At 36.2% G+C, this 71,067-nt stretch overlaps 5 protein-coding genes, 4 long non-coding RNA genes and 1 pseudogene across 10 annotated transcripts; 5 read left to right on the top strand and 5 right to left on the bottom strand.

Annotated features, from left to right (window-relative positions):
• Nucleotides 17,653–18,079, bottom strand: LOC104747742. Its single transcript, XR_761223.1, has 2 exons — nt 17,966–18,079; nt 17,653–17,863 (listed from the first exon to the last, which is right to left on the bottom strand). It is a non-coding gene; the product is annotated as an uncharacterized LOC104747742 (long non-coding RNA).
• LOC109129027 lies at nt 21,269–21,694 on the bottom strand. The gene is made up of 2 exons (XR_002035347.1): nt 21,576–21,694; nt 21,269–21,475 (listed from the first exon to the last, which is right to left on the bottom strand). It is a non-coding gene; the product is annotated as an uncharacterized LOC109129027 (long non-coding RNA).
• On the bottom strand, nt 22,598–26,313 carry LOC104747741 (homogentisate phytyltransferase 1, chloroplastic). Its single transcript, XM_010469432.2, has 14 exons — nt 26,048–26,313; nt 25,737–25,787; nt 25,309–25,556; nt 25,132–25,215; nt 24,983–25,057; nt 24,795–24,878; nt 24,628–24,717; nt 24,443–24,544; nt 24,266–24,361; nt 24,094–24,165; nt 23,906–24,001; nt 23,707–23,811; nt 23,549–23,615; nt 22,598–22,905 (listed from the first exon to the last, which is right to left on the bottom strand). Exons 1-13 carry the CDS (start codon nt 26,085–26,087, stop codon nt 23,574–23,576), a joined length of 1,185 nt encoding a protein of 394 aa, XP_010467734.1. The 5' UTR covers nt 26,088–26,313; the 3' UTR covers nt 22,598–22,905; nt 23,549–23,573.
• Nucleotides 27,492–30,260, top strand: LOC104747740 (pentatricopeptide repeat-containing protein At2g18940, chloroplastic). The gene has a single exon (XM_010469431.2). It carries the CDS (start codon nt 27,615–27,617, stop codon nt 30,117–30,119), a length of 2,505 nt encoding a protein of 834 aa, XP_010467733.1. The 5' UTR covers nt 27,492–27,614; the 3' UTR covers nt 30,120–30,260.
• LOC104747739 lies at nt 30,525–31,668 on the top strand. Of its 2 annotated transcripts, none has more exons than XR_761222.1 (2): nt 30,525–30,650; nt 30,839–31,668. It is a non-coding gene; the product is annotated as an uncharacterized LOC104747739 (long non-coding RNA). The 2 variants fall into 2 exon arrangements; XR_761221.1 differs by having other exon boundaries at nt 30,525–30,656.
• Nucleotides 37,552–40,557, top strand: LOC104747738 (adagio protein 2). The gene is made up of 2 exons (XM_010469430.2): nt 37,552–38,192; nt 38,779–40,557. The coding sequence occupies exons 1-2, from the start codon at nt 37,945–37,947 to the stop codon at nt 40,361–40,363; spliced, it is 1,833 nt and encodes a 610-aa protein (XP_010467732.1). The 5' UTR covers nt 37,552–37,944; the 3' UTR covers nt 40,364–40,557.
• On the bottom strand, nt 43,063–43,694 carry LOC104747737. The gene is made up of 2 exons (XR_761220.2): nt 43,585–43,694; nt 43,063–43,286 (listed from the first exon to the last, which is right to left on the bottom strand). It is a non-coding gene; the product is annotated as an uncharacterized LOC104747737 (long non-coding RNA).
• LOC104747736 lies at nt 51,115–52,859 on the top strand. The gene is made up of 3 exons (XM_010469429.2): nt 51,115–51,611; nt 51,889–51,986; nt 52,499–52,859. Exons 1-3 carry the CDS (start codon nt 51,374–51,376, stop codon nt 52,550–52,552), a joined length of 390 nt encoding a protein of 129 aa, XP_010467731.1. The 5' UTR covers nt 51,115–51,373; the 3' UTR covers nt 52,553–52,859.
• LOC104747735 (WD repeat-containing protein 75) lies at nt 53,185–57,443 on the top strand. The gene is made up of 16 exons (XM_010469428.2): nt 53,185–53,435; nt 53,514–53,702; nt 53,792–53,983; nt 54,065–54,473; nt 54,653–54,771; nt 54,873–54,950; nt 55,065–55,205; nt 55,323–55,367; nt 55,453–55,619; nt 55,792–55,870; nt 55,957–56,033; nt 56,115–56,244; nt 56,327–56,459; nt 56,545–56,711; nt 56,803–56,965; nt 57,051–57,443. Exons 1-16 carry the CDS (start codon nt 53,316–53,318, stop codon nt 57,263–57,265), a joined length of 2,424 nt encoding a protein of 807 aa, XP_010467730.1. The 5' UTR covers nt 53,185–53,315; the 3' UTR covers nt 57,266–57,443.
• Nucleotides 58,769–61,697, bottom strand: LOC104747734 (annotated as a pseudogene).

Below are 71,067 nucleotides of genomic sequence, written 5' to 3'. Positions count from 1 at the left end.
AATTTGTTGCCTTTCTCTTCCAATAGTTAGACTCTTATTCGGGGCGGAGTCTGTGTTCAAGGATCCTTGAGTTAGGTTTTGGTGCAGTGAAGTTATCTTGTGGGGTGTAATAGTTTCTTGATATTGGTTTTGAGGCAGATGGTTCCGACTGTACGATGGATGGAGCTCTTCATTCATTGAGGACGGTCAGACCTGGGCAGTCCTTCTTCTCATGGGTTAATCTGTGGCAATGAAGGCAGTGGTTTTTGAGGTTCTTATACTCCAGGTACACTAAGGCCTCCTTGCCGTTTGCAAATTCCACCACAGTTTCTTTGGTTAAAGGTTGGAGTCTATTGATAAGCACTTTAACTTTGACTGTTGCTGGGGTAATCTCCATGTCTAGATACTCTCCAATCTCTTTCGCTATTGTTTTCAGCATAGCCGGCTGCCAGAAGTGTTTTGGGAGACCCTGTATGATGTGACCCGAGGACACGGTCACGGTACGTTCGCGGTATGGACGCGGCTTGAGCTCTCGGCCAACTTTCAGTCGGTGAAACTTTTCACGGCCGAGGTTCTGGGCTTCGGATCTAGGGGAGAATCAAACGAGGGAAACGGAGTTTGAAGGAATTCAAACGAGCCGTTCAGGAGATACTCCGGGAAGCCGCGAACGGTTCAATCGGAGAGTACGGATGCGGGACGAGCGGGTGGAAGTCTTCGAGGGAAACGATGGCGGAAAGACTTGAGGTGATTCGAGGGGACTCGAGAAAGATGAAAGAGGATATATGGAAACGTGATGAGAGAAAATACGGATGGATCGTTGGACGACACAAGAGGTTTGGCTCTCCTCTTGATACGGTCGCTAACAAGGGCGAACCCGGTTCGCGACTTGTTAGGGTTTTCTCAAGGTTCAATCCCAGATTGAAGAAAGAGAAGAGTGAGACAAGTTTCAAGAATCTCTCTTGAGGAAAAGTTTTATTTTCATACAAGTCTAAGGAGGAACAAGGGCTTAAGGAGAGTTTAAATAGCTAGGTCTAGATAGGAGCTTAAGGACACGCGGATTCATCTTGATCCGCACATCGTCCTTTTGACGTGTCCCCTTTACAAAGAGAACACATCGCCACCTTTTGACTAACACGCTTAGCCACAAACACTCTCCAACGTTCACAAACATAGGATCAAAAGAGAATATTCTCAAGTTCAAAATTAAACCAAAAATAAGAGGGAAAGAGAGATAACCGCCTTGGCCTTGCGCGTGAAGCAACTTAGCCTTTAGGCGTTTTGCGTTTAGCTCCATGCCTCGTTAAAACCTCCTCCGGTAAACCCATTGGGACAAACCCGGAGTGAGGAAAAAGAGTACACTTCCTCGCTTAACGACTTGACCGTCTTCACTCTTGGGTAAGAGTGAAGACTAAGCGGACTGAGCCTTCGGAGTCTTCGTTGGGTGGCTGGTGTCGGACGTAGGTTCGGACAAATAGGTTGAGCCGCTGTTTGGCCGCCTTTGCTGAGCTCTTGGAACGTGTGGTGGCTCCGGGAAGGATCGTTGGAGCCTTGGCCACGTCTGAAGAGGTTGCCCTGGTCGCGTCCGATGCGTCTTGGTCAGGCGTCTCGGTCGCGTCCGGCGTGTCTTGGTCTTCTTGGCTGAGGTCGCGTCCTGCGATCACATCATTCCCTCCCCCTTGAAAAGGTTTTGTCCCCAAAACATCTTCGTCTTCACCTACATCAAACGGAACGAGGTCAGTGACATTGAATGAGGTGGATGTACCAAACTCACCTGGAAGCTCAAGTCGGTAGGCGTTATCGTTGATCTTCTCGATGACTCGGAATGGGCCATCTCCTCGCGGGCTGAGCTTGTCCTTGCGTTTCTGCTGGAACCTCTCCGGCCTTAAGTGTAACCAGACCCAATCACCAGGCTTGAACAGCATCGGTTTACGTCCTCGGTTGAGGAAGCGTGCATACTGCTCGTTCCTTCGCTCTATGTTGGCTCGGACCTCCTCGTGCAAAGCCTTGACCATTTCTGCTCGTGCGACTCCGTCTTGATTCTCGGCTTCATTCGGTGGTATAGGGAGGAGATCCAGGGGCGTCAAAGGCTTGAATCCGTATGCGACCTCGAATGGCGACCTTTTCGTAGCTGAATGCACCGCTTGGTTGTATGCAAACTCGATGATCGGAATGCACTCGAGCCAGGAGCCTTTGTTGCTGGCGATAGCTGTGCGGAGTAAGGCGCCTATTGATCTGTTGACGACCTCCGTTTGGCCGTCGGTCTGAGGGTGAGCCGCGGTGGAGTACAGTAACTTCGTCCCGAGCTTGCGCCAAATAGTTCGCCAGAAGTGACCAAGGAACTTGGGATCCCGATCGGATATGATGGTGCGCGGAACGCCATGAAGCCTTACGACCTGACTAAAGAACAAGTTCGCCAATCGCACAGCATCATTGTTTTTATTGCATGGAATGAAGTGAGCCATCTTCGAGAACCTATCAACAACCACCATGATACTATCTTTATGCGCCAAAAGGGGTAGGCCGAGGATGAAATCCATGGAGAGATCGATCCATGGTGCGGTGGACACGGGCAAAGGCATGTAGAGGCCATGCGGGTGAGTTGTCGACTTGGAGGTGCGACAAGCTATGCAACGGCCGACGTGCTTCTCTACCATACTTCGCATCTTTGGCCAGTAAAAATGCTCCTTGAGCACGGCCAAGGTCTTGGTGATGCCAAAATGACCCGCTAAACCTCCACTATGGGCTTCACGAACTAGCAACTCCCGGATAGAACCATTTGGTATACACAGCCTTCGACCTCTGAACAGGAAACCCTCGTGAATGTAGAACTCGGTGTAGATTCCTTTCCCATGGTTCTGGAAGCAATCTCCAAACTCAGCATCTCCAGCATAAGCATCTTTGATGCTTTCAAAACCCAATACGCGCGCGTCCATTGTGGTGATTAGTGCATGCCGTCTCGACAAGGCGTCGGCGACTACGTTCTCCTTGCCCTTCTTGTACTTAATGACGTATGGAAACGACTCAATGAACTCCAACCATTTCGCATGACGTCTCTTGAGGTTGGTCTGGCCGCGGAGGTGCTTGAGAGTTTCGTGATCAGTGTGAATCACAAACTCTCTCGCCAATAGATAATGTTGCCAAACCTCCATGGCACGAACGAGGGCGTATAACTCCTTGTCATACGTAGGGTAATTAAGCGTAGCTCCACTAAGCTTCTCACTAAAGTACGCCACCGGTTTGCCTCCTTGAGTCAGGACAGCTCCGACTCCAACTCCCGACGCATCGCACTCAACCTCAAAAGTTTTGTTGAAGTCGGGCAATGTAAGCAAGGGTGCTTGCGTTAGGCGTTTCTTGAGCTCGGTGAACGCCTTGTCTTCTTCCTCTCCCCATCGAAACTCACTGTTCTTCTTGATCATGGAGGTGAGAGGCGCGGCGATCGTACTGGAATCTCGCACAAACCTCCGGTAAAAACTGGCTAGGCCGTGGAACGACCGGACTTGAGTGATGCTCGTTGGTGTGGGCCACTCCTCTATTGCGCGTATCTTCTCTCCATCGACCTTGAGGCCCTGCGAACTCACAACAAAGCCTAAAAAGACCAATTCAACAGCAGCAAACACGCACTTTTTCAAGTTTGCGTATAGTTGCTCTTCGCGGAGGGTAAACAAGACAGCCTCTAGGTGTTTTACATGATCAGTCAAACTAGAGCTATATACCAATATATCATCAAAATAAACCACTACGAACTTATTGATAAACGATCTCAAAACATGGTTCATAAGACGCATAAAGGTAGAGGGGGCGTTAGAAAGACCGAATGGCATTACCAGCCATTCGTACAAACCCTGTTTTGTCTTGAAGGCCGTTTTCCACTCGTCACCCTCCTTCATCCGAACTTGATGGTAGCCGCTCTTCAGATCGATCTTTGAGAAGACACTGGCGCCGCTAAGCTCGTCTAGCATGTCATCGAGGCGTGGAATGGGGTGGCGGTATTTGATAGTGATGTTGTTGACGGCTCGACAGTCAACGCACATCCTCCATGATCCGTCTTTCTTCGGGACTAGTAGCACTGGTACAGCACACGGACTCAAACTCTCTCGGACGTAACCTTGCGCCATGAGCTCTTTGACTTGTCGCTCAAGCTCCTTCGCCTCTTCGGGGTTGACATGGTAGGCTGGCCGGTTGGGAAGCTGCGCTCCTGGGACTAGATCGATCTGATGTTCGATGCCTCTGATCGGTGGTAGGCCTTCGGGGAGTTCTTCGGGGAACACATCGGCGAATCGCTTGAGGACGCCGCGTATGACCTCCGGTAAGGCTTCTAGTGAACCATCAAGACCTGAAAGCAATGCATCTCGAAACAACATCAAAATCACTTGGGCTGAGTCCTTAAGGGACTTTCTAACATCACCATATTGAATCAGGAAATTCTTTTTATCGTTCGAGTCTTTAGACAACTTGTCTTGCATTTCATGTACTTGCGTGGGGCTCAAGGGTTTCAAGCAAATACGTTTGTTGTCATGAACGAAAAAGTATTGGTTAGTATGGCCGCAGTGTGTGGTGCGCTTATCAAACTGCCATGGGCGCCCCAATAAGAGGTGGCTAGCTTGCATAGGCACCACATCACAAAGAACTTGATCCTTATACGGACCGATACTGAATGGGACCGTGACTTGTTCCTTTACTTGGATCACGGTCTTATCATTTAACCATCTCAAGCGATAAGGGCGAGGGTGGTTTGTGGTTTCAAGAGAAAGTTTCTTGACAAGACTGGAACTTGCCACATTAGTGCAAGAACCTCCATCTATGATCAAGCCACAAACGCGACCACTTACAGTGCATCTCGTGTGGAAAATGTTGTCACGTTGGTTGGCGTCATCCGTGGCTACACCGGCGTTCAGGATGCGGCGTATCATGAGCAGTTCTCCGACCTCGGGTTCCGCAACAGCTTCTTCCAGCTCGGTTTCTCCTCGCACCATTTCTTCAGTGGCCTCATCGTCGGACTCGATCTCGCCAGCCTCGGTCAGTATCATCGTCCGTGCGTTCGGACAATCACGAGCGTAATGGCCTCTCCCTTGACACTTGAAACATACAATGTCGCGGCTCCGGACGTCGGTGGTGTTGCGTCGCGGATCTTGGCGCTCATTGGTGGCCGGCTCCCTAGGTTTGAACCTTGAGTCCGCGCTGGTCGCCTTTGGTTTTTCCGGCAATCGGTTTGATGGCGACGCGTTAGGAGTCCAATTGGTAGCTCCTTGAGTTCGGCCACGAGGCGCAGAGGCGCTCTTCTTCTTGATTTGAGTCTCAATTTGCACCGAGAGATGCAATAACTCCTCAAAGGTTTGATAGGGTTGGCGCTCGACCTTGCGTGCAATGCGTTCTTGCAATCCGTCCAAGAACTGAGCCATGAGTGACTCTTCGGAGTCATCGACTTGCAACCGGTTGCGCAAGTGTTCAAATTCTTCGTAATACTCCTCCACGTTCCGTGCGCCTTGCGTTAGTCGCCGAAACTTCTTCTGGAGCTCGCGGTGGTAGTAGGGAGGCACGTAGCGCCTTCGCATCTCTGCTTTCAAGACCTCCCAAACAGTGATAGGTCGGTCGCGGTTGCGTCGTTGTTCAGCTTCCAGTCGATCCCACCAGGTAAGGGCGTGATCGGTGAATTGTGCCACCGCATATTGGACCTTTCGTAGCTCCGGATAGGCATGGCACGAGTATAAGTGGTCCATGCGACTTTCCCATTCAAGATAGGCCTCGGGGTCTGACTTGCCTGCGAACGTTGGTGGAACCATCTTGTGGCTCGGCTCATAACGTCTCGGACCTTCGTCGTCTTGATCATCATAGCGGTGTCGTCGTCTAGGCCTCGGTTCAAAGTCCTCATCGGACTGATCACTCGCCGGCTCGCGTCGTGGTCGCCTCGCGGGTAACGGATCTTCGCGAGGAGGATTCATAAGTTCAATCCTCGTGAGGCGATCAGCTAGTTGCTCTAGGCCGGTTCGTAATGCGGCGAGGGTGACACCAATCTCTGGTGGCGCTGGTGGAATTTCTTCGGCCATCGTACGGACTGGTTGTTGGTGACGTGGCGTGGCTCCGCGGTATAGGTTTGAATTTAAACCTCGCAAAAAGAAAACCACACGTGAGTCTCACACGCTCAAGAGGACCACACAAAGATTCGTTCCACTATCAATGATTGAGGACAGCTATGACACATGCAATCCTATGACTAAAACAAATAAAGCAAAAGCAAAAGTAAAAGTACTACGCGACAAGAATTGCTTTATGCCTAAGACCGGAAACACAAAAACTAATCGCGAAACTAGCTTTATGGATCTAAAAGTGAACTCGCAAGAACACAAAGGAACAGAGATATGAACACGAAGAACAAATGCGAATTCTAACAACCTAAGCGGACGAAAGACAAACCTAAGCATGCACCAAATTAAACCAAAAAGAACAAGCGAGTCCTATGGAGCTAAAAGATGCAAGCTTTAAACTCAAAGATGGAAACTTTAAAGGAACAGAGAGTTCTGGAAAGAAACAACCTCGTAGGAGCTTTGAAGCTCTGATACCAAGCTGATGTGACCGCCGGACGCGGTCACGGTACGTTCGCGGTACGGACGCGGCTTGGACTTACGGCCAACTTTCAGTCGGTGAAGCTTTCACGGCCAAGGTTCTGGGCTTCGGTTCTAGGGAAGAATCAAACGATGGAAACGGAGTTTGAAGGAATTCAAACGAGCCGTTCGGGAGATACTTCAGGAAGCCACGAACGGTTCAGTCGGTCAGTACGGATGCGGGATGAGCGGGTGGACGTCTTTGAGGGAAACGATAGCGGAATGATTTGAGATGATTCGAGGGGACTCGAGATAGATGAAAGAGGACAGATGGAAACGTAGTGAGGGGAAAATACGGATGGATCGATTGACGACACAAGAGGTTTGGCTCTCCTCTTGATACGGTCGCTAACAAGGGCGAACCCGGTTCGCGTCTTGTTAGGGTTTTCTCAAGGTTCAATCCCGGATTGAAGAAAGAGAAGAGTGAGACAAGTTTCAAGAATCTCTCTTGAGAAAAGTTTTATTTTCATACAAGTCTAAGGAGGAACAAGGGCTTAAGAAGAGTTTAAATAGCTAGGTCTAGGTAGGAGCTTAAGGACACGCGGATTCATCTTGATCCGCACATCGTCCTTTTGACGTGTCCCCTTTACAAAGAGAACACATCGCCACCTTTTGACTAACACGCTTAGCCACAAACACTCTCCAACGTTCATAAACATAGGATCAAAAGAGAATATTCTCAAGTTCAAAATTAAACCAAAAATAAGAGGGAAAGAGAGATAACCGCCTTGGCCTTGCGCGTGAAGCAACTTAGCCTTAAGCGTTTTGCGTTTAGCTCCATGCCTCGTTAAAACCTCCTCCGGTAAACCCATTGGGACAAACCCGGAGTGAGGAAAAAGAGTACACTTCCTCGCTTAACGACTTGACCGTCTTCACTCTTGGGTAAGAGTGAAGACTAAGCGGACTGAGCCTTCGGAGTCTTCGTTGGGTGGCTGGTGTTGGACGTAGGTTCGGACAAATAGGTTGAGCCGCTGTTTGGCCGCCTTTGCTGAGCTCTTGGAACGTGTGGTGGCTCCGGGAAGGATCGTTGGAGCCTTGGCCACGTCTGAAGAGGTTGCCCTGGTCGCGTCCGGCGTGTCTTGGTCTTCTTGGCTGAGGTCGCGTCCTGCGATCACATCACTGTATTTCAACCCAGAAGGGAATCTTGTCCGGGAAAGTTTCAGAGATGACAGGTTCCCACTTTTGAAGTATTACCATCCGTTGGTCAAAAAAATAAGGTCTGTTGTCCATAACCTTCTGCATATCCTCTTCGTATTCAAAGGAGAATTGGAAACAGCCTTTACCAAGATCTGCCCCTGTTGCAGTGCCACGCAAGTTCCATCTGTTTGAGATAAAGGGAAATAGAGACCATAGGCGCTGGACAGCCGGGTTGGTAAGTCTTCCTATCAAGGTAAGAGCATTTACTTCTATAAGTTCAGCAGTATCTAGATCTGGAGCTCGGATTCGTTTCCTTGATGGTGGTGCAAAACCATGGTCTACACCTTTGCCTTTGAGATGATACGGTATATTTCTGCTCATTTTGTAGGGTTTGGGGTTTTTGGGCGAGATGTGGTTTGACAGAGGTTTTAAAACAGGTTTCAAGAGTTTGCAACGGTTTCAAACGGTTAGCAAGGTTAATATTGCAGATACAGGGAAAGAGAGATACTAGTCGTGATGATGACAGCCCGAAGAGTCCAGCTTACCACCAAGCTTTAGAAGATTTGTGATGTTGAGCTGCCGGAAAAAGCCATCCTCTCGCCGAAGTTCAAAATATTCATGCTGTGGTGGTTGAGATCTGGATAATAGAAGGAGTCATACTTCTATTAGTTCTCTCGATATGCGGACCTGGGAGCGTTTTGGGGACTAGCCTAGCTAGCATTTACCTGCGTAACATCTTATATATATGTATATCCATCCTTTTTATTTGTCAACAAAGTTTAATTAATCAAAACAGTTTGCATTTGTACAATACCTATATATGTAACATCGTATAAAAGAAATCGATCTTACAGTACATGTTAAACAATCAGCGTTCAAATATACACTTAGATAAGTAAATCTGCTTTGTAAGATTTTTTTTGTGTGTAAAGACATAAAGAATTAGGTGTTTTTTTCCTAACATCATTTGGACTATATACGTACTGAATTCGAAAGATATTTTTAAAGCATCTTCAACATGATCCTTTCTCCATATCTAACCTTTTAATTGATCTGATTTTAGTTGCATATGAATAAGTTCCTTAGGTATTTCTCTACAAATTGTGACAAAGATCAAACCGTCGGAAAGTTTTCACCGAAATCGATATTGCAAATCATGTGGATAGGTGAGTGGTTTTGTTAACATACTAAATTGAGTAGAATAAAAATAGTTAAAAATAAAAATGGAAATATCAAGATTTAAAAATTATCGTATGATAATCCATTACCCACACTGGCAAGGCTATTTTAAAAATTCGAAACTTCTATTCTATTATATCGAACGTATCTATATGACATATATATATATATATATATATATATATTCCACCTGCTGAATAGAAATGTTCAGTCCCAAAAAAATACTCAGATGCTATACGGAACATGAATAAAAAAATGGATCCAATTTTAAAGATTACGAAAATGACAATGATATCAACTCTTTAGACGTGTCGCTTTGGCACATTAAAAAGTGTTATATTTTCTTTTTAGGCTTTGTGAGCAATGGAACGGTTGTTGCCAACCTTATGTCTTTAGGTGAGATTCTAGGTCGCTATGTATAAAAGACTTATTCCATTTTTTTTTTTTTTTAATATTTATCTAAATTAATTTCTTTGAAATCTTCATTTTCCCTATTTGCTTAATTTTAGCATATTGCTATCTGGCTAATGTGAGTTTTGCTAATTGTTTTATTCTAAAAGTTTATTCATTACAATCCTAATGAGTCAGTCAGGGAGGCATTGTCTATGCTCCAGTTTTAAAAAAGTTTTAACACGAAACCTAAATAATCATTTGTTTTTCCAAATGTTAGGATGTCTAACGACCTACAGCAGCTTTTTATACAGAAATGCTGATATTAATTTCTTGGGAAAGAAATTATCATAATCAAGTGACATTGATGCACTTAAAACAAAATTTGGAGATTGGAATAGATTGAAGTGACTCGGCTAAAAAAGTTTATTACTACTATAGACCTTAGCCTCATTGTATGTTGGAGCTTGAAAGAAAATTGTGTCAATGGACCCAAAAGGAGAAAAGAGATTATTATAAGCAAAAAGCAAATGGAATATATTATGTTTATTTTTTATCTTATAAGAAATTATTGGTTCTTAAAAAAAAGGAGGTTATATGCTATATGGAGCATCTTGAGAACTTTGATTTTATGTTGGATTCTTTGATTGTAACCAAAGATGGGCACTTTTGTGCCCACTTCTCACTTTCGAAACTTTTGTTGAATTATTGGTGAGTTATTTTTTTTATTATTATTATCTTATACATAAGAATTTAATTATTTTCTATTATTTCTTTTGATCAATGATGAAAGTTATCTCACAAATCGCATATATTCTTCAAAGGTTTATGTGAGAGGAATAATCATAACATTCTTTTGTCCATTTCCTCCAACTTTCAATGGACTAGCTTTCTTCTTATCCTTTATTTTCTTCACTTCAGTTTCCTTTTTCTCCCATCCCATGATTTGAAATTATTAGTAAAAGCTTCAATCGCTTATTAACCATTCATGGTACAAATAGTTTGAATCAAAAATCTATTTTGCTTGCTATGTCGAATTGTTGATACAGTTAAGTTTGGCACCTTCATTATTATGCAATTGCACGAAGTTAGTTCAACTAGATAAAATTTTTTTTTTATAGCGATTTTCTCATACTCAAATTTAAAGATAAAAAAAACAACTACATTTAAAATTTAGTTAGTTCAACTAACAATATAACACGGCGGCAATAAGGTTAAACATGTGGTAAGTATTTAGATGGTTTCTTTATAAAGAAATTGGAATATTAAAATTTTAATAACGTCTACCATATAAATATTATTGAGAATTTGTTAGAAATACTTTTTCCGGATATTTTTTCCAAAAATAATTTTTTTTTTTAACATTTTCAGTTTTACCCTCTTTTACATAATTACAATATCTTAAATTCATTTTTATAATTTTTTTTAAGGTTTGGGTTCTCTATTTTACGTTTAGGATATAATTTTGAGGGGTTAGAGTTTAATATTTTGAGCTTAGAGCTTAGAATTTAGTCATTTTATACATAGAAAATGAGTATTTTTGAAAATGAACAATATGAAAAGATATTTTTGAAAATCTCCCAACATTCTTAAGGATTTATAAATATAATTGTTCATTTTATTTAATATACTATAAAAAGAGTAGTAATTTAAAATGACTATAAAAGCCATGGACTAGGTCTCTACTAGAGAGTCACTCCAACCACGGGACAAACGAAGCGGCTAAAACATAATACTAGCTAACTAAGGGTATCTCCAATGATCCTCTATTTTTGCCTCTATACTCTATTAGAGTAATTTTTGCTCCAATAATACTCTATTTTCACCTCAATAATAGAGATTGCTATTTTTTTCTCTATTTATAGAGAAACTCTATTTTTTCCTCTATAAGTAGAAGTGAAATATTTTATTTACAAAGTAGTCTTCTTAATCTTTAACTTCTTTTATTTATGACCAAAATAAATAAAATAAGTATTTTTAAGAACTAATAATATAAATTTAAGTATAAATATTTATTCTAAAATATTGAGACTACCATTTGCAAAAGATAATTTTATAAAAGTGTTACAAAATTTAAAGTAAAATGGGTTAGTTTGTAATTTTTATAAACAAAAGGTGTTATTTATAGAATAAAAATAGTATCTATTTAAAATATTTTTTTATAGAAGAATAAATAAGGAAAACCATTGGAGTAAAACTCAACTATATTATAGAAATCCTCTATTATAGAACAAAAAATAGGAAAAACCATTAAAGATGGTCTAAATCATACGCTAATTGTTACGTTTTTTTTTCTATTTTGTGCAAACGTTAACTGTTACGTGTTACCGGGAAAATAGGCCCATTAAAAAATTAAAGCATTGTGTTTAAAAAATGCAATCTCACTGACAACTGCCAAGTTGTTTGGTTTGGGAAATACCCGAAACTGAACCCAAACATGAACCGAGAAATCCAATTCCGATCCCAACCCATTAATGACATCCGAATGGGGGCTAGTTCTTTGGTAGTTTGGGTTTGAGTTCCGTTTGGGTAAATACCCGAAAACCCGAATATACCTAAATGAATATATTATATACATTAATACATATATTACTTGTGTTCTTTGTTTTGTATTAGTTTTTTTTTTTTTTTTTTTTTTTTTTTTTTTTTTCTTCTTATCTCTTTAACCAGTTACTCTATTTATTTATCAAATGTGTATACTACTAATATACAACANTAGGCCCAGAACAACCTAGTTCATGGTTTGAATCTTTGTTTGATTACGTATAAGTGATTCATTCGTTTAGGCTTAAGGAGTTCCGAAACTTAACAAAACTGTATGAAAATTCGTGACTTTATTGAAGTAGCAAACTAGTAATAGCCAATACAAATAGTTGGATAAATTATTAGTTTATTACTCTATCACACAACAACATGTACCATCCATACATTTACCATATAATTGATCGTTTATCTCTTTAAGACAAAATTGGGTGCATCCATCGTCTCCTCCCATTTTACATGGAGCTGGTTGGTAGCATAAGAGACTTCCCTTTACTCCAAAACCTATTTTACAATTAATAATCATTAAAAAAGTGTAGATTCATAAGAGAATAAAATATATCTATAAAAATAAATGAATAGTGTGTATAATAATAAACTAGTACCGAGAGTGTTATCATCACAATGAACTGAAGATGTGAAAAAGAGAATAATGAGAACAAATGCGAGCAACATTTTCTTTGTGATAGCCATTTTTATGATATTATTTGTTGTTGTTGTTTTACATGTTGTATGTGTTTATATATATAGTAACACAAATAAAAGGGTGTTATTGAAATCTAATTTATAAAGAATTTTGAAGATTTCAACAAAATCATCAAAAGTGAATAAGTGAAAGATTTTTAAAGATTGCTAGAAAGTATTATATGGTTTTGTTGATTAGTTTTCTAAAATCTTCAAACAATCTCTGTATTTTTGTGATACTTTCCATGATTTTATTTTGTAAAGAAAATGTATAAAATCATGAACCAACAACATAATAATTGAATTCATTAACAATCTAAGATTTTTTTGTTTTAAATGAATAGCACAAAACTTTTAATGACTTTATAAAAATTTTAATCCAATAACCCAAATTTGTTAAATTTTTAAATGAATTTTTACAAATCACAAACTAATAACACTAAATTTTAGCAGAATTTAACAAAATCTTGATCTAATAACAACAGATTTTACATAACATTTAAAGTTTTTAAAACTCTATTCAAATCTCAGGCCAATAACCCCAACTAAATGTTAGAGGTATTTTTTTTTAGTTAAATGTTATAAGTTTAAAATAATCGATCTATTTTATATATATAGTAACAAAAACAAACGCAAGAGGTATCTTTTTTCTAGTCAAATGTGACAAATTAGTTCTGTTGATTACAGTTAAAGAAAATAAAGATGTAGATTAGTTTCCTTTTGTAAAATGATTAAGATAAGAACAAATATAAAATGATTAAGATATGATATCTTTCCTATCTCTCACATTGTGGCTGTTTGTGAGTAGATGAATCCCAAGATACAACTGTGATGAAATCGTATCGTAACATTTGACAAACCTTAGGTTTGACGATTATATTCTTGAGACACTGACGCTCTTGTGAGAGAAAAAGACGAGAGCGAGAGAGTTGTTTGCTTTGCAAAAATAAATAAATGAATCGTGAAAAGGAGATCCATATCCAACCTTTCTTGTTCCAATTCATGCTTTCTAACAGAATTCCATATGAGCTTTAGAGCATATGTATGTCCGTTTTCTTTTTCAAAATAATGTTATTTTTATTTAAAGAAAAATAACTTTTTAACATTAGATGCATCGTTTTTTTGAAGAAATAGGGTCAAAATTTAAAAGTTAAAACTTAATAATATTAGAGCAGTGGTTTAAACTTAATAATTTAAAAGTTAAAATTTAGAAGAAAGCCAGAGTAGAAGACCTTCATTGTATCTATTGTCCCCAGTTAGCTGTATGGCCAACAATTGGTTTCTTATCTATCTGACTATCAATCCAAGTAATAAGTTGAGCTGGTGTCTTTTGAATTGTCCCATGTCGACGATCATTTCTCTCCCTCCAAAGTGTGTACCAGAATCTGCAGGGTATAACGGGCAAGCAAAGCATCCACTCGTTTGTGGCCAAGAGTAGAAACATAGTTAATGATGGTTTGCCAATCCGTAGAAAACCGAGCCTTGTAAATGTGAATAGCCAAACCTTTCCAAACCTCAGCAGAGAAATCACAAGAGAAAAAAGGATAGTTTCTTGTTTCAACAGCATTATTGCAGAGCACACATGTTGCATCCACACAACTGTTCCATTGCTGCAACCGGTCCCCCGTAGAAAGGCGATTCTGAACTGCAATCCAAACTGTAAAAGCTTACTTTGGAGTTGCGTGTGTAAACCAGACAGCCGTGTGCCAAGCAACAAGACTCGAATTGTGGCGAATGTTATTCCAAGTATCCTTTGTGGAAAAACAAGGCCGATAACCATCATTTTCTCTTTCCATAGAACCAACTCTTTAATGGTCTTCCTGTTATTCCACTTCAGTACTAACTCCTCCTCCATCTTGTTAAGGTAGTCCACACGATGTTGTCTCCGTTGGCGCGTGGTACAGGCCTCTAGAACAGAGGCAGTACGACTAATCCCCATGTCTATGACCCATCTTTCCCCCGCAACATCCACAAGCCAACCCATACTTGACCAAGCATCATACCAAAAAGAGGTACTAGAACCATCCTTAACTTCAACTCGACAGAGGTGTTTGGCAACATCTCTGTGTTTAAGAATTTTCTGCCATATCCAGGAACCAAGCCAAAAAGAAAATATGCTTTCACCCATCTTACTCACAAAGAGTCACCATCAGAGGCTATGCGCCAAACCAACTTCAAACAACACAAATCATTTACTTCTTTTAGAGATCTCAACCCACGGCCACCTTCTTGCTTCGGTTTACAGATTGTTTCCCAGGAAACTTTGGCTTTAGTCGAGCTCTTATCAGTTCCAGGGCATATGTATGTCCTTGTTTTTGTCTTGTCTGAAAGAGCAGATGTAACTAGGTGCAGGTCCTGAGCTAACTCCTCTTGGTGTAGGTCGTGTGTCGGGACGCCTCAACAAAACCGTCGTGTAGAACGGAAGCACCAACATATTCTTAATGTTGCTCGTGCCATATTATTTCAAGCTAGTCTTCCAGTTCAATACCTAATTCTACACTTAACAAATCTGTTCATGATCTTACCCCGACATCTCCACTTGAGCAAGAGACAACACCTTTTTTGCCTAATGGACTGGCTTCAAAGCTGACGAAAATTGGCTTCCCAACTTTTGACGGCACCAAGATCAATGACTGGATTTATAGGTGTGAGCAATCTTTCATGCTTGACAACACACCACCGGAGCAAAAAGTTTGTTTTGCGTCTCTTTATCTCGAGGGGAATGCTTTGCAATTGCATCACAATTACATCCATGAACGATGTGGTGGTTATCCTTTATGGCCAGCATACATCGTTGCCATCTCTAGTCGCTTTGGTGAACCTTACGATGATCCATTGTCTTCCTTAGTCACCTTGAAGCAAGCTTGTGATACTTTGGATGTTTACTTAAATAAATTTGAATGTGGTCTTACAAGGTTGCCGCTACCAAAGTCATATGCGCTCAGCATCTTTTTGGCAAATATGAGTCCACATCTAGCCTTACATGTGAGATATTTCGAGGTGCAAACAGTCTCAGAAGCAGGTCGTCTTGCCAAATTACACGAAACTTACCTCCTCCACTTTCCATCCAAACAAAATTGAGTTTCTTTCAATCCATACTACAAACCCCAGCCCATCCTCAATCCGACCACTGTTCCCATACTCCCATCACCCAAACCAACCTTCACACCCATAACCATTACTGAAAGACCAGCCCGTAAATTCTCTTACCAGGAGATGCAAGATAGGAGAGCCAAAGGCTTATGTATGTTTTGTGATGAACCTTTTTCTCCAGGACATCATTTGAAACATAAGAGAGGACAAATTCTTTACATGGAGGGTGAAGAAGATATTATATCGGATGAAGAGGAAGTTAAAGAACTAATGTTAGAGGAAGTAATAGAAGATCATCCTGATCAAAAACCAACTATATCTGTGAATGCTCTGAGCGGTTCTACCACATTCAATTGTATGTGGATCATTGGTCAGTATGGGAAGAAGAAGATTCATATCTTGATAGATCCTGGTAGCACACACAGCTTTCTGGATTTAAATGCAGCTCAAGCATCATCTCTTCTTCACGTCTGATACCATGTTATTTGGGAAAACTCCGTGAGTCTTATCATTCATACACATGAGGTATATATAGAACATAAGATGTAGGTAGAATCATATCTATGCTAACTATATATTCGAGATTGACATATATCCAAGATCCCGAAGGATCTTAACCTTCTAACTAACACTTTTCACGTCTACTATTATGATCCAGCGTTAGACAGTTTTAGAAGAATTATAATTAAGGGTAATACACAGCGTAGGCATGGCTATGCTACTGACATTTTAGGCGTGTCCGATCATGTTGAGAATACAATGCATTTGTAATTAAGATTTTGTTGCACCACTTGGCCAAAGAAGTCACCATTTCGTCAAGAGAGGAAAGAGAGAGAGACTCGAAAAAGAAAAGGGAACAAAATCAGGAAAAAAAAAATTTGTCTTATATATTTAATGAAAACCCAATCAGATTTTGCTACATACCGTTGCTTCATAGTTGCTTCATCTTCTCCTTGTAGAAACGATGCTAAGCTTTGTGGCCAATTTTTTTGTTTTTGTTTTATTTTTGGTTCAGAAATTCTTTGAGCAACGTTAATAGAACACCATTGGACATGCTCTCATGGCGACTTGGGATCTATCTTGTTGTTGTTATTATATATTCAAGTAATTTAACTTTCTATTCTTTATACATGAATATATATACATATATATATACCCTTATAAAGGTGTAGTAGTGATTCATCCATCTCTAACCTATCTTGTTCTAAATTCAGGGCTTTCTAACAAAAATCCATATGAGAACAAATGTAAATGTCCTTGTTTTTGTCTTGTCCGAAAGATATAACCAAGTTCATGTCCTCCATATGAGAACAAATGTAAATGTCCTTGTTTTTGTCTTGTCCGAAAGATATAACCAAGTTCATGTCCTCCTGAAGGGTATATGAAAGTCCTTAATTTTTTCCTCTTATCTTATATTAGTTCCATCCCTCAGTCCAGATGCTTTGTTAGAATCTTGATCTCCAGGAAACCCACATTATGTTTGAAATCAACTCGAAAATCTTTGTTTAAAACTTATACTGTTGAAGGTTTGGAGGAAGTACTAATCGTTTCGAGGTGTACTATGCCACGGCTATCTCACATAAACAAGGTAGTGTACCATCATCCTTAGGAAGCTTAAAAGGATCACAATTTACATCAGAAGTGCAAACCGAACACGAAGGGGTATCCGTAGTTTGATGTTTCACGTTTTGGGTTTACAGAAAACCGTAAAATGAAGAAAATGAAGAGAGACATAGAAGAGAATGATGATGATAAGAACTCAAAATCTCCAACATAAGACAACTGATTAAGTCCCAACTATGTATATGCTCATCATGAGAGCTGCAACAACAGCCTGACAACAAAATCAAGTTGTTCAAACAGAGAGACGAAAAATACGTATCTTTCCGATGCGCTTTTTATCATAGAAAAGATCCATATAACCCTTTTAATATTTATAAATTTAATATGTAATACTTTAAATTTCTTTTTTTGGTTTGTTTGATTATGTGTAAGTTATTCATTCGTTAGCCTTAAGTATTTCCAAAACTTCGGTATAAATGAACAAAGCTGTATGAAAATTTGTGACTTCGTTGAAGTAGCAAATACAAATATTTGGATAGATTATTACATTTTTATCACACAACAACATGTACCATCCACACATGTACCATATACTTGATCATTTATCTCTTTAACACAAAACTGGGTGCATCCATCCTCTCCTCCCATTTTACATGGAGCTGGTTGGTAGCATAGGAAACTTCCCTGTATTCTAAAACCTATTTTACAATAATCATTAAAAAAATATAGATTAATAAGAGAATAAAATATATCTATAAAAATAAACGAATATAATAGTGTGTATAATAATAAACTAGTACCAGGAGTGTTATCATCACAATAGACTGAAGATGTGACCAAGAGAATAGTGAGAACAAATGCGAGCAATACTTTCTTTGTGATAGCCATTTTTATGATATTATTTTTGTTGTCGTTGTTGTTGTTGTTGGTGTTGTTGTTTTACATTGGATGTATTTATATATATAGTAACACAAATAAAACGTAAGAGGTATTTTTTTTTCTAGTCAAATGTAAAATAATCGATCTATTTATATATATAGTACCACAATTAAATGTAATTAAGAGGTAATTTTTTTTCTAGTCAAATGTGATAACGATAAACGAATCGAACTATTTTAAACAAAAAAGTGACAGATTTATTTCTTTAGATTGCGGTCAAAAGAAAATAAAAATGGAGATTTGTTTCCTTTTGTAAAATGATTATGATAATAGCAAATCCAAACTAACTGTCTCTCACAGTGCCATTTGTTTAGGAAGTTTATAGGAACACAATTTACATCCAAGAGATTTGACCTTGTTGCAGTTAATAAAAATACAACAATAAACCACTTGTCCTTCAAATTTAGTATTAGCGCCATTCCCATTATACGTACCAAACTGCGTTTCAAAATTGACTTGATTATGTCAACAAAATAATTTGGTTCCCTCAGTTCACCTGAGTCTTAGTGCAATTTGTTCCTAAGGAGATCTTACTAGGCTGCTAAGAGAAGAAAGCTCGGTACAAGCCATCAGCATGAGCCACCTTGTTGTTATATATATCTTCTCAAGAAAAAATTGTTACGTGGCTTAACATCATCATTAGTGTCTTGGTTAAACTGGATTACCATTGAACCATTTGGTAATTTTCTTGTTCGTTCAGATGGTCCACAAAATTTAGTTTGAGATGGGTTAATGTCAATGAATTGGAAGAGCTTGAAAGCAAAGTAGCACCGCCAAGTTACACAAACACAACAAAGCTAATCTCTTCATAGTCATAAGCAAACAAGCCTTACTTCTTGAGACAAAAGAATGGAATCCCTTTTATAACAAGCCCACAAAATTATTATTTTCTTATGTGAAACACTTTGCAAGGCTGTTGATGTTTCAGAATAAAGTACCCTAATCTCTACCAAAACATAGTGACTTTGCAAGTCAGTGGGGATGCAGCTGCTTATGTGCTGGCCCAAAATGCGGTAAACACTTTGATGAACTTGTCTGAATAAAAACAGAAGCATAGTGATGACTTCTTCTTCTTCTTCTTCTTCTCCTTCTTCTTATAATGTCACTTCAAAAAAGGTAGCAGCAAGTACTCTGCATAAAAGAGCTGATACAGAAACGGAGAAATTATCCGTAAGTTCATCTACAGACTCCAAATTGGAGAGAAAAAAAGGCTGTAAAAAATATATTTATAAACCAATCTAATCTTCCAAATGAACATATAACATGAAGTTATTTCAGTTTTGCTACTCAGATCAAGAAGAGTATAATATATAGATATTCCTACGTCACTTTAGGTGGTAATATATTTTTATACCAATGTAGACATTATCGTAACAACTCGTCCCGCGGACCCCACTAGCCCCCCGCTAGCTGCCCCAACGGACTGTTCGTGGATCCTGCTAGCTCTCCGCTAGCCGTTCAACCGGACCCCTAGCTGGCCCTGCAGGGTATCAATCCTAACCCATCACTCTGCAGATCAATTGGTGGCAACTTGTTCTGTGGGAAGGTTGTTAAAGGGTGGAGACCAGGCTTTGAGGAACGCCTAGTGCACCAATAACCTACTGGTGGATTGGGATATCCACAGTGATAGATTAGGATCGATGCTCTGCCGGACCAGCTTGGGGTCTGTTAGGCCGGCTAGCGGAAGGCTAGCAGGGTCCACGGACGGTCCGTTGGGGCAGCTAGCGGGGGCTAGTGGGATCCACGGGATGGATTGTTACAGTAATGAACCTTCTCACGTCTACTATTATGATCCGGCATTAGACAGTTTTAGGAGAATTATAATTGAGGGTAATACACAGCGTAGGCATGGCTATACTATTGACATTTTAGGCGTGAAGATTTTGTTGCACCACTTGGCCAAAGAAGTCAACTATATATTATGGCGACTTGGGATCTAGGATGACACATAAACACCATTTTGGCGTTGTTGTTGTTATTATATATTCAAATACTTAAACATTCTATTTAATTATCTATTCTCTATACATGAATATATATATATATATATATTTACTCTTATAAAGGTGTAGTAGTGATTCATCCATCTCTAACCTATTTTGTTCTAAAGTCAGGGCTTTCTAACAAAAATCCATATGAGAACATATGTAAATGTCCTTGTTTTTGTCTTGTCCGAAAGATATAACCAAGTTCATGTCCTCCTGAAGGCTATATGAAAGTCCTTAAAATTTTCCTCTATCTTATATTAGTTCCATCCCTCACTCCAGATGCTTTGTTAGAATCTTGATCTCCAAGAAACCCACATTCTGTTTGAAATCAACTCTAAAATCTTTGTTTTAAACTTATACTGTTGAAGGGTTGNTCATCTCTAACCTATTTTGTTCTAAAGTCATGGCTTTCTAACAAAAGTCCATATGAGAACATATGTAAATGTCCTTGTTTTGGTCTTGTCCGAAAGATATAACAAAGTTCATGTCCTCCTGAAGGGTATATGAAAGTCCTTAATTTTTTCCTCTTATCTTATATTAGTTCCATCCCTCAGTCCAGATGATTTGTTAGAATCTTGATCTCCAGGAAACCCACATTCTGTTTGAAATCAACTCTAAAATCTTTGTTTAAAACTTATACTGTTGAAGGTTTGGAGGAAGTACTAATCGTTTCGAGGTGTACTCTGCCACGACTATCTCACATAAACAAGGTAGTGTTCCATCTTTGTTTAGGAAGCTTAAAAGGATCATAATTTACATCAGAAGTGCAAACCGAACACGAAGATGTATCCGCAGTTTGGTGTTTCACGTTTTGGGTTTACAGAAAACCGTAAAATGAAGAAAATGAAGAGAGACATATAAGAGAATGATGATGATAAGAACTCAAAATCTCCAACATCAGACAACTGATTATGTCCCAACTATGTATATGCTCATCATGAGAGCTGCAACAACAGCCTGACAACAAAATCCAGTTGTTCAAACAAAGGACGAAAAATATGTATCTTTCCGATGCACTTTTATCATAGAAAAGATCCATATAACCCTTTTAATATTTATAAATTTATTGTGTAATCCTTTAATTTTTTTGTTTTGGTTTGTTAGATTATGTGTAAGTTATTCATTCGTTTAGTCTAAAGTATTTCTGAAATTTCGGTATAGATTAACAAAGCTGTATGAAAATTCATGACTTCGTTGAAGTAGCAAATACAAATATTTGGATAGATTATTACATCTTTATCACACAACAACATGAGCCACCCATACATGTACCATATGCTCGATCAAACATCTCTTTAACACAAAACTTGTTGCATCCATCGTCTCCTCCCATTTTACATGGAGCTGGTTGGTAGCATAGGAAATTTCCTTTTACTCCAAAATCTATTTACAATAATCATTAAACAAATATAGATTAATAAGAGAATAAATATATCTATAAAAATAAACGAAAATAATAGTGTGTATAATAATAAACTAGTACCGGGAGTGTTATCATCACAATGAACTGAAGATGTGACAAAGAGAATAGTAAGAACAAATGCGAGCAATACTTTCTTTGTGACAGCCATTTTTATGATATTATTGTTATTGTTGTTGTTGTTTTTGTTGTTGTTGGTGTTGTTGTTTTACATTGGATGTGTTTATATATAGTNTGGAGAAATTATCAATCTACAGACTCCAAATTGGAGAGAAGAAAAAGGCTGTAAAAATCTATTTATAAACCAATCTAACCTTCCAAATGAACATATAACATGAAGTTATTNTGTATTTTTTTCTAGTCAAATGTAAAATAATCGATCTATTATATATATATATAGCTAGTAACACAAATAAATGTAATTAAGAGGTAACTTTTTTCTGGTCAAATGTGAACGATAAAAAGAATCGAACTATTTTAAACCAAAAAAGTGACAGATTTATTTCTTTAGNGTCAGGTCAACAGACTTAGCTCGAGTCCACAAAGTTGTTGCGAGTATAACATGACCGACAACCTAAAAGAGCAACAGAACGGAACAAAAATGAAACATTAATCACTTAAAACGATCAANAGTCTCTCACAGTGTCATTTGTTTTGGAAGCTTATAGGAACACAATTTACATCCACGAGATTTGACCTTGTTGCAGTTAATTAAAATACCGCAAAACAAAACATTTGTCCTTCAAAATTCAGTATGAACGCCATTCCCAAACTGCGTTTCAACATTGACTTGATGAGTTATGTCAACAAAATAATTTGGTTCCCTCGGTTCACATGAGTCTTAGTGCAATATTAATCCTAAGGAGATCACTAGGCTGCTAAGAGAAGAAAGCTTGAGCCATCAGCGTGAGCCACCTTGTTGTATTATATATCTTCTCAAGAAAAATTTGTTACGTGGCTTAACATCATCATTAGTGTCTTGATTAAACTGGATTACCATTGAAGCATTTGGTAATCTTCTTGTTCGTTCAGATGGTCTACAAAATTTAGTATGAGATTGGTTAATGTCAATGAATTGGAAGAGCTTGAAAGCAAAGTAACACCGCCAAGTTACACAAACACAACAAAGCTAGTCTCTTCATAGTTCATAAGCAAACAAGCCTTACTTCTTGAGACACAAGATTGGAATCCTTTTTATAACAAGCCCACAAAATTATTTATTTTCTTATGTGAAACACTTTGCAAGACTGTTGATGTTTCAGAATAAAGTACCCTAATCTCTACCAAAACATAGTGACTTTGCAAGTCAGTGGGGATGCAGCTGCTTATGTGCTGGCCCAAAATGCGGTAAACACTTTGATGAACTTGTCTGAATAAAAACAGAAGCATAGTGGTGGCTTCTTCTTCTTCTTATAATGTCACTTCAAAAAAGGTAGCAGCAAGTACTCTGCATAAAAGAGCTGATACAGAAATGGAGAAATTATCAATCTACAGACTCCAAATTGGAGAGAAGAAAAAGGCTGTAAAAATCTATTTATAAACCAATCTAACCTTCCAAATGAACATATAACATGAAGTTATTTCAGTTTTGCTAGTCAGGTCAACAGACTTAGCTCGAGTCCACAAAGTTGTTGCGAGTATAACATGACCGACAACCTAAAAGAGCAACAGAACGGAACAAAAATGAAACATTAATCACTTAAAACGATCAATTAGCACGCTTTTGATGGGGGTAAAGTAAGATTGGTACCGAGATGACTTTGCTCCAAATGAAAGGAGACGTGGCTCCAACCATAATCGCAACAGCGTAAGCCATTTGAAGTAGTGAAACACATGTCCAAAACACCTGAATTTTGCAAGAAACCAAAAAAAATGTTTTATGTTGTCTGTAATCTTATTAATCCAGCACTAAAGCTTCTTTAAGTTTCAATATTATACCTTTTCCTGACCCAGAGTTACAGAGAAGGAACGGATTCCAAAGATCTTATCCCCCTCAATGTCAGGTANCTTGTCTGAATAAAAACAGAAGCATAGTGGTGGCTTCTTCTTCTTCTTATAATGTCACTTCAAAAAAGGTAGCAGCAAGTACTCTGCATAAAAGAGCTGATACAGAAATGGAGAAATTATCAATCTACAGACTCCAAATTGGAGAGAAGAAAAAGGCTGTAAAAATCTATTTATAAACCAATCTAACCTTCCAAATGAACATATAACATGAAGTTATTTCAGTTTTGCTAGTCAGGTCAACAGACTTAGCTCGAGTCCACAAAGTTGTTGCGAGTATAACATGACCGACAACCTAAAAGAGCAACAGAACGGAACAAAAATGAAACATTAATCACTTAAAACGATCAATTAGCACGCTTTTGATGGGGGTAAAGTAAGATTGGTACCGAGATGACTTTGCTCCAAATGAAAGGAGACGTGGCTCCAACCATAATCGCAACAGCGTAAGCCATTTGAAGTAGTGAAACACATGTCCAAAACACCTGAATTTTGCAAGAAACCAAAAAAAATGTTTTATGTTGTCTGTAATCTTATTAATCCAGCACTAAAGCTTCTTTAAGTTTCAATATTATACCTTTTCCTGACCCAGAGTTACAGAGAAGGAACGGATTCCAAAGATCTTATCCCCCTCAATGTCAGGTATATCCTGCATCAAACCAATATAGAAACCATCTCATGCATCCATAACAGTAGAATGCTTTACTTTTGAAGTATAGACAGAATGAACTTTCTCCATCTTTGTTTACCTTAAACAATGCAATAACAACAGAGAAAAAACTCATAAACGCAGTAGCGAAAATAAGAGGCCTTGTGAACAAGATTGGTCTTCCAAACACATGGGTCTGCAACAAAGTTTTCAAGTAACATAAAAACTGATTCTGATGGAGAACATCAAAACATAAAGAAACTGGTCTAGCTAGTACCTGAATATGTAGAAAAAAGGCGATTTGAACAATAACAGCTCGGACAGCGAGGATACACATTGCTGCAACCAACGCAAATCTTTTCCACCTTAAAAGTGGCAACTGTATAGCAGTAGGAGGACAATGTTACTAAAAACCTCATTGAGCCAAATCCTAGTGGTGAATAACTGAATGAACTTGCTTACATTGATAGAATATGCAGTACCGAGCATGAAACTCACGGAAAGAGCCCAGAACAATGGCCACGAACCAACAATCCACCCCAGCCAGAAACTCTATAAAGCAAATCAAATTACTTTTTGTGTATAAAGACTTCTAAAAGTTAGAACTTTGTGAAAATGGCATATCATACCATGATGGAGAAGGAAGCTACTATCGCAATGCCGGTTGTAACAGAATATTCCCCTGATGCCAATGGAAGATAAGGTTTGTTAACCTGCAAAAAAACACAACATAGAGTAAGATTTAAGCACTAGCAACAATTCATCTCATCAGTTTCTCAAAATCTCATAGAAAAGAACACACACATGTTAATGTTACCTTATCTATTTCAACATCAGACAACTGATTAAGCCCAACTATGTATATGTTCATCATGAGAGCTGCAACAACAGCCTGACAACAAACCCCAACTGTTTAAACAATGTATCTTCTCGATCAGTCATTATGTGTTTATATATATTCATTACCTCCAAGATGCCAGTGAAAAGTAACGGAGATATGTCAGAAACCTTCTCTACTGCTAAGAAAGATACAGATAAAATGCTCAGTACCTGCAAATCCAATCACAGAGAGCTTAATGTTATATACTTGTAAGATTGTTGCGGTTATAATTAAAGAAACACACTTCTTAAGTGAAACTTAACTGTGCCGATAACAGTATGAGGCCTAGAAAACCTGTAAAACGCATCTAACGAGTCTCTAAAAGATTTCGGTTTGCTATTCGGCTCGAAAGCCTCAGGCTGACTCGCAGTGGCATTCACACGAAATCTCGACTTATGTTTCGGATACAGCAACAATGAAGAAGATTCTTGACCATCAAGCCTAACAAGATTGTTCCTAAACTTCGGTTTTGCAAGAACTTTACATGAATCACTACGCAGAACTCGGATTTCTGCAAAAAAAACTTGGATTAAGACAACTAGACAAGTGTAAGGAGCCTAAACTTAATACCAACACAATGTGGATCGAATACAATAAGCAAATACAACCAGATTCCGTAATTCAATTGTTTAGAACAGTGAGAATTAAGTTACAAGTTATCAAAACCCCATAAAAACCCTACTAAACGCACCTGATAAAGATTGGAGCTTTAGATTCTGCTTCCTCCAGCCAAATCCACCAGCTGATGATAAGTTTGCATGCATGAGAAAACAAAGATTCAAAGTCAAGCCCAGAATTAAGCTTCTCCCCCACATAAAAAAAAAAAAAAAAACATTGTCACCGACCTACTTCGATCTATTAAACAATTCATAAAAAAATCGAACCTTTTTTTTTTAATTTATATTCATAAAAACTCAAACTTTTGTATAGTTTAGTACTCTCAATCACAAAACAGAACATAGTAAAGAACGAAATGGGAGAAAAGATCCAGACGAGAGTTACCAGCGGAAACAAGAGAAGAACTAGAGAGCAGAGACTCCATCAAAGCAATCCTTTTTTACTTTACCTAAAAGTACAATTACATATATCCCAGGAGAAATATATATCAAAAACAAAGAAATGATTTTTTTGAGAATCAAACAAGACAAAGAAACGATTTTTTTAAGAACAGAGAGCAAAAGAGAGAGGTTTCAGCATGAGAGAGAGCTTTGGTGGGATTGTGTGTGGGTCGAGGATGATTGTGATTAATTGGTGTCATTATTGTTCTTTTGATGTGTGTGTGTTTTTAAAATTTTAATTAGATTTGAAAATCTTATTTATACCATTTTGGGAAATTTTAGGGAATGTACTTGGAAACAGTTAATTATTCAAAGTCTCTGGTAGAATTCACAAGTTACAAGTTAGAAAAGGTATCTATAGTCAAGTACTCACAAGGATACTCAACCACAAACATCATGATACATCGATTGAAGGAATCATACAAGATATTAGATGGTGGCAGACTCGATTTCAATCTGTTGAATTTATATTCACCAAACGTTGTAATAATTCAGTAGCTCACCTCCTAGCAAGATATGGATGTCTAAATAGTACATATTATTTTGAATGTTTTAGACCACCTGTTTGGTTAAAACAACAATTGTATCAAGAATATTTCAACTCAGCAATATAATTCACTATTCGACGAAAAAAAAAAAAGATTAAGCAAAAAGAAAATGTGGTGTAGGTTTGCCAAATTTGTTTCAAGTAAAATAAAAAAAATCTGACGGTGCGAGGGACAACAATATCACGTGTTGCGTCCTTTAGTTTTCTCACCCAACAAAAGTATTAGTGCCTGAAATTAAAAATATTGAAACATATGGGGAAAAAAAAATATATGTTTCCTGTCTTTTGGACATGGGATTCACGGTACTACTCGTAGGCCTGGATAAAAAACACCGAACCAAATACTTAAACCGGAACCGATCCGAAAAATCCGACTCGAGTATCTTTCTGAATATCCGAAATTTTATCTGGAACCCAAAATTTTACTCCAAAAAACCGGTTATTTACTCATCATTTCCAGGATAAAATTTTGGGTATATGTGTATCCGAAAATAATTTAGGTTTTATCGATTTTGAGATTTCAACCCTGAACCAATCCGAACCTGACAGTACCTAAACTGAAATTTTTCATTTACCATATTGGATCCTAAACTCCCTTATATCTGCAAAACCTGAACCCGAGCCGAGTATCTGAATGCCTAGGCTAGTTTGACTTAGTATGGTTTGGTTGGAATTTGTTTGGTTTGGTTCGGTTCGGTTTTAATTGAGATTAAAGTCATACGGTTTGGAAACAAAAATGTTGGCAAGACACTCTCGTAACCCATCGAAAGGCCAATCTTGTTATGCGATAAAGACGAGTCCTTTTTACGGCCATTCAAAATATCCCAACTTCAACCCCTAAAGGAACCTAAAGGCGCTAACTTTATTTTTAATCTTTTGCTTCATCACTCTCTCTTCTCCTTCATACACCATTATCAATCACAATCCCCCAATTCGGATAACATCATCATCTCCCCCAAAAAAAATGGATGGAGCACTCTTCCCTCACAAACCTCCATACCCAATTCAATCCAAGAGATCTCCACAACCTCATCAATCCTCTAACCAATCTATCAAATTCAGTTCCGCTACACTTCACTTACCTCCTCCTTCTCCTCCTTCTTTCCCTCTCGATTCTCTTCTTCACCATCTCGTTCATCTCTCTTCCACGCCTCCCAGACATGCCGCTGCTCGTTTCCCTTCTCTCGAAGTCTCGGCTGATTCATCGTCACCGACTCATAAATGGCGGCAGGACTCGACGAAACCCATGTCGACGAGTTCTGTTCTGGGTGTTGAGATTGAGAACGAGAGAGGTGGGTCTTTGAAACTCTTGTGTAAGAAAGAAGTTATCTTGGTTAATTCAATCGTTGAACAGCCTTTGCCTGGATTGAATAGGTTCTTCGATTCTGTGAAATCTGAGTTGTTTAGAACTGATTTGGTTAGTTTGGTTAAGGGTCTTGATGAATCTGGGCATTGGGAAAGAGCTGTTTTTTTGTTTGAGTGGTTAGTTTCGTCTTCGAATTCTGGAGCTTTGAAGCTAGATCATCAAGTTATCGAAATCTTAGTTAGGATCTTAGGTAGAGAATCTCAGTACTCTGTTGCAGCTAAGTTGCTCGATAAAATTCCTCTACAAGAATATCTTCTCGATGTTCGTGCTTACACCACCATTCTACATGCTTATTCACGGACGGGGAAGTATGAAAAGGCTATCAATTTGTTTGAGAGGATGAAAGAGTTTGGACCTTCACCAACTCTGGTTACTTACAATGTGATTCTCGATGTTTTTGGGAACATGGGTCGGTCTTGGAGGAAGATTCTAGTGGTTTTAGATGAAATGAGAAGCAAAGGGTTGAAGTTTGATGAGTTTACTTGTAGCACTGTGCTATCTGCTTGTGCAAGAGAAGGTTTGTTAAGAGAGGCCAAGGAGTTTTTCGCTGAACTTAAGTCGTGCGGCTATGAACCTGGAACTGTGACTTACAATGCTTTGTTGCAAGTTTTTGGTAAAGCAGGGGTTTATACAGAAGCATTAAGTGTTTTGAAGGAGATGGAGGAAAAAAACTGCCCAGCTGATTCTGTGACTTACAATGAGCTTGTTGCTGCTTATGTTAGAGCCGGTTTTAGCAAGGAAGCTGCTGGTGTCATTGAGATGATGACGCAAAAGGGTGTAATGCCGAATGCAATCACATATACTACAGTGATAGATGCATATGGAAAGGCGGGAAAGGAGGACGAGGCTTTGAAGCTGTTTCATAGTATGAAAGAAGCTGGTTGTGTTCCGAATACTTGCACCTACAATGCAGTGCTTAGTATGTTGGGGAAGAAGTCGAGATCCAATGAAATGATAAAGATGTTATGTGATATGAAGTCTAATGGGTGTTCCCCTAATCGAGCCACTTGGAACACAATGCTTGCTCTGTGTGGGAATAAGGGTATGGATAAGTTTGTGAACCGGGTGTTCCGTGAAATGAAGAGCTGCGGATTTGAACCTGATAGGGACACATTCAACACGCTGATTAGTGCTTATGGGCGATGTGGTTCAGAGGTTGATGCATCGAAAATGTATGGTGAGATGACAAAAGCAGGTTTCAACGCTTGTGTTACGACTTACAACGCGTTACTTAATGCCTTGGCTAGACAAGGAGATTGGAGATCCGGCGAGAATGTGATTTCAGACATGAAAAGTAAAGGCTTCAAACCAACTGAAACATCTTATTCGTTGATGCTTCAGTGTTATGCTAAAGGAGGGAACTATCTAGGGATAGAGAGAATCGAGAACGGGATAAACGAGGGCCAAATATTCCCAAGCTGGATGCTTTTGAGAACATTACTTCTCGCAAACTTCAAATGCCGAGCGCTAGCGGGATCAGAGAGAGCATTCACACTGTTTAAAAAGCACGGATTCAAACCGGACATGGTGATTTTCAACTCAATGCTCTCCATTTTCACGAGGAACAACATGTACGATCAAGCAGAGGGGATTCTTCAGTCTATCCGCGAGGACGGGCTAAACCCGGATCTTGTGACCTACAACAGCCTCATGGACATGTACGTAAGAAGAGGAGAGTGTTGGAAAGCCGAAGAAATCCTCAAGACTCTAGAAAAATCGCAGTTGAAACCGGACCTGGTCTCTTACAACACGGTGATCAAAGGTTTCTGCAGAAGAGGGTTGATGCAAGAAGCGGTTAGGATGCTGTCTGAGATGACAGCGCGTGGAATCAGACCTTGCATATTCACTTACAACACGTTTGTTTCGGGTTACACGGCGATGGGAATGTTTGAAGAGATAGAGGATGTGATTGAGTGCATGGCGAAGAATGATTGCAGACCAAATGAGCTGACTTTTAAAATGGTAGTGGATGGTTACTGCAGAGCAGGGAAGTATAGTGAAGCTATGGATTTTGTGTATAAGATTAAGACCTTTGATCCCCGCTTTGATGATCAGTCTATTCAACGGCTTGCTCTCCGAGTACGTGAGAATTTAGAATCCTAAATCAATTATACATATTTGTTTTTTTTTTCTGTAGATTTGGGTTTCTTTTTTTTTTTTCTTTTTTTTCTTTGTATTGAATTTACATTTCATTCACTTTAATTTAAGCAAAACTTTGATGATGAAGGACGAATAAAAAGGTTACATGTTTCTTACTCTTTAGAGAAATAGGAAATCGGAGGAAATAGGAACTCTCAATTAACAAAATAGAAATTGTCTAAATTTAGAGAGAAAACAAAATTAATAACATGTTTCATAATAATCATATAGCATATACATTGGTGAAATAGAGTCTTAAACCTTAGCCATAAAACCTCCAAAGTTTTAGCGAGTGTCAAAATCATGCAGTGTTTGGTGGCTACAACCACCTTACCGTGTCTCTCATACATTCCTCGGTCGCAGGTTATTGTTTTTGTCCTGTTTTGCTCTCTGTTTCCCGTTTTGGATTTTCTCCTTCGTTGTATGTTCTCTATAGACTATAGATACTCTGGAACTTTAAAATGACGATTTGAATCGTCAATTTACACACTTGAGGTTGAGGTTTGCTTAATTTCTGATGCCAAAAATGATTTTGTCCCTAGGTCAATCGATTTTGTGCGTTAAGATTTAACCTAATAGAAAAGAGAAATCTAAAAAAGGACAATAGTTCCTGTTCACCTTTCTCTCTCTCTCTCGAAAAGCTTTTTTTCAGATCGCGATCTCTTTTTTCTTTTTTGGCTCAGATCTTCATCGTTGGTCTGTTTATACAAACCGCATCAGGAGTAAGGTAAGCTATCTTCTCTGTCACCGGAGCGGTGTGGTTTTTCCGACAAGCGTTGCGGTTGTGGCCCTTTCCCGGCGGACGAAAGGCTTCGGTTTCTGGTTCCTCCTGGTTTGAAGACGCCGCTGGAGATGCAGAGAAGTCTTTCACGGCTCAACCGCCTGGTTGGAGGCTGCGGCAGCGGCGGAAGACGCTTGTGGATAGGTGGGTTTTTCCGGTGAGTGTTGTGGTGGTTAACGGTAGGTTCTCTTTTGGATCTTAGATGGCTTTCAGGGACTCTGGTTTTTGAGAGGTTTGTTGAGCCTCTTCCTCTCTCTCGTCACCCTGTTTTGCTTCCACCGAACCAGATCTGAAGACTGTCTTACCTCGGGAAAGATCTCCGGCTTAAGGATTCGGAGACTAGAGGCTTGGATCTGAGTATGTCGTTTTGCTAGGAAGGGGATTCGACATTCATTGGGTGGCGGAGTGTCGGAGAGTTGATTTATTCCGGAAGGCTTGTGGCGGGTCAGACTCGCCGTTGGGGACGGTTCTGCGACGGGATCCGAATACTCCGGTTAAAGGACCCATCCGGCGGCATAGTCGCAAAGCTGTGGGCCTTGTATTCGCCGGTGCTAGTAAATCTGATTCTCTGCCTCCGCTTAACCGCCCGGCTTCAACTCTACGATCTGTTTCCGGCCGCCGGTAGTTTCGTTCCGTTTTGTAACTGATGCGTTGTTTGTATAACAGGCCTTAAGGCCCATTTGGGTTTAAGCCCTTTTAATAAAATTTAAATTAAAAAAAAAAAAAAAAAAAAGATTTAACCTAATATCAACTAATTATGTCAATTAAGAACAGGAAAAAAAAAATCCTTATTGCTTGTTTGTTTTGTAGTAGAGTGTATAACTTTTGTTTTCTCAGAGAGAAAATATAATTGTTAGTAATATTTGAATCATATACCCTTCATTTAGGGGAAGAGGGTCATTTCATACCCACATTCTGGTGGGTCGAACTTGCGACCTCACACTTGCTTTGTATAGGACATAATCAGTTGATCCCACAACAATACTCGATAGTATCATACAAATTTATTCTTATAACGTGTGTATTGATGTGTCAATTCTTATAACGTGTGTATTGATGTGTCATCAAAATTAAAATTGTCAAAAATCCACACTCCGGTGGGTCGAACCAGCGTTCTTGACATTATTAGCGTAGGACGTTACCAATTGATCCCATAACAATACTCGATAGAATCGTACAAATTTATTATTATAAACTTTAAAAAATTCTAATTTCCGATAAAATAAAACGTCATCGTTTTGAATTGGGGAAAAAATTAAAAAATCATAGGGTTCTTCTTCTTCTTCTCTCAAATCCTGATTTCTGTTTTATTTGGGTTATTTTTCTTCTTTTTCTTCTCTCAAATCCAATGGCATAAAAAGGGCCATTGTAATTGGGTTCGATAAACAATAATAATATTTTTCTTCTTCTTCTTCTTCTCTGATACCGAATTACAACCATTATAATTAATTTCTTCTCTGTGATTTCTGTTTTACAGCCACTGGAATTTGAGAGAAAAAAAAAAAGAAGAAGAAGAAGAAGAAGAAGAAGAATCCAAAGAAAACAGAAATCGGGATTTGAAAGAAGAGGAAGAAGAAAAGCCCTAAGATTTTTAATTTTCTCCAATTCAAAACGACGACTTTTTGTTTTATCGGGAATTAGATTTTTTTTTGGGTTTATAAGAATAAATTTGTACAATTCTATTGAGTATTGTTGTGGGATCAACTGGTTACGTTATACGCTGATAATGTTGAGAACGCGGGTTTGACCTACCGGAGTGTGGATTTTCGACAATTTTTGCAATTTCGATGGCACATCAATACACATATTATAAGAATAAATTTGTATGATACTATCGAGTATTGTTGTGGGATCAACTGGTTAGGTTCTATGCTAAGCAAGTGTGAGGTCACGAGTTCCACCCACTAGAGTGTCGTTTTTCAACAAATTTTTGGGAAGAAAACATAACAAAATGACGCCGTTTTGAGATTTCGATGGCACGTCAATACACACGTGGATTCTGAGTCAGCATTTGTAACGGTTGACTTAAATCTGTTAACGTTAATTTTGAAATTGGCTCAATTTTGTAAGTATAGGTATGCAAATTGAATTTTACTGGGGTGCAGGTCTAAATTAGCACTCCTTGTTTGTATAGGAAGAAATTCGCACTTTTGGTAGATATACGGATATGAAATGACCATTTTCCCCTTCATTTAGATATATGGATACACATTGATCAATGTGTTTTGTACTAGTAGAAATGAGAGTCCACAACAAGAGAGACATTTGAAACCAACAACAGTTTATTTCCAACATGCTCATGTTCACGAGAACCGATTGTTCACTTCATTCACATTTAGGTATATTAGTATGTTATATTATTAATGAAAGCTAGCTTGTTTTGTAACATGACGACTCTTCGCGCTAAAACACTAATAACTTAAATATGCATGCATCATTAGCCCTCGCTAGTGTCGTGCTTACTTAATAAAAAATGGGGCAATAGCCCTAGGCTGCATCCTCAGATTATATTTTTTTAGGCCACATTTGAGAAATATTTTTTTAGATTTATTCAGTTAATTTCAATATTTAAGTAATTTTAACTACAAATTTGAACTTTATCATCATTATCATTAATCTTATTGTTATCATCTTTTATAATTTTTATTATTTGATACAAAAACTCTATAAATTTTTAATTTTATTTTCATATATATTGTTAGTTAAGTTTTCTAAAATTTTACATTATAAAATTTCGCCCAAATCCTCTCGAATCATTGGCACGACACTGGCTCTCGTTTCGAGAAAAATTAACCAGATACACATAAGAGTATCTAACGATGAGAACATATCGGAAATCAAATGCTCGAAAACCGAAGAGAGACCTTATTGGTGGACTTATGTATGTGAACCACGTAATAGGACTTGGCTCGACCAGCTTGTTCATTTTTTCGATGCACTTGATTGATGGGGGTTTTAACTTTTGTATTTACTTTATTTTTTTTAGGTGCGGCCTTGTTTGTTTCCGTGTTGGTGGCTATTATGACCAACCACCGTCTCTAGTGAGACATCAATAAGATTGATCATTTGCTGTTATAGCGATTTGCCATTGGGTTGTTCGTTTACCGCGAGACTAGTAATTGTGATTTAGTATTATATATATTTTTTGAATAACATGTAAAATTTATTTGAAAAAATGTTTTTACATCAACATATAGTTAAGAGGTTTGGTAGTTTAAATAGATATGTAGTCTACAAAGAGAGAAAAGCTAGTGTAAACCAGATTGTCTACTCGGCGCGATGCCAGCCACTTTGCCAAGAAGTTTCATTTATCTTGAAGTGAGAGCAACGGTTTCGGAATAGCCGATCAAGACGTTTTAGAAGCAGAGTGGGTAGTACTGGTGCCTCCCCGTGTCGACGATTATTTTGCTTTTTCCAAAGGGAGTGGATCAAGGCCTGGGATGCGTAGCGTAACAAAAATTGAGTTGTCTTCCCCAAGGATGTGTCCGTGAGGAGAGCTAGTTTAGTTGCGCAGTCAGTGGAGAACTGGGGTGCAAGTAACTTTGAGATGAAACCTGTCCAAACTTCTGTCAAATAAGGGCATGAAAAAAGAGATGATACCTCGTTTCTTGCGTCGCACGACACAAGGAATAGGAGGTACCGACCCGTGTGTTCCAGTGCTGCATCCGATTCCCGGTTGTTAATCAGTTGAGTGTGGCTAACCAGACCATGAAGGAGAATTTTGGGGTGGCGTGGGAGAACCAGACACCAGCCACCCATGGCCACCCCTGCCCAAGGATCCGAGTACTCTCCCATGTTTCTTTTGTGTTGAATTTTGCCTTGAATTGATCCCCTTTACCTTTCCAGAGGGCTACATCCTCTGCTTCCACTAGTCCTCTGCTACGAATGATCGCTAGTACTGTCTCGAGTTGGTTCAGGTGGTCCACTTTATGTTATCGTTGTTGATGAGAGAGTGCATCCGCTACCGTGGCATGGACACAAACTCACATATCTATAGTACCTCTCGGTCCTGCAATGTCAAGTAAGCATCCCAACGACGACTAATTATCGTGCCAGAAAGAGACTTTCTCTCCATTCTTGACCTCATACCGAACAAAACCGACGACTAAAGTGCAATATTTAAGCAATTTTCTCCACATCCAAGAGCCGGAGGTAGTGTTAGTCTTAATAGACCAAAAAGAACCTTTTCTGAGTAGGTAAGTTCGAAGCCATACAATCCATAGAGAGTTTGATGGTAAGATTCTCCAGATTAGTTTCAAAGAACTCACCTTGTTGGCTTCTTTTAATGAAGGCAAACCCCAAGCCAACCTCTTCTTTAGGGAGACACACATCATTCCATGAAACCTTTGCTTTTTCACATTTAAGGAAGGTCCAAACCACAAGAATGCAGAGCACATACTATCTATCGCCTTGATGTAGGCATTTGGCAACCAAAATGCAGACATCCAGAAGTTTTTCAAGCTATGAATGACCGAGCTAATGAGTTGGAGTCGACCCGCAAAAGATAAGTATATCCCCGTCCAGCTGCCAAATTTTTCTATGTTCCTTTCAAGGAGCGGTGCATAGTCTGATGTTGTCATACGCTTGGTTAAGAGAGGTAAACCAAGGTAGCAGGCAGGTAGAGTTCCTGATGCAAACGGAAACGAGTTTAAGATCGTTTCTTGATCACATACTTTAACCCCAGCCATATAGAGAGTATACTTCTCTAGGCTAATGTTCAGACCTGAAACCCCTGCAAACTCATTAAAAATCTGAAGAATACCCTCAATTGACGTTTTAGTCCCATCCGTGAAGACCAATAAATATTACTCCTTCCGTTTCAAAATATAGGATGTTTAAGGTAAGGCACACATATTAAGATAGTTTATTTTTCTTTTAAAAAGTATCATATATATTTAAATTAAAAATGATCCAACCAATACTAAAGAAGACTGTATAACTAATGATTACAAATTATTAAATATATATTAAAATTTGCATAGAAAGTTACAAGACATCTTATATTTTGAAACAAAAAAGGCCAAAACATCTTATATATTGAAACGGAGGGAGTACTATATCTTTTTCATGTTTGATGATCATTAACGTATTTTATATATCCAATTTTTTTGCGATAATTTTAGTTAAAATATGTCACACAAGAGAAGAGGTAAAAAAAACATATTCTCTCTCTAAAAGACGATTAAGTTAAGCCGCCGCTACAGTTCCGATTTCTCAGCTTTGCCTCTCCGGCGGCCACCACGGCGCTGCGAGAGGGCTCTCTAGATCCTTTCATCTCTTTCCCTTGGTTTATTATTAGCTATGTTTGCGGAAATTTGGCCTTCGATTGAAGAGTTGCTGATGAACTCAGGTTGTGAAAGAGTGGTCTTTGCGGAAGCGGTCGAGGGTGGTCAAATCTACTCGTTTTGAGGTTAGTTGAGAGAGGGTGATGCCGGATCTGGTAGATCCACGGTGTGGTTCGTCTAATAAATCCAGCTTCTTTGCTCTCCTCGACCTAGTTCTGTATCTGCTTTTATGTTTTTCATCATCTCTATGCCGCCGATGTGGTTTTGGGTGGTCTCTCGTTAGTTTCCCTCAAGGTTTCATTTTTCAGTTCTCTCTTTCTCTCCTTGGTTCAGCTTTTGGTTTCCATCTGGATTATTCTAGTTGCTTTGATTTGTCTGAAGTTGATGCTAGTTTCAAAGTTTACAGATTCTCCTATTTGGGGTGGAGATTGCAGTGAATGATAGCTGGCTCGTTTTGATGGTGTTCTTGTTCGCAAGAAGGGTTATTTCGAGTGGTTAGGCTTGTCTCCTTGTCTTTGCTTTGCAGATCAGGTAGAGATCTGAAAGTGTTTTGTTGACTTCTATCTAGGCGTAAATTGGTGGAGCAAGGGTCGTCATCGTCGTCGCATCCGGAAGTGGTTGAGGTTCAACAAGTGTCTCGCTTGCCAGGTTATGAAGGTCTTGGTTTCTTGGTTTGGAGAGGTCAGCTCTCATCTTGACAGGAGGAAGTGATTGTTATATTTGGTTTGCCGAGGGCATCATTGATAAATCTCATTCTTAGGATTTTCAGAAGAAGAAGTTGATTTGTGGAATTTGAGATAGCGTTCTTTGAAGATTGAAGTTTTGTTGCTATTGTTCTTAAACTTTGAGTGCAATTTCTTTTGATTTGAGGTTTATAATTTCTGCTTTATATGTTTAATGGTTCTTGTTTTCAGTTTAGTTTCCGAGGACTTTTTTTCGTCCGTCGGCTTAGCCTCCTACGTTTGGGCTTTAGATTCAAGAGGTATTCATGTTTCCACCCACTTAAGTTTGTATTTCATGTATCCTTTCGTGTTTATTATCAATAATATTAGATGACAAAAAAAAAATGTCACATAGAGAAGAGAGCTCGTTGAAACATGTTACGGCAGAAAAAGTTACATTTCGCGTCATTTCAATTAGTGAAATGTGATACCAAAAGAAAATGTGATACACACATGCATTTGGTAGAACCACCAAAAAAATCTTATCAAAACTCGCAAGATATTTTGTGTAAACCGGAAAGATAAATTAAACCGGGAAGGTAAAATTGAGAAACCGGTCCGGTTAAAGATGGAAAAAGGAGAGGCACTGAGAAGATCCGAGTCATCGACCGACCCAATCATCTCTCTCTCTCTCTCTCTTTCTTCTTCTTCTCCTCCTCATAGAAGTGGGCGGTGGAGACTTCCATTACCTACAAATATCAGATTCCTCTTTCTTCGCTCGATTCAATTTCAAAAATTTGTTCTTTTCTCGGTCTCTCTTCTCCTGTTGCTCACAAATACGATTCCTGGGTTTGTCTAAAGTTTTGAGCTTTTTTCATTTGGTGAAGACTTCAAGTACCTAAAAATATCAGATTCCTCTCTTTCTCTTACTCTGCTCGATTCAAAAACCAAAATTTTGGGTCTTACTCTTCTGGGTCTCTTCTCCTGTTGGTGGTGAGGAAGAAGATTCGTGGGGTTTGTCTAAAGTTGTAAGCTTTTTTTTTCTTCTTGTGGGTGTGTGTATGCAAAATCAAATGGAGTGGGATAGTGATTCCGATCTCAGCGGCGGAGATGAAGTAGCTGCAGCAGATGGATGGTTCGGCGGAGATAACGGAGCGATTCCGTTTCCGGTAGGTAGTCTTCCTGGAACGGCGCCGTGTGGGTTTGTGGTCAGCGATGCTCTTGAACCTGATAACCCTATCATTTATGTCAACACTGTTTTTGAGATGGTTACTGGGTATCGAGCTGAGGAAGTTATTGGTCGGAATTGGTGAGTTTGCTTCTTCCTTTAGCTTTACCCTAAAACTTGTGGCCATGATTTTGCTACTGTAGCGAATCTTTGCCCTAAAGTTTTACCTTTTTATTTGATTGTGTGATGTGTATTGGTAGGATGTTACAATAGAGTTTTGACAGACGTTTATGTTTCAATTCGTTCTTATGGTTCTTGTTGATTATATATTGACATATCATTTGGTATTTTTAGCTAGAGCAAATTTTGGAATCATGGACTTGTTAATGAATTAGAAGTTGCTGATAGAGGAGCAAATCTATGATGTGAGGATTAGATTTAAGCTTCTAGTGATTTGTTTAGCTCTGGTTACTGTTTAAAAACTGCCAACTTTGATAGTTTCTCGCACATGTCCTAGTTTGGTAGACTTGGGGTATTGTTCTTCGTCTAATTATATATGTTTCTGTGGAATCCATTACTTTCGAATTGTAGTGGTTTTAATCTGGTTTCTCATGTTAATTATATGCATATAGTTTGATAATTGTTCAGTTTATTAGTTATTTACTTTGATGAAGTGAAAAGAGGGTTTTGTGTATCTGATTTTGTGCTGTTGTTGGTTTTTTGGCAGCCGGTTCTTGCAATGTAGAGGGCCATTTGCTAAAAGAAGGCATCCAATGGTAGATTCTACGATTGTGTCGAAGATGCGACAATGTCTAGAAAATGGCATCGAGTTTCAAGGCGAGTTGCTCAACTTTCGGAAAGATGGATCTCCCTTGATGAACAAGCTGCGTCTAGTCCCTATCCGCGAAGAGGATGAAATCACTCATTTCATAGGTGTTCTTTTCTTCACAGATGCAAAAATTGATCTCGGCCCTGATTTATCTGCAAGAGACATCCCAAGAATATCTCGCTCGTTTACCTCTGCTTTACCAATTGGAGAGCGTAATGTGTCTCGTGGACTCTGTGGGATATTCGAACTGAGTGATGAGGTCATAGCTATCAGGATTTTGTCACAGTTGACTCCTGGTGATATTGCATCGGTTAGTTGCGTGTGTCGGCGGCTCAATGACTTGACAAAGAATGATGATGTATGGAGAATGGTCTGTCAAAACACATGGGGTACCGAGGCAACACGTGTTCTTGAGAGTGTTCCTGGTGCAAAGAGGATCGGTTGGGTGCGACTGGCTCGAGAGTTCACCACTCATGAAGCTACAGCATGGAGGAAATTTTCGGTTGGAGGTACTGTTGAGCCTTCCCGGTGTAATTTCAGCGCATGTGCGGTTGGGAACAGGATTGTTATCTTTGGTGGGGAAGGTGTGAATATGCAGCCGATGAATGATACGTTTGTGTTGGACCTTGGCTCTAGTAGTCCCGAGTGGAAATCTGTTCTGGTCAGCTCTCCTCCTCCAGGTCGCTGGGGTCACACGCTTTCTTGTGTCAACGGATCCCGTCTAGTAGTGTTTGGAGGTTATGGGAGTCACGGATTACTCAACGATGTGTTCTTATTAGACCTTGATGCAGACCCGCCGAGCTGGAGAGAAGTATCCGGATTGGCCCCTCCAATACCAAGATCGTGGCACAGTTCATGCACACTTGACGGCACTAAGCTGATAGTATCAGGTGGTTGTGCTGATTCAGGAGCTCTACTCAGCGATACATTCTTGCTTGACCTTTCGATGGATATACCAACTTGGAGGGAGATACCGGTTCCATGGACTCCTCCATCTCGCCTCGGACATACTCTAACCGTCTATGGTGACCGTAAGATCCTCATGTTTGGCGGTCTTGCGAAAAACGGTTCTCTGAGATTCCGCTCTAACGATGTATACACGATGGATCTTAGCGAGGATGAACCGAGTTGGAGACCTGTGATTGGTTATGGATCTAGCCTCCCGGGAGGCATGGCAGCTCCACCACCGAGGCTGGATCATGTGGCAATCAGCCTTCCCGGTGGTAGAATCTTGATATTTGGTGGTTCGGTTGCAGGGCTTGACTCAGCTTCTCAGCTTTATCTTCTTGATCCAACGGAAGAGAAACCTGCATGGAGGATACTGAATGTTCAGGGAAGTCCACCGAGGTTTGCGTGGGGACACACAACTTGTGTGGTGGGAGGAACTCGGTTGGTGGTCTTAGGTGGCCAGACCGGAGAAGAGTGGATGCTAAATGAAGCTCATGAACTGTTATTAGCAACTTCAACAACTGCAAGCAGTTGATCAAGTGATGAAGTTAGTGGCTTTTTAGATGTTTTGGGACAAAAAGATCTATACATTGGATAAAAAAAAACATGTTCATATTGCTCTGTACATGGTGAGTATGATACGTCCATGTTTTGTTCATCTGTTTATTGTAATGGGTTTTTTGTATATGCAAAATATTATGAATTAGATTGTACATACCGTCTTCTGTAGTGAATTTTTTGTAAGTGGCCAAATGATCTAAAAACCAAAACCCTATTAGTACTTCCATATATTTTTTTCATTTCTTCGATTAGAGTTTTGGTTATACTATTATCCACCATCACAAAAATCCATGTCCAATCCGGTAATGATAAAAGGATCGGCATGTTTTGCGATTATATCCGCAACTTGGTTTATAAGTGACACAACGTTACAAAATAGCAGTAAATAGATAACAGTAAAAAGGAAAAACTAGTAATGTAGTAGTATCATTTTGATACCTTCAGTAATATCACTTTGCGATTAATTTCAACGAAAGAGTACAAACTACAAAGTTACCAATGCGATTAATATCACTTTGCGATTAATTTTGATACCGTGGTCACAAGACTCACAACAAAAGGAAGCTGTAAAACAACAAGTAACACAATCAAACAAGACAACAAAAAGATTTAGTTATGAGGAAGTTGACAAGGTTTTAAATGATTATTTAATAGAAAAATATGAAGAAGTTGACAAAGAAGAGGAAGAAGAAGAGTATATAACAAAGAATCGGACGATAAAAGTAATGATGACAATTATCATGAAAATTTGACAATGAAAATGACGAGAAATAATATTAAGAGTAAGAAAACAGTGAAAAAACACATAAAGAAATAGTTTGGTGGCGGTCAATTAAATATGAGAAAACAAGATTAATTCATAATTCTAAAAATGTTTTGTTTGTGTAGTGGTCAAAGAAACGATTTAGGATATGTGAGGTCACCAGTTCAATCAACCTCGCCTAAACGTCCAGTTAAATTCATGATTCTTTAGATCATATTTGATATTGTAACACAACTGATTTTTTATTTTTTTTTGTGTATCTGAAATAAAAGTTTTGCCTAATTAGTAATTTAAAGTTTTCTATAAGATATTGTATTTCATAACTTTCAACAATCATATATAATTTTAACAAAACAATATCAAATAAACCCAGGCGTAGAAATATCTTATATTTTGGTAAATATGTCTTTCATTTTGAATGGGAGCTGAAGTTGGATGGCAGTCGCCAAAACAGGCTGTTGTTGTAGATTCTGACGTGAATCATGTGGCTGTTGAAAAACCCAAATCAGAGTAGTCAAAATCTGACAAAGCGTTGTCCATATTCATTTCTCTGGTACTTTCAACAATATTTGGTGGTGTTTGCCGAGGTAAGTACTCATTGATTCGAGGACATTGCGATATGTTAGTGGGGGTGAATTGTGACACCAAGGTTTCAGAGACTTGCGGAGAGGTTTAAAAGAATTGATTTGGCCACCTATATCACCCAAGTGCAGTTATTTTTTCGGTCAAGCTTGCTTGAGCTGGAGTAGTTTCAGGATGGGTGACCTTTCGGGAAGTGATTGCTGGAACTGTGCGAGTGAGGAAAAACCACAAGGAAAGATCATGTAGTGATTTGTAGGGATGATAAGAAGTCTTTAAACCTCCCGGATATAGCAAACCGGCCATCGGATATGAATGGGCTCACGGGTCTAGTGAAAGGGCGTGAGGCCCATTAAAGAAAGTGCACCCATGGACTGGGAGTGAACATGAGGTCCACTAAGAGGTGACGATCAAGACGTTACAATTGTAAACACATAAGCCTCCTCAAAGATCTTTATCAAACCAGAGTTTCAAAGACTCGAACATGACAAAGCTATGTAAGTTGTGTATATAGATTTATATTAGGTTGTGTAAAAAATTTATAGTTAAAGTTGTTAATACATTTTCCATATTTACATCTCTGAATTTGCTAGCCGCTATCACATAAACTATGTGATGAAGCATGAGGGTGAATCTTAAGGAACTCAAACAGAAGCAAAAGAAGTCTAAAGATCTATCTGCGTATATGAAAAGTTTTATTTAAATCTTAGAATGAGGTCCTTCTAATGTGAATGTTTATAGTAACAAGTACTTTAAATCCATATATGGGTTTCCTTTATCTTAAATTTGTAACTGAATTTAATTTGATACCAAATTCTATGTTTTCTTTTTTTGAAATTGCTTAGACTTTTTAAAATATTGAAGGAACAAATGAAATTAAGATTATAAAGTTTTTTTTTTTTAAGAAACTGTTGATTGAGGCAAACTATTTTATTGAAGATAATTTATTTCACAAATGTTTTTAAAAAATTAAAATTACTACTATATCAAAAAAACTATAAATTATTAAATACTTTTAAAAATAAATCTAAAATCTAAAAAATCTACAATTAAACTATTTAAAAATAATTATTTATGAAAACTATTTGCGCGCACAAGCCTGCGGGTAACTTTCCTAGTTTGCTAACTATTTTGTCCATAGCTTGAAATACCTTTTCACAAATATTAAGATGTATCAATTGATTCTATTCATAAAAAAAAAAAAATGAAATATGCAATATATGTTGTTCGCTAAAATAAAAAAAAAAGATATAATAGATATGGCATCACATCATGGCATGTTGTGTTTTCTTTGTATGATAAGTAAGAATTCTACAAAGAAATTTTTGTAATTTTTTAAAAACAATACAAACTTATCATTATTAGTTGTGAAAATCGTCATAACCACACTTAGTGATATAATAATTATCAATATATATATATATATATATATATATAATTATCAATATATATATATTGCTTATTAAATAAAACGGAGTAAATGTGACCACCAGGGTTCTAGCAATCTAACATAGTTTCTCCGGATCTAGAATTAGTGTCTGCAAGCCATCAACACCTGCGTTATGAAAAAACCGAAGTAAACGAAATAGAAAATCTGATTTGAAATGTGTATCTATATATTTAAAATATGACAAAATTACTTCAAAACTGTCTTATGTTAGTAAAAAATACACGCACATAAAAATAAAAGGAAGACTCTACGCATGCTCCAAACACATTTCAAACCATTGCAGCAATAAATAATCATACATTGATATTTTCTTGTATACTTTCTAAAATGTCTTCTTCAAGAAATACAATTTCTCGTCAGATTTTTATTCATGATTACGCTTTTTGGGGAGGAGGAACCATACCACAATAACCACCAGGCTTATTACCACCACGGCAGCGACGCCCAACACAATTATTAGTCCCAAATCCATTTTCCCTTACTTGTTTTTCTCACTAACAATTCTTTATGTGTTTCTTGTGTAGTTTTGTGTGTGTTATAAATCTTAATATTTATATATCTAAAAGTTGGAAGTACTCATAGCAATATAAAAAGTAGTATTTTATAATTAAAGAGATCTTAACATTGTATTCACATACCCAACTTTGCAGATCATTCATGACATTTGTCTAATATATCTAATATTAAAATATGTGTCATATGCAATTTAGTGATAACATATGTTTTAAGTGTATGTGTATCTAATAATAGAGAGATGTGACAATATTATATAGATTGTAACATTTGTCAAAGAATTTCAGTAAAACTTATAAAAAGTAATATATGTGTATATGAGAGAAGATTTAAAAAAAAAACTTTAGTGGAGGTTATTGATTTGAGATTTGAATAGAGTTTTAAAAAACTTTAAATGTTATGTAGATTCTTTTGTTTTTAGATTAGGATTTTGTTAAACTTTGTTAAAGTCTAGTGTTATTAGTTTGTTATTTATAAAAATTTATTTCAAATCTTAACAAATTTAGGTTATTGGATTCATATTTTTTATAAAGTCAAAAAAAGTTTTGTGTTATTCTATTAAAACAAAATTATTTAGGATTTTAATAAACTCAACTATTATGTTATTGGTTCATGATTTAGACACTTTCTTTATAAAATAAATTCATGGAAAATATCACTGATATATCATGGTTTTTAGGTGTTTTTAGCCATGATATAAGTCTTATTTATAGAGTCTTTTTGGTATTTTTAGAGTCTTTTGAGTCTTTATAGGATTTAGCATGGATGGGAGCATTATGGAGCTAAATAGGAAGATTTGGAGCTTAATTAAGCATTGAGGCTGAGCTACGAAGTTGGGAGACATGTTCAGAAGAGTGCATCGGTCGACACAGCATATGCATCGATCGCTGCTAGGCCAAAGTCGAAATTGGAAGTTTTCCCACAAGTTTTGAAGATTTAAAAATCTGCCCCAAAGTCTTCTATATTTGCATCATTAGTCCCTGGACGTGTTTAGGAATATAATAGGATTTTTATGGTCATTGTTTAGACCTAAGCTTTATTTTTCCCTGCAACTGTTGAGAGCAAAACCCTGAGAGATTTTTAGAGAGCTTTTGAAGAGAAGAATCAAGACTCCTTCAGAGAAGATTCAGAACTCCTTTATTTCTTCCTTTAATCTCTTAATGCAATTTATTCAGAAGATGTTTTGTGTTTCATTGATTATGTCTGAGTAGATCTGCTTGTTAGGTTTAGGGTTTCTCATTAGGGATTTCATGGATTATTAGATCTATTATTATTTAGGATTCATTATCTTTCTTGTTCTTCATCATAGGTTGTTCTTAATGCTAGATCTTAAATTAGTCATCTGGATTTAGATCTTAGGTTTATTAATTGATATGAGAATATAATTGATTTTCCTGATAAAACCTTTGGTGAGCAAAATTACTTTCTGCAAAGAGATTTGATTTAGTAATTTTGTGAACTTATCTAAACCTGATTTTATTGCTGGTTTTTAACTTGAATTTTGCAAAGAGATTTGGATTTTCTGGTTTTAAAACTTAGATAATATTTGCAGTGAGAACTGATTTATTTTATAATTGTGTTTAGAGTTCAAGAACGGTGCTTAATTGTTGAATCCTGCTTGTTTAATTAATTGATTTGATTTTCCATGATTTCCTGAGAATTTCCCTACGCCTAGCGTTTATTCTTATTGATTAACAACTCTTTTATTTTCTGTTTTGCATTGCTATTTAAATAACAATTTTGGTTTAGCATAATTAAAAGAATAATAAGTCTATTGTGTGAATCTAGAGTTCTTGTGGATTCGATCCCTAAGTACTACAATTGATCTCTTAATTTGAGAGAGTAGCTCAGGGTTAAATTTGAGCATATCAATCACAAAAATACAAAGATTTTGTGACAGCCCGGTTTCAGAGACTTGCCGAGAGGTTTAAAAGAATTGATTTGGCCACCTATGTCACCAAAATGCACTTATCTTTTCGGTCAAGGATCCCGAGAGAACTCCAAAGTTAAGCGTGTTTGAGCTAAAGTAGTCTCAGGATGGATGATCTTCTGGGAAGCAACTGTCAGAACTGTGCGAGTGAGGACAAAACCCAAGAAAAGATCATGTGGTGATTTGTAGGGACAGTAACAAATCTTTAAAACTTCCCGGACGTAGCAAACTAACTGTCGGATATGGATGGACTCAAGAGCCTAGTGAGAGAACGTGAGGCCCATTAAGAAAGGTGGGTCCATGGACTGTGATTGGACATAAGGCCCACTGAGAGGTGGTGGTTGGGTTGTTACAAGTGGTATCAGAGCCGAAGCCAGACGAGTGTGGAGTCGGGTGGACTCACACCGTTGGGGGTGACGGTCTTGGTGCGCAATGAGGACGTTGCAATCTGTTAGTGGTTTGTATTGTATTGATTCATTGTGGTTTATAAGTTCTTTGTGTGTGGTTTGTATTGTATTGATTCATTCTCATTTCCTACATTTTTGTCTGATATTTTTGTGTAGCAACTCTTAGTACAATAGCTTGATCCAGAGTATTGGATATGATGTGATTGAGTTGTACATTGCTATGGTATGTTACAGTTGAGGTTCTTTGAGGGTTATGATTAGGGTGTATGCAGGTAGACTCATCGCATATTAGAAGCAACCTCTCTTTCTCAGTCTAAAGTCAAATTAATAACAAAACACAAAAATTTCACAAATCTTTTCAAAAGCCTATCGATGTTGGCCGGGTTCAAAGGGGTGGCGGGAGAGGCAAAATCCAAGGGTCCACTCCAAAATTCAGAGAAATCTTTTGAACAAAGAGGACCCAAAAAAAAATTACTGTGAAAGAGGACTGTTGGTTAGTGAAGTTTGTTTTTGTTAGAACTCTTTCTTATTATTTTCAAGTGGATTATATTTCTTTAGATGATGTATTTTGTATTTGGGTGTTTTTTGTTATGCTTTTCTTTTTTTGTAATTTCAGATAATTTGATGATGGTTGGACATTACTTGCTTTGGATTTATAAGCTCCCACCCAATTCCACCTTGAAGACCTTGATCAAAAATACACTAGATAATTTCTAAGCTCCCACCCAATTCCACTTTGAAAACCTTGATAAAAAATACACTTGATTCTATCTGCTACGACTTTAGTCACGAACCAAGCTGTAAGTGTTTATATTTAAACATACTAATTATAAGTCACAGAGAAAGTTATATTGACCAGTTTAGAGTTCGATTATGACATGTAGGTTTTGTTCTTTTGTTTAGTGGTCTCTTAGAGTCTTAGTTATATGTAACTTATTAATCCACCTATTTGATTGGTTTCTATCTCTAAGTTTCAGTGTGTGAGCTTTATGTACCTTGAGAAATATATGAAAGAAATACCCTTTTGAATTTTCGAGCATTGAGATGCTATATAAGACATACAATGGTGTGAATGTGTGTCGGTATATCATATTTGTAGCAATATGATAAATATTGCTCCCTCCGTTTTAACTACTTGTCGTTTAAGGTTTTTTCACACAGATTAATAAAACAACTCAATGTTCTATATTACCCTTTCTTTAATACATATTCTAATTTTTTATTGGTCAAATCAATAAAATAGTTGGGATAAAATTGATATTTTTACCAAATATATGCATTAGAAATCTAAAACGACAAGTATTAGAAAACAAATTTTTTACTCTAAAATGACAACTAAAAGAAACCAGAGGGAGTATTCTTTAATATTAGATTAAAATAATATTTAAATTCCTCTTTTTACATTGTAGTACATTATGTTTGTGTTTGTTTTCTTCAGAAATATTATGTTTGTAGTACATTATGTTTGTAGCACACGTGGTTATCGTGGAAGTATCATGAAATATTAAGACTTTTATGGTATTTTTCTTTAATTATATGTATCTCTTTTGTGATACAACAGTACTTACAATAAACTTAGGGGGTGTTATTGGATTGAGGATTTTAATAGATTTTAATTAACCCAGGACATTAGTGGATTTAAAAGTCTAATGCATTTGTGTGGACTTTATAATGCATATAAGGTGGATTTGAAAGTCATTGATAATGTATTTTTGGTGATTGTTATGGATTTTTTAAAAAGTTATTGTTAGAAAAAAATATATATATATCCATAAACTGTGTTATACACCAAAATTATATTAAATTAATAACACCCAGACTTTTACGCATGTCATAGAAAACTTGAATTAAACTGTATTTGTTTTCAATCCAGATTTTTGGTGTAATTAAAGAACCCAGATGTCATGAACCCAGAAAAAAAAAATTAAAGAATACAAAAAAACACAGATCTGATGAATAAGTGTGATTATATACAAAGGGTTTGAGGAGGAAGAAACAGAGATTGAACCCAGAAAAAAAAAGTGTGATTATATCATAAACCAAAAAAAAAAGTTATAGATCATGAACCCAGAAAAAAAAGTTAAAAAACAAAAAAAAAAATTCTCAAAAATAATACATATCTGATGAATAAGTGTGATTATATAAAAGGATTGAGAAAAAAAATCAAACAATAATATGTCAAAGGCTAGAGATCCATCTAAAGAGAGGAGAAGAAAATGAAATGATTGAGAAAAGTGTGGTATTGTGTTTGTTCATATTTTAGAAGCAAAGTACGTTGAAATCCAAAATCACACAAAATCCAGTAGATATTGAATAACACTAGATTTTAATGGATTTTTAAAAATACCCAATTGAATAACACCTGATTCTTAAATACATCAAACTCCTTTAAAAACCACAATCCAATAACACCCCCTTAGTCTTTTACTTTGTTTGAACACAGGTCAACCACACAATACATTAAAACCATACCCAACAAGTTAACCATAAAACCAAAGAAAACGACACAAGATTAACGAGGCTAAAAATGAGCAACGAGATTCGATTCATCAAAATGCAAAAACAATTCAAAGCCCAGAAAACTCAACTACAAAGGAGGTCCACAAAACAGAACAATTAAAAAAAAGAAGCAAGAATACAAAAAATTCAACCATATCAATATTGGTAATAAGGATAAACCGTCATAAGAAACCAAAAGTATTTATATTACAAAAAGAACAAAAAATAGTATTTGTTTGTTAATTTTGTTTCTTTTGTTCAGTATTTAAAATTGTATAATAGTATTTCTATTGTTAATTATAAAATTCGACCAACTGAATACCACATACACGATGGAACAATTATTTAGTATATTTATATTAATATTACTTTTTTACCATATCAAATATCTTATGGTTATAAAAAAGAAAATTTTTAGGGTTTTTTACAATTAAACCGTAAGAGAATTGTACTTACACTATTATTTAAAAAAAAATTAAAGTGAGGTTAAATTTATCTTGTAAGTTAAACGATTTTTAGATATAATCCGTGAAAGAATTATATCCTTAAAATTCATAAGATGGTATATCGCGGATTAAATTATATTATGAATAATTAAATTATTAGATTTAGCCCAAAAAAATAATCAACCTATCAATAACCATAGAAAAAAATAATTTTTTCATACCAAACAGTATTGTTATTATCGACTATTAGAGTTTTAAAGGAAATTATAAATATATTGTATATAGATTTTTGAAATATTTTATTAAGTGTAATAAATTTCTAAATATATAAATTGTTTTGGGAAATTTTAACCCAAATTGGTAGAGATACTTTAGGAATTTTTTTTGTGCAATTTTAACAGAATTAAATTTGTAATTAAGTATACTTCAAAGGTTAGAGCATCAAATGTACTTAAAAATGTTAATATAGATAATTCAAAAAATTATATAACTTAGTGTTTTATTTACTTCCATTTAAATACTTTTTAACTTCGGAAAATAATTTTGGGTTTTTTAGCAAACAAAATAGAACTTTAAATAAACTATGTGGTTAGATTAAGTAATTATAATTACAGTCTCACTTTACCAAATTATAAGTCTTATGGAAAAACAAATTAATAAATGATGTTAGAAAAGTAAAATAGTATTTTTTCAATTGTCTTTTTAGTTTCTTCTAAAGTTTTTCATCGATTATTATGAACCAAATTCGCAATACAATCAATTTATTTGACTAATCTATACTAGTATTTTTGCAGCAGTTTTTGCACAAAAATATGTTTATGGAAATATTTACCATTGAATGTCATTTAATGCTTATATTCATATCCAAACAAGTTTAGTTAATTCTCTCTACTATCCTCATAACCAAACAGAATTAAAATATTTTAAATATCCATATATATATAATATTTTATAATTAATATAGATATTTAGAAGATTTATTCCATATTAAAAAAATATATTCGCCTATCATCTTTTTTTGATTTTAAATGTAATGTAGTGAATCATCATATAATACATAAAGTTAATAAAATGTGTTTTTTCCTGCATATATTGTGATTTAAATTTTTTAAAACAAACATATATTACTCAATTAATATAAAAGTGTGTGTTAACATACATATATAGTAAATTTACTGTATATAGTAAATTATAGAATTTTAAGAAGTTTATAATTTATAACTGATATATCTAAACTTAATAAAAAGTTTAAAATTATGAATATTTAAACATATTAAATGTTCAAAATAACACAAACGAGTTATATTACATGACGCGTTATATAACATTACATGATTAAATTGATAATACTAAAAAAAAATATATCTTTAATATGATACTTCGATACGGGTTAAATCCTTATTTTACTATTTTAACAACACCAATATAAAATATGTCAAATCAAACTAATTTAATTAAGATTGTATTAAACAAAAATTGTTGTGCGGTATACTACGAATTATATACTAAATCATTAAAATTAACAAAAAAGTACATTAGCAAAATTAGTATTAAAATAGTACATAAAAAAATTGTCTCGTGGTGTACCACGGATCATAATCTAGTTACTATTGTATAACTTATGTCTCATTTAAATCAAATACAGTTGTTCTACAAGTTATTGATTTAATAGTAGTTGTTGTTGTTGCAACTGCTCGAGATGGAACTGTTACAGTTGAAAAGAAGGTGTTTGATATCGTTGTTCATGCAGTTGTCGAGAAGAAGGAATTGGTACCCTAATACTCCTCAAACATCTACATCGGTTAGATTACTATTATTAAATCTACATAATTTAAAAATTTACACAAAATACAATATAAACAAACGTTAAAATACAAAAATACGAAAGAAAAAAATAAACAAGTATAATTAATTATCCTATTTTAATAAAGCAAACATTAAAATTACAATTAAAACTAAGATGAACGTTACTCAAATAGTCAAATTAAACATCCTTAATTATTGTGTGTGTGTTCGAAGATTTAAGAAGAAAAAAAGAAAGATCCGTCGGAAAAAGCAAAAAATAATTATTAAAGAAATGAAAATGGTGTTTGGTCTCTGACTCTTTTTGGTGTGTGTGAAAAGTAAAAGTACATTTACACTTTCAGAAGAAAAATAGAAACACAGAGACGAACGAACCAAAGAAGACCTCATCAGTCTCTCTGAAACCAATCTTTCACTTTATCACTCTCTCTCTCTCTCTCTCTCTCTCTCTCTCTCTCTCTCTCTGCAACTTGCAACTACAACTACAACTAGCATCAACCAAGAACCTTTACTTCTTCTTCTTTTTTCTCAGATTCTTGTCTGAATTTATTTTGTTCTTTCCATTTTCTCTCAATTTCACATCACCTTTTCAAGATGCCGATCAACAAAGACCCATCAACACCTCCTCCTGTCATCGGAAAAATCGGTCCTTACACTGTCTTTATGACTCCTCCGGCCACTCCTAAACCACCTGAATCTCCCTCTTCTCAGAAGCCTGTGATGGCTCCTCCTGTTCTTCCTCCCCCTCAGCAGTTTAAATCGGTGGCTTCTTCTGGAGAGGACGGCTCTGTTTTGGGGTTCTTCAAAAACGCCGTCACCAAGGTTCAAAATGGTAATGAAACTAGAGAAATCTGACTGATTTTTGAGCTTAAAAGTTTCCTCATTTTTTGGATCTTGTGTTTGAGATTGATACCCTTTGATTGAGATTAGGAAATTAAACTGAGAATTGGTAAAAACAGATGTAAAAGTTTCTATCTTTGTGAAGTAATTGGGATGTAGATTGTTTCTGATGTACCTTGAAATCTGGATTTTTTTTCATACTGTTTCGGTGATTTGTTTGGAGACCTGACATTGAAATTCTTGTTTTTGTGTGTGTGCTTAAACTACAGCTCATTCAAGCGTGGATGATCATTTGGTTAGATGGTTTGGGTTAAACCAGTCCAAGTATCAGTGGGCTTTGGATGAGTACTACGAAAGCAAAGGATCAGTAAGTGTTCCTTTAAATAATTTCTTTCATAGATTTGTGTTTATTCTTTCCTTTTTGATTCTCTCTATATGTTTTAGTTTCACGTTCTTGTGGTTCCTGAATCTCTCTTTCTGTTAGTTTCTTATCGATATCGACTCCTTTTGTCTGCTTGATTCATCAGCTTTTTTAGTTAACTTGTTGGTTGGAGTCGTTGGACAAAATTTTGTTTCATGTACATTTTGCTAAGCTTAGAAGCAAAGCTAAGTTCGAGTGTGTTTTTTTCTTTTCTTTTTGGTCCTTTACTTCTTGTTTTTTTGCTTCTAAGTTAATGAACACAACAAAAATATGCAACCAATAGAAGCTTGTTTGATCTTCACCCCATATCAATGATAAAAAAAATGCGTTTTGGTAGTCAAAACAATGTCATGGATTTGTTTTGGACTTGCTCACATTAGTCATTGATTTAGTGCATATGTTCCTCAATTAAATACATATTGTGGTTGTAGCACTCATCTTGTTGAAATCAAATGCAGGATATGAAGGCTGTCAAAGCAAAGGAGATGCCTGGAAAAACACAGAGCGTATAAGTAAACCATATATTATAAACATCTTTCCCATTTGGTTCAAATTCCAAAACATGTTTTCCTAAGAGAGTTAAAAAAGCTTTGAGTCTTTGAGGAAAGTTTTATTCAGATGATTGATCATGGAATCCATTTTAGCCTTAGAGGTCTCTTTTGGTATATTTTTTTTAAAAAACCTATGTAATGTAGCTCTTTGTAGTTTTATGTAACAATGGAGATGGCTGGCATTCATCCATTTGGTTTGTTGTAAGCTTAATAACATTATTCACTTTTTAACATATATTAATAATTTTTATATGTAATGTATGTTGCATGTCTCTGAATTCAAAATAATTTACTAAAGTTTTTTCTCTGTCAAGCAAATTTTTTTTCTACTTGCTATGATTCATCTGAAAATGAAAAGTAATTAACAAATTAAATTTGTTTAGCAGCGTTTCATAACCTCGTAATTATCGGATCAACTGGACCTCGCTATATTCAAAGCCCATTAAAAAGGCCCAAATTATTTCCGACAACAGCCCAACTTTCTCTGTCTGAGTGTCTGGTCATATATCATCTCAACATGTTTTAATATCTTTTTTAACGTTTTTAAAAATATTTTCCGGTTTAAAAATATTAGAATTTAAATTTAATAAGTTGGAAAAAAAAAACGAAGAAAGGGTTTAGGGCTTTTGCAAATTTGTGCGTCTCTCATTGTTTCTTCTTCTTTCTTCATCCCCAAATTCTCCGCCTCTTCTTCGCCGGAAAGTTAAGAAGAAAAAAAAAAACAATGATTCGCGGCGGAAGAAGCTACGTAACTTCACCTCCTTCATTCTCCAACGACGCTAAAAAGCTTCTTGTTTGCACAGGAAACACTGTCTCCGTTTTCAGCGCCGCCACTGGCTTACAGGTACCTAATTGTTTTGATTCTTCTCCAGAGTTTTTAGGGTTTCTCTTCGAATCGTTGATTTTTACATTTCTGTTTTAGATTACATCGCTTGAAGGTCATACAGCTCCAGTAACGACTCTAATTGTTGTTCCTGCTGCATCGAGTCCTGCTCAAAAGATCCTTTGTTATTGTTGGACTGCGTCTCTTGATGGTACAGTTCGTCATTGGGATTTCTCAGGACCTGAGCTTTTGAAAACCATTGATGCTCAGCTTCCCATTTACTCTATGGTGAGTTTTTTTTTTTTTTTTTCAAGTTGTTGGTTTTTTGATTAGTATTTGTGATTGTGAATGTATCTGTGTGTTGTTTAATTATCTAGGTTATTCCTTCTCTTTTGAGTGAACCTCAAGTACAAATTGATAAACGTCGTGAGTTGTCTGGTAAGTTGGTAGCTTATGTTTCGGTTGAGGATACAAGTGTTGTTAAAGAAGGTACTAAGGAGTTGCGTGGACATATCAGAAGATTCAACCTTGCTAAACCACGAATTCCTCGTGGAGACACTTTGAAAGAGGTCAGTTTTCATATATCAGAGTTATGGGGTTTAGACTTGGATTATGTGAAGCTCAAATCATTTGCTTGTTTCTTTGTGTAGACGGAAGAACCTGAATCTATTGTTATCAGTCCCTCGGGAGAGTTTTTTGGAATCCGTCACAAGTGTAAAATTCATATATGGGATGTTCCTTCTGGAGGAGGATCAAGGCATGCTGTTTCCAGGAAGATGACACTACATCATTCAAAGTTTATCAATGCTTTTGCTTTTCATCCCACTGAGAGAATTATAGCTGCTGGAGATGTGACTGGAAGAGTGTTGATTTGGAGAGGTTTCGGTAATAGAAAACTTGCCTTGGGTAATCAAAAGAAAAAAGTGAGAGCTATGGTTGATTTGGATAACGCTGGAGTGAGAGGTGAAGATGATGCTGAATCTTGTACTACATGGCACTGGCACTCTGCTGAAGTTAATGTCCTTAATTTCTCTTCCGATGGAGCATATTTGTATACAGGTGCGACCAAGTTATTTCTCACTTACTTTTCCTATGCTTGTGTTTATATGATGGTTGGGCTAATATCAATTAGTTTATCAGCCGTTATATGACTAATAGGTCATGAAAAAACTTATTGTCTTGAAAGTTAAATTTTCAGAGTTCTTACTCTCAACTGTGGGTGCTTTCTGTTTCTTTAGGGGGAAGGGAAGGGGTATTAGTTGTTTGGCAGCTAGACACAGGGAAGAAGAAATTCTTACCAAGAATAGGGTCTCCCTTGTTGTACTTCATGTGGTCTCCAGATCCAACTCTTTCTTCTGTAAGTCAGTCAGAGCTTACTGTTTCAATCTCAGCTAATACACAACCTGCTGAAAGCAAAAGTAAATGTTTTGCTGATTTAACTAAGAACGAGAGTTGCAGGTGGTTTGTGCAGATAATCAGATCCATTTGCTCAAAATGCCTTCCATGGAGATTTTAAGGACCATTTCTGGAATCAAGGTTCGTCTTGCAAACTAATTACTTAACCACTAACTGCTAAACCTGGGAAGTTACTAACCTCTCTTGGATCTTCCTTTCCTTTGGCATTTACTTCAATGTGTGTTATTTTTACAGCCTCCCCCATCGTTGCCTAGGATGTATGAAGGCTTGGCTAGTACTGTTGCCTTTGATCGATCTTCTGGCATAGCTGCTTTGTGCACAGAAAATTATTGTGTTCAGCTATACAATCTTCTTAATGACCGGGGAATATCCGAGGTTAGTGGCTCCAATATACCCCCTAATGAGCTATTTTCCACTTTCTGCTGTCTATAAATTCTCTAAGTTGATATGCTTTGATTGTCAATTAAACTTTTGTAACCAATGTTTTTGCAGATTCAAGTTTGTGAGAGAAACCATCAACCAGGCGATGAAATCACAGTAAGTACATCTCCTTTCTGTTTATTTGGTTGTATATCTAGTATTTTTTTTTACAATTGGTGATAATTTGAGAACACGGTAATAGGTTGTGGTGACAGCGGTTGCTCTCTCCCTCGATGGCTCAGTGATGAGTACAACTGAGGTGAAACTTCCGGAAGATGGCATAGGAGGCTTAGTGTCCCTCAAGTTTTGGGTGTCTGAACCACACAGCAAAACTTTTACCTTATCCACAATTGTATATGAACCTCACAGGTTAATTAATAATAACTCACCCTGTTAATGGATAACGCTTCATTTTTCATCATCAACCAATTTTCTTGTCATTTATTATCTTTTGTAAACCTAGCAAATCTGAATTGATTTAGTCTACAAACTGTTATATTCTGTACAGAGAGTGATTTTTCTACTTCTGTATATCTTACAGGGATGCCGGTGTCTCAGCCATTGCATTCCACCCTACCCGCTCCATGGCAGTTAGTACATCATTTGGTGGGGACTTCAAGGTAGTTCTTAAACTGATTGTACATACATCTCTCTGTGTATTATTATTTTTTTTTTGTTATTATTGATATCACTTTGGCTCTTTCAGATTTGGGTTTGCAACAGCGACAAGAATCAGGCGGATAAGGACTCTAGCTGGACATGTCACGCAGTTGGCTCTTACAAGTAATTGCTTCTGTATGGATTAGGAAACTTCAACATTCACGAATTATTTACTCGAACTTAATATTCTCTGCCCTTTTGCAGGAAGAAGCCAATGACTGCTGCTGCTTTCTCGGGGGATGGCACTGTTCTGGCTGTTGCGGTTGAGAATGTTATTACGCTTTGGAATCCAGACAAGAACATTCTCTTGTCTGTTCTTGGAGCGACACTGACGGTAATTTTCTTTTCAGTTTTCCTTTTATAAGTTGGAACCTCTTTCATAAAGATGGTTGCTTAAACCTCTCATTTTATTTCAGCCTATCACAAAGCTTTGTTTCGCTGGGACATCTGAGTTCCTTGTTGCTGCATCCCATTTTCCGAGACCTGAATTGTCTGTTTGGAATGCATCGAATCTATCTTTATCATGGTCATATGGATTACGCATAGAAGGTAAATATTTTAACACTTTCTCGAACTACTCCATGAAAATTCTTGGTGTGTTTTGCTTAGTCAAATGTTTCATCTCGTTTTGCAGCTGTCACATCTGCAGTGGATTCATCGTCTTTTGCAGTATTGGCTCTGATCCCAAAATCTTTTAGAACGGATGAATCTAAGGAGAATATCTTCCGCAGTAGAGATGGTGCGATTCTCTTGTTTAACGGATCAGATCCTAAGCCGGTATCTATATGGACTGTGATGAAGGTATGACAAAAGAAAAAAAAAACCCGCTAATATATATAATTGTAAAGAAGGAGAGACGAAACCAATGTGTTAAACAATGTCTAAATTGCAGGCTAAGGGTGGATCAATTTCATTTTTAGAAGGAGATAAGTCTCAGCTTCGCCTTGCATATGTAAATGGAAGCCATGAGTATGTTGTTTTTGATCCCAATAGTGATGAGTCACACGAGCGTAGCGCTGTTGACTATGACGGTCTTGCTGGCCAGGAAGAGACAGGTAAAAGAAACTCTTGAAACAAACTATGAAATAAACTATATTGATTGTACCTTGTTATTAATCGAAAAAGTCTCAAATCTTTTAGGAGACGCCGGGTACACATCCTTGTACGGGCAGTTACCTGATTATGACAAGAAGAGAATGGAGGATGCTGAGTCGTTGGCAACACCGTTTGTATCGTCAGAGAGACCGTGGGAAACAATATTCAGCGGTTCTACTCTAAATTTCCCGCCACTTCAGAAATTATGTGCTGAGTTCTTCGAGTCCCTAATGGAGAAAAGAACAGCCGTTGTGGAATGAGACCTTACTTACGCAAAAAGGGTTTTGTAAGGTTTATACAGAAGAGAAACCATCTTTGGTGAGCAAAGTTGTTGAGTTTTGTTCAGGAAATTTTGTAGCTTCTTTTTGTTGTGAGATTCGGTTCGGTTTATGTTGTTGCTACCATAGTGGTTCAAAATTGAAGGACTCTAACCAAGTATGCTCGGTTTGACTGATAGAAAAAAAAAAAAAAAAAACACGATCCGAAAACCTTACTACGATTTTTGTATGCTTTATTGGGTTGGTTTTTACTATTTCTACTCACCGAACATTAAATTTGATTACCTACAAAAACTAGTAATCTAGATGGGGTAACCAAATTCAAACCGTGATTTTGTTTACAATTCTAAACATATCAAATTAAATAGAGAGATAAGCAAAAACAAATTGGGGTTTTTACATTTTTTTACTTTAGATTCTCAATAATTGTGAAACGAGTCAGGTGCTCCTCCTAACCCACCAAAAGAAATTATTCGAAAATCCAAAATATTTCAACTAACATCTTTTGCATTATATTATTTTTATTTTTGCATTTTGCATTATTAAGTTGGGAATACAAATTGATATTTCATATTTTATTATATTCGTGGGCTATCTATATAGGTCTTTTGATGGTGGTCCAATATGTTGAGCTAATTTTATTCTTTTGAGTACATGAAAAAGGTAATTGCTTTGGGGACACTAAACTTTTTATTTTTATTTCCACATGCATGTAGGACAATAGTTTGTAAGGTTTGTGTTACGTATTGGAAAAGCTTTCTACTTTTTGTGAAAGAGATGTAAAAAAAAAAAAAGATCATTGTTTTCGCTTAAAACAACAATCCAAGATTAATGCAAGTCTTTAATAAGTTCCTTCTACCAAAGTATTATGGTTCCTTGGATACCAAAACTCATTTGCAACACTCAAGTTCAACTAATTAAGTGAGGAGGGCGATATAAAACATCAATTGTTTTATCGTATTAACATTGAACACTTAAGATAATTGCCTGTGCCGTACACCTGGCATGGGCTCCCACCAAACAAAACAAGTATCCACATTTAAAACTTATTGTTCTTGTATTGATCCAAGACTGCATTATTATTAAGAAACAAATTATGTAAATACAATGATTAATGTTTTTGGTTTTAGATAGCATCATTGATCATCAAATTGGTATCCTAGGTCGTGGCATGCTCAAATTGGTTGAGTCAGGGATCTTGAAGACTCATTGTTAATGATATTTCAATTGAAAAATTATTTTATTTTAAGATATGACCACTCATTATTTTAAGATATTTGCACTACTAATTTCAGAAGATATTTGATGAAAAAATATCAAAAATGATTGTGTTTGCTTATACTAAGAAACAATGTAATTAGTAGGATGCAAAACAACGTGACCCTAGCTCTTAAATGTCTTCTACTGAGATGATATCATGCCCATGGGAGTTTGCAAACTCTTCTGGATAGAGTTTGGTTATAGTAATATTATAAGCAGTCGACATCTAAAAATAAATAACACCTCATTGAATACTACAATTGTTTACGGAATAGACAACTCTAAACAAATATATACAATAAAAACAAAATTGAATTTTCAACAATTTTACAACTAAGTTTTAGATCTAGCGACTACGATGTGAAGAGCTTCGATTAGAGATAGAGTCAGGAGGGGAGAGTGAGATTGAAGAATCACATTCACAATCCTCAAGATCTTCATATCCCCAAAACTCTTCTTTCACTTCTTCTTCCTCTTCCATTTTCCATTTCTCCTTCTCTATATCTTCTCCTTGTAGTACTTCTAATACCTGATGTACCATAACGAATCCACACATAGAAAATTAGCAATATATATATATATATATATATATATATATATATATATATATATATATATATATATATATACATATATATATATATGAATATATCTTAACAATCAATCTTGTAATAATGTAGTAACATCTTTTTAAATTATATATTTGATTAGTTTAAGTGTCGGTAAATGAGCCTCTTTAAACCATAATACTTTTCTTCACTATTTCAATAATCACAATAGAACTATAGTGCTTGTTTTGTTTTGTATGGGACTGTGATTAAGATTAGGTGTCGGTAATTGAGCTTTTTCATAAGTATATTATAGTACGTGTTTTTAATTAAATTGAAAAGTTGAAAGGTGTTGCTTTTCATAAAAAAAATCAATAACAAAGAAAAAGTAACATAATACAAAAGGTTTGATGTATATGTCGTATTAAATAATGATGTTTCTAGTTAAGGACCAAAGACATTTTTTTAGTCACGCAGCCGATGAGCTAACTGAAAAGCGATCGTTGAGTAACATATCGACACGATTACGTCTCATTTATGAACCAATCATCAATTACTATTTTCTTTAATAAAAGAAACTATAATTTCATGGCACCTAGTTATTCGTATGTTGCTCAAATAAGGGTTTCACTTATACTATAAATGAAGGGAAAAAATAAACAAATGACTCACTATTAAAAGAAAAAATAAACTAACATATATATTGAAGTATTAATGGTTATGATTAATAAGCTTCATGAACGTACCTCGATCATGGAAGTCGACATAGAGAGGATGATCGGATACAGAGAGATGCCGCGAAAGCTATTCGATGAAGTTGTTGGATATCAAACTCTTCACTGATCCTCGGATCCACCAGCTTCTCAATATCTCCCTCTTTTATAATCAGTTTTGCCTGAATTACAAAATAAAATTAGCAACTCTACAAATTCGTATATATAACAAAATAAGAAAATACATTTCTTAGGTGTACAAAAAGACCTACAACATCTAAAATGTTGAGTTATTGGTGGAATGTAAGTTTGATTGATAAAACTATATGATGTAAAAGTGATTAAACAGCTGTACAAAATTTCCAAAACTTTTACCAATCACATTTTGGAAGTATATGCATTTTAATAATAAAAATGTTTTTGGAAATTAGTCAAACCCAAAAAAAATAATTTAGATAACTTATGCGATAAAATAACCGATAAAACCGTAAATAAAAATCAGAGTTAATTTAGAATTTACCCAGCTGTGTAGGCTCTGATGAGAAGCATCAACAGGTTTTTTACCGGAAATGAGCTCAAGCAAGAACACTCCAAAAGCAAATACATCAGTCTTCTCATCTACAATCCCATGTGTATAGTATTCTGGTGCTAAGTGCCTGTTTGGTTTATTTTAAGAAATGATCAATTAGTATTACTAAACAAAATTAGAAACTTTGTTAAAAATAGAAACAAAATTTGAGTAAAGAGTACCCAAATGTGCCTTCAATTGGAGCAATGGAATGATGAGACCATTGAGAAGGCAGCCATTTTGCCAACCCAAAATCAGATATCTAAAAAACAAAAAAAAATTATTGACTCTTTTAATAATATAAAACCAAATGAAATAAGTGATTAAACAATAAAACAGTAGAAAAATAAGAGAAAAAAAAACAGAGGAGGGACCTGTGGTTGATAATCTTGGGTTAAGAGAACATTAGAGGATTTAATGTCTCTATGTATGATCCTTCTCTGACAACCTTTGTGTAAATAATGAAGCCCTTTTGCTGTCCCAATTGCAATTTTATACCTTGTCTCCCACTCCAATGGTGCTTGATTCAAATCTACACCAATAACAATAAAACAATCTTTAATATACAAACAAACAAAAAAACAGCACATAACTCAAGAATTGTTGTAACCCAAGATATTGTGGGTTTACCATGAAGGAGAGAAGCAACAGAGCCTCTAGAAGAGAAGATGAAAACAAGATAGAGACCATTGTCAATACAACAACCAAGAAGAGACAAGACATTAGGGTGCGAGACATGTCCAATTGTTCCAATCTCCATTAAAAACTCTTTCTCTCTCCTCTCATCATCTCTGCCTCCTCTTGTTATCCTCTTCACAGCTATCTCTTCGCCATTTTTACTTAATACTCCTTTATACACTTCTGCAAATCCACCTCTACCTACCAAGTTCTCTGCAAAAGAAACACAAACCCTTTTAGTCTAAAAAAAGACATAATAGGAAGTGAAGTTTTCAAGAAGAAAGAGATGTACAGAACAAACCTGAGCTGAAACCGTTGGTTGCGTCGTAGATTTCATCAAAGGAGAAACATTTCCATTTGGGTCTTTGAAACTGCTCTGTTTCTTGAAAACCCTCGACGCATTTGGTGTGAGGAGGAGTTGAGTTCTCAGAGTCAGAGTCGAAACTGCGTCGTTTGAAGGAGAAGAGACGTTTCAAGCTGTTGCTTCGAATGTACTTCATTTGTGGATGGAACAGAGTTAAGAAGAAACTCGAGGTTTTATGCAATCACAGAGAGAAGAAGAAGAAGAAGAAGAGATGAGAAGGGAGAGAGAGAGAGAGAGAGAGAGAGAGAGAGAGAGATTATTATTATCTGTCTGTTTTTTTTTTTTTTTTTNATCTTGTGAATAAAAACACAGAAGAAATAAATTTGGGTTGGTGAAGGTTTACGGTGAGGTCGACCACAGAGAATTAGGTAACGTAAGAGAAACTGTGTTTGGCGTTTTTAAGATTTCCACGTTTGGCGATTAGAGAGTTATGAGAAGAAGTGTTGTTTGTTGTGTTACACAAAAGGATGAATGAATGAAAAGAACATTGTGTTGTGTGGTGTGGGTGAGACTTTAATGGTTTTTTATGCTTTTTTTTATCTCACAAGGCAGGTAGCTTCGCTGGAGGATATCCATGTTCTCAATTTTACTTTTTATTTTTTTCTCTCTTTTTTTTTTCTTATATTTTGCCATATTTGTTTCACAAATTTGAGAGTTCGGAAATTATAGGTAAGGAATAATTTTACGGGTAGAATCAGAATGAATTTTTTGGTTTGTTGTGATATATCTATATCATATATGTAATCTATTTCGTTTTATTCATATCGATATTTTTTTTTCATAAACAATCCACTTTGGAAGTAATCGGATATATATTAGGTTATAATTTATCATTTTTAGTTAGATATACGTTCGGTTCTCTAAATTTGAAAAATATTAGATTGATGTTGTATATGTGTTTTGCTTCGTAAACTTACGATTATTCATATTTTTTCGAATCATTCAAGATGTATTGTACATCGAAAATACATAATACGTATAAAAGGATTATGACACCATATTTGTCTCCAGCCATTTTTGAATATGTACAAAATGAGTTAGTATATAGTACCATGCCAAATTTATTTTTGAAACGTAAACATCGTATTTGAAATTTGGCTACAAAGACTGCAATAGAAACATACAAATTCTTAAATCGATTGAGTTAATGACGTTTAGATATTTAGAGGAAGTCTATTGGGTGTATTTGGGATTCGTCAAATAATTGCGGTCAGATTATTGTCGAGTAGTTAATGAAGTAAAAAAAACAATGCTACTTTTGACAGAGATATATAGGATTCTTTTATCTTTTTTGGTGATGTAGAATGGATTCTTTATATTTTAAAAAGTCAAGCCTAACATATTTTGCTTATTCAAGTGAAACTATTGTTAGGTCGTCCAAATTTTAATTCTCTTCGGCCTAACTTAACACTCGTCAGTTTTACTAGCCCCAAATCCTAGCTAGAGTATCACTATTGGGTTATTTATGTTTTATCCTCAAATGTAAACATATAAACAAATGTATATCTGTTTTTGTGTTTGGGTTATCTTACGTTCAACTTCATGTTATGAAGAAGTTATGGCTCTGGCCTTTCATTTAAAGCGGAGTTGCTTAAATTGCAATAGAGAATCTTTTATTAACTATAATTATGATAACATAATTTTTCGTATAAAAGGGAACTAGCTTAGACTTAATTAAGCACTGGTAAATACAAATAAATACGAGCACCAGGTCAACCCTCTTTTGAGTTCATTTGAAGATTATAAATACTTATCTTCAAATCTGGATTACCATCAGAGCAACATATCAAAATATTAATCTAGATATGTATCATTATTGAGAACTATAAGAAAAAATATTGAACTATGTAAATATTGTAATATATTTAATTTGAACAATTTAGCTACTAATTAACTTTTAATTTTGATATATTACTAATTACTATACGCATGTTAATCTAACTAACATAAACAAGTGAAGAAGCAAAACATGTTCAGTTCAACTGAATGTTTCATCTTCTTCTGATTGTCTTCTCTACTTACATTTTATTCAAGTGTCCAAAGTTTATTGGCCTGTATAGATATTATATTAAGTTGGACGATACATGTATAATTAATTAATTAATTATTACAGCCTCACATCAACTTAAGAAGATCAGAAGACGACACATGGCACTTTACTTGGACATGATTGATCTCTTGTGAATGGAACAGTTTACTTAATGTCTCTACTGAGATAATGTTTTGTTTTAAAGCGACGTTGTTAATTAAATTGATACTGGACATGAATAAACAAATTGACAGAAGTACATTATTAGTGGTCGATTTTGTTTATAATATTATTAAGTTACACTAGACGAACCTTGGTTATTTATCGAGAGGTCTTATCTAGAAGGGACTTTTACAGAAGTTAGTGTATTTGATTTGAGAATTATACAAAGGAGTTAATAATATATATATATATAATGTGTGTATGTGTGCACAAGCTACACAAGTTTATTTGTATATGTAGACTATCTCTATTCATAATAGATTTGATGTTTTGAGATTTTTTTTTGTTTCTATAATGGGATTAAATTTGTAGATTAAAAACCTGAAATGATTTTTTAATTTTTTTCCAGGTGATATGTTTATCTAATGTTTATATTTTTTTTCTTTCTAATATAAAGTAGTTATAAATTAATATATAAATAAAACAATAATATTTTTTTAATATGTGTAACAATATCAAAACATCTGTCTACTATAAATAGAGGTAGTATTTTAGAAAAATTAATACTGAATATCCTAATTTTGTGAGAACGCTTGACTTATTTTAGGGATAAAAACATTTTGGTAGAAGTTTTCCACATATTTACTATACGAAAAACATTTGATTCAAGTTTCAAATAAGACCAAATTTACTCGCAAAGTTTACATCAAAAATATCGAATATATATATATATATATATACCATATCATTAATCCATATAATTCACACTGGTTACCTTTTTTATTTTTATTATTATTTTATTTTTGTTTCTCATCATTCACCACTGATTACCTTAAAAGTTAAATCCATATATATATATATATATATATATACTACATTTCCATCACATATGAAAATTAAATTGTGTTCTTATAAAAATATGTTTTTTTCTTTTCAGCGAAATTTCTGCGACCAAAACGCTTTTTATAACAAGTTTACATATATTAATTGAGGAAGAAATATAAGACCGTCGGTCGAAGACGATATCAAAGTGAAGACTGAAGAGCACATCCATACATGTAACCAAAGCTATCAAGACGGCGACATTTTACTTTTGTTCACGAGACCCCAAACCATTCTCCGTTGAGAGACCTCGATTCTTTATATCAGATAGCGACAACAACCTTACATTTTATTGTCAGCTAAGCATTTCATATTGGAATTTTTTATTATTGTTATACAGAGATACATTTTTGTTTGATATCATATATCAAAATTATTATTTATTTTTTTTTTGTTAAAGGGTTTTCTTGCATTAACATAAAAATATAGAGATTACAAAGGAGCCTTATCACCACAAGTAACAAAAAACAGAGTGAGAGGAGGGAAGGGACAACTCATGTGCCAATAAGTAGAAAAAGAGAACGAAAGAAAGAAAACAGAAGAAAAGTGGAGAGAATTGCAGGTCCGAAGCAGATATCAGAGAGTTGCTTAAACGCCAATCGATTTCAAACTCAAGGTTGAGCAAGCCTTGGTGGGAGAGACCCATTCCAACATTGAAGTAGAGTAGCCCACTTTTGATTCTTTAATAGTAGACTATGGGCTCTATTTCTGGATGCATATAACACATTCCGTAGAATAACAGAAGAAGGGAGAGTGGTTCCATCATGATACCTACGGTTCCTCTCTCTCCATACTTCATATATGCACGCTTGCCAAGCTTGAAGCAGGCCGATAGAGATGTCACTGCTGGGGGAAGCAGAGGGGAGCCATTGAATAATAAGATCCCATTCAAGAGGGGGGGGGGGGCCATGGATAATAGCTTTGAGACTATTTGGGTCCAAATTTCCGCTGAATAGGAGCATTGGAAGAATAGATGATCCCTAGTCTCTTCCTCAGTACCACAGAGTAGGCAAGTTTGTTCTACATCGTATCCCCACCTCTTCATTCTGTCTAAGGTTGGGTTCCGATTTAGAATAAACAGCCATACTGTAAGAGCATGCTTGGGAATTCTCGCTTTATGCCAGACTAGAGATGACCAAGGTACCAAAGGCTTACGCTCCCTGATTGAATTCTAAACATTACGAGAGGAGAAAGATTTCTCGATCTGCCCATCGATCAACCAGACAGTAGTATCACTTACGGAAGAAGTACGGATGGTAGTGATAAACGCATACAAGAGGGTTTGTTTCTCTGACCTAGCAGCAGTTAGGTTCCATCCTGATGGTGTAATCAACTCCTGAACTGTTGAGAACAGAGGAATTCCTAGACATATCAAAATTATTTCACCCGTGAAGATCTTCTTTAGATATAGTTATCGAAGTTGCTTAACATTACAATCTGTTAATCTAAAGATGTTCAACATCAATTACCTACACAATTCTGATTTTTTTTTTTTTCATTCAATTATAGTTTATAACATGTAAATCAAATGATTTTGATTAAAAAAAAAACATGTAAATGTAAATTTAGTAAGATTGATTTGGTAAAATTAGTAAGATATATTTTTCATTCCGTTATAATTTTTAAAAGATGTAAATGAAAATTTAGTAAGATTGATTTGGTAATACATCATTATTCATTAATTAGTCACTACCAATCGGAATCCATTATTTCAGACTTGACTAGAACGTTTGGCTTATTAGCTACTGTATTTGGTGTAAGACCTGGGGTCCCCAAAATCATTTGAATGCTGTACATTATAAGTCTTTTTAATTACTTTTCTAAATCATTAGTTCATTTTGTAAATTTCCGATGCTATAGGGAAAGTACATTGTTTTATAAATTAGTGTCCTACCATTATAATTTTTTTTTTTGGTTTTTCCCTGTCTTTAAATTTACAAAGATGAGTAGGAAGAAATCTATTTTTTGTATGTAGATTTGTATATCAGTATATAGAAACAACATAATTCAACCGAATATATGGTAGAGTAACAAAGTAAATAACACAATGACCACATTAAATCTAAAATGAAATAATTTTTAAGCTGGAATTTTCTAACAAGTACTACTACAGTAAAACCTCTATAAATTAATAAGGTCAGGACAAAGAAATTTTATTAATTTATAGAGGTTTTAATTTATCGATAAATTAATAATTATTAATTTATCGATAAATTAATAAAATATTAATTTATGAAGAGATTTTCTTATTTTCATAATTTTATATTACAAAATAAGATATGTACTTTTGTTATCATTCACATTTTTAAATAATGTTTTCAATTTATAATCTTGGCTATCGTAATATGATGAATGTTAATTGTTTACTAGATTATCTAAGTAAAAATGATAAATGTTAGAAGTTTAGAGTTTAGAAGAAATTGCTACTAATATCCTTCCTGGTAATGATGAAATCGAAAAAGATATTGCGGTACCTTAAGAACCAGTTTCTAAAGAAGCAGTTATCGCATCTAGGACTCTCCACAATTTTTGAATGCAATTTAAGAAGATAACAATGAAAAAGATTAGAGATGAGCTTCAACAAAAATATAAAATCAAGAATATGCAAACAACAATAGAGTCATATTTCACTAGATTTTCTTAGATAGGTAAACAACAAAAGAGTCATATCTCACTAGATTTTCTTAGATATATATGTATATATATTAGTTTATTTAATTTATTAATTTATGATATTGATGGGACTATATTTTTACATAGGATTTCTAAAAAAATTATTATCTTATTATTTTATCGAAATGTGTCATTTTTTACACCGGCTCAACTTGGGACCGGAAAAATTTATTAATTTATAGCGATTATTAATTTAAAGAGTATTAATTTATAGAGATTCTACTGTACATTAAACTATTTGCACATCATTATAAAAAGCTGAAACGAGTAATGTCAGTTAAAAATTTTATATACTCGAGAAGTTTGATTTACTTTACGGGGAGAAATAATTGACTAATGCGATCTTTTTATAGAAGTTCGAGTTTTAAAGATAACATAATTGGACGAGGAAATGGTCCCCAAGAGACGAACAGTAAAGAGTCTGGCCAGTTTTGTTATAGTGAAAAAGAAAGATTTTCGTATTTTACCGATACCGAAGTACGCATGCATGCAATAAAGTTGGCCTTTGCATTCTTCACGAGATGGTGGAGAAGCAACGCTACAAAAACAGTGCCCTTTTATTAATGAGGGTTTCGGTTCAACCGTTTCTGTTTGAGCCAAATTCAACTAAGTTACTTTTGGTCGTCAATGCTAATCATATACTTTTTGTAACTAAAAGAATGGCTTTTTTGAACTTCTTTACATAGATCATATACAAATTGTTTAAACTCATAATTTCTAATATTTAATTGAATTAATGGTATTTATACCATACCAAATGTCAATCTCAAAAAAAAAAAAAATTCTCCAAATGAGAGTAATATGTTTCACTTTCCCAAATTATAAGATGTTTTAGAGAATAGTAGCACGAAAAGTAATTAAAAAATCATTTTTTAACACTACACATCAATTAATAATTAGTTAAAAATATAATTCAACTAATCATAAAAAAGATTGCAGAATCCAGTTAGGCAAAAGTATCAAACAACATAAAAATATGTATAGTAATTTATAAAACATCTTATAAAATGAAGCAAAAAAAATTCTTAAATATCTTATATATATGTATTATGGGCCGGGACAGAGGGGGTGTTTCAATTTATGAGAATCTTGAGAGCTAATATTGTGAATTGCAATTTGTTAAAGTGTGTGGAAACTAGAAATTAGTTACAAAATATCAACAATTTGTGTGGAAAATAAAAATCATTCTTCTAAGAACAGGAATGTGAATGAGGTATCTGATCATGATTAAAGAGTACATCTCACAAGGAAACTCTTACCATGCAGTCTCCGCTATATAAAGTGTTGGAACTTAATATGTTTTGTATGTGACAAGAACACCGATCACTAGACTTCTCCAGGCTGACATTGAGAGGCTGATCGTATCTTATGATCGCATTATATGAGAGACTGATCGTAAAAAATTTGTAGAATTTTTGAAACTATAAAAAAACAGATTTGAAAAAATCATTATTTCACAGAAAACTAAAAAATCTACAAAAACTATTAACGTAAGGAAACTAAACGATAATGAAAATACTAGTACTTATATATTACCTGAAATTTTTTTTTTGGGGCAAACATTACCGTTTTTTTTTTTGGTCAAACTCATATATTAAGAAAAGGAAAGAGTTAGCCTCCAAACGAGGAGGAAGGTAATACAATGAGATTCAAAGAGGAAGATAGAGCTGATTTAGCTAGAGCATCAGCAGCAGTATTGTTTAAACGAGGAATAAAGTTGAAAGAGATAGAGGAGAAGACAATCTTTAGACATGAAATGTCATGGAGAAGTCTTGAGAGCTCCTTGAGGCTACCAGCAGAATTGAGCAGCTTGATGAGGACTTGAGAGTCCGAGAAGATCTTTAAAGATCGAATTTGAGAGATATGAGCGAGTGAAGCGGTGTGAACCAGAGCACTTCGAATCGCCAGAGCTTCAGCTGCGAGAGCTGAAGGAACAAAAGAACGTGAGGAGGTATCCTGCGAGATGATAAGACCATTCGCATCCTCAATGATCCACCCCGCACCAGACATTCCGGTAGTTGGACACCAAGCTGCATCCACAAAGCAAGAGTGTGTACTAACAATGTCCGATGGGACTAAGGGGGGAGAGGAAGGGGATCGTAGAGGCGAGATATCAAGTTGGGCGTTTTGCCACTGGATTGCATCTGTAATTGCCTTAAGGATAACTTCTTGGGCAGAGAAGAGACGACCTTCAAAGAGGTTAAGGTTCCGGGCAGTCCAAAGATTCCATAAAATCCAGGGTGCAAGCGGAGTTAAAGATACTCCCGAAGGAGGAAGGGTCACCAGATGGTGAAGTTTCTGTAAGAGGAGACGAGGGGAGGTAAGAGGGAGGGGATCTAGATGGGTTGCGAAGGGTGCCAGTCTCCAAACCTGCTCAGCAAAATCACAGTGAAGAAAAATGTGAAGTTCATCTTCAAAGGCATCGCATCTCTTACACCCTGTATTGTCATTGAGTCCTCTTTTTGCTAGGTTGGAACCGGCAGCGAGAGCACCAGAAGTGAGTTTCCAGAGGAAGGTTTTGAGCTTGGGAGGCAGCTTTGTGTTCCAGATAAGCTTCGTCCAATCAAAGGAATTCCCTGCTGATTTCTGAGGAAGCTTCTTTGCCAAGGCATAACCTGTTTTGGAAGAATAAGAACCTGATTTTTCAGGTAACCAAATCAATGAGTCTGTTGCGGGGACAGAGCTTGGGATTAAAGAACGAATTTCGGCCTCATATTGAGGTAAGTGTTGACGAATGGCGTCCACATTCCAGTCATTGGAATCTTGGCAAATGAGATCTTAGACTCTAAGGTCTGCTCCTGTTTGAGTTGGGGGTCCGAGGGGGCGCTTAGGTTGGGAAAGTGACAACCACGGGTCGTTCCAGACACTAATGTTTGCACCATTCCCTATTGCCCAACCTAACCCTTGGAGCAAGAGGTCTCTGCCCACAAGGATGCTACGCCAGCCATGAGAGGCTACACGGGGAGAGGAGGAACAAGTTAAGAAGGTGGAGGAACTACAGTACTTGTTTAATAGCACTTTGGCTAGTAATGAGTCTGGTTCTTTGATTAGCCTCCATCCTATCTTGGCGAGAAGAGCGTCATTGAAGTGTTCTAAGTTGCGAAAGCCTAAACCGCCTGCATATTTCGGTTGTGTAAGAGATTCCCACGCCACCCAGCACATTTTTCTCTTGTCAGGCTTGTCATCCCACCAAAAGCGAGTGAAGACAGATTGAATTTGTTTGCAGAGTGATACTGGGAGCTTAAAACAGGACATAGAATAAACAGGGAGGGCAGTGAGAACGGATTGGAGGAGAACTTGTTTTCCTGCTCCAGACAGGCATCGCGAGGACCAACTGTGAGCTCTTTGGCGGATTTTATCGACATTTGAGGCAAAAATGTCTCTTTTCTTGCGACCAAAATTCTCCGGGAGTCCTAAGTAGTTACCGAGACCACCTTCTTGTGAGATGTTGAGAGTAGACCTAACTCGGGTTTTCATTGAAGGTGGAGTCTTTGAAGAGAACGTAATGGTAGATTTGTTAAGATTGATGCACTGACCCGAAGCTTTTTCATAAGTACTCAAGATCTTCAACAGGTTTTGACAACACGCATCACTTGATTTGCAAAAGAACATAGTATCGTCTGCAAATAGAAGATGGTTAATCGGAGGGCTTGTTCTGCAAACTTTGATACCAGGAAGTAAGCCTCGATTCTGAGCCTGGACGCATAAACCAGAAAGAACCTCGGTACAAAGAATGAAAAGATAGGAGGAAAGGGGATCTCCTTGACGCAATCCACGGGATGGGATGACTAGACCTTGAGGAACTCCATTGATGAGAAAGGAGTAAGAAACTGAGTTAACACAAGTGAGAATCCAAGAAATCCATGTGTCACTGAAGCCAAGTTTTCTTAGAACAGCTTTGAGGAAG

Source organism: Camelina sativa, chromosome 15 (assembly GCF_000633955.1).
Source record: "Camelina sativa cultivar DH55 chromosome 15, Cs, whole genome shotgun sequence".
NCBI lineage: Eukaryota > Viridiplantae > Streptophyta > Magnoliopsida > Brassicales > Brassicaceae > Camelina > Camelina sativa.
The sequence above is the reverse complement of the archived record's forward strand: the minus strand, read 5'-3'. Positions and strand labels throughout refer to the sequence as shown.

What these genes read in the sequence shown, in the direction of transcription:
- LOC104747740 (XM_010469431.2), top strand. Translation starts at nt 27,615, where the DNA reads ATGGATGGAGCACTCTTCCCTCACAAACCTCCATACCCAATTCAATCC.
- LOC104747741 (XM_010469432.2), bottom strand. Translation starts at nt 26,087, where the DNA reads ATGGAGTCTCTGCTCTCTAGTTCTTCTCTTGTTTCCGCTG. An exon ending in GTACTGCATATTCTATCAAT is followed by an intron (nt 24,545 to 24,627) that starts GTAAGCAAGTTC and finishes ACTGCTATACAG; the next exon opens with TTGCCACTTTTAAGGTGGAA. An exon ending in TTTGGAGCAAAGTCATCTCG is followed by an intron (nt 23,812 to 23,905) that starts GTACCAATCTTA and finishes TTGCTCTTTTAG; the next exon opens with GTTGTCGGTCATGTTATACT.
- LOC104747735 (XM_010469428.2), top strand. Translation starts at nt 53,316, where the DNA reads ATGATTCGCGGCGGAAGAAGCTACGTAACTTCACCTCCTTCATTCTCC. An exon ending in AGCTTCCCATTTACTCTATG is followed by an intron (nt 53,703 to 53,791) that starts GTGAGTTTTTTT and finishes TTAATTATCTAG; the next exon opens with GTTATTCCTTCTCTTTTGAG. An exon ending in CTATATGGACTGTGATGAAG is followed by an intron (nt 56,712 to 56,802) that starts GTATGACAAAAG and finishes TCTAAATTGCAG; the next exon opens with GCTAAGGGTGGATCAATTTC.
- LOC104747736 (XM_010469429.2), top strand. Translation starts at nt 51,374, where the DNA reads ATGCCGATCAACAAAGACCCATCAACACCTCCTCCTGTCATCGGAAAA. An exon ending in CGTCACCAAGGTTCAAAATG is followed by an intron (nt 51,612 to 51,888) that starts GTAATGAAACTA and finishes CTTAAACTACAG; the next exon opens with CTCATTCAAGCGTGGATGAT. An exon ending in ACTACGAAAGCAAAGGATCA is followed by an intron (nt 51,987 to 52,498) that starts GTAAGTGTTCCT and finishes AATCAAATGCAG; the next exon opens with GATATGAAGGCTGTCAAAGC.
- LOC104747738 (XM_010469430.2), top strand. Translation starts at nt 37,945, where the DNA reads ATGCAAAATCAAATGGAGTGGGATAGTGATTCCGATCTCAGCGGCGGA. An exon ending in GAAGTTATTGGTCGGAATTG is followed by an intron (nt 38,193 to 38,778) that starts GTGAGTTTGCTT and finishes GTTTTTTGGCAG; the next exon opens with CCGGTTCTTGCAATGTAGAG.